This window comes from Ctenopharyngodon idella, chromosome 22, assembly GCF_019924925.1.
Source record: "Ctenopharyngodon idella isolate HZGC_01 chromosome 22, HZGC01, whole genome shotgun sequence".
Lineage (NCBI taxonomy): Eukaryota > Metazoa > Chordata > Actinopteri > Cypriniformes > Xenocyprididae > Ctenopharyngodon > Ctenopharyngodon idella.
Window position 1 is genome coordinate 21,213,459 of NC_067241.1, and position 72,089 is coordinate 21,285,547.

General features: G+C 37.4%; 3 protein-coding genes and 2 long non-coding RNA genes across 11 annotated transcripts in view; 2 read left to right on the forward strand and 3 right to left on the reverse strand.

Annotated features, from left to right (window-relative positions):
* LOC127504587 (uncharacterized) overlaps positions 1-1,153 on the reverse strand; it is a 5,310-nt gene extending 4,157 nt beyond the window's left edge. Inside the window, exons 1-2 of the long non-coding RNA XR_007927407.1 lie at positions 796-1,153; positions 269-336 (exon numbers count right to left, since the gene is read on the reverse strand). This is a non-coding gene — a long non-coding RNA (uncharacterized LOC127504587). The remainder of the gene's footprint in view (positions 1-268; positions 337-795) is intronic.
* An 8,885-nt stretch (positions 1,154-10,038) lies between these two features.
* Positions 10,039-14,776, reverse strand: aldh8a1 (aldehyde dehydrogenase 8 family, member A1). The gene is made up of 7 exons (XM_051879370.1): positions 14,519-14,776; positions 13,788-13,935; positions 12,483-12,638; positions 12,251-12,400; positions 11,839-12,095; positions 10,817-10,978; positions 10,039-10,623 (listed from the first exon to the last, which is right to left on the reverse strand). Exons 1-7 carry the CDS (start codon positions 14,654-14,656, stop codon positions 10,171-10,173), a joined length of 1,464 nt encoding a protein of 487 aa, XP_051735330.1. The 5' UTR covers positions 14,657-14,776; the 3' UTR covers positions 10,039-10,170.
* Positions 14,777-14,914: 138 nt separating this feature from the next.
* Positions 14,915-38,219, forward strand: LOC127504585 (uncharacterized). The gene is made up of 2 exons (XR_007927405.1): positions 14,915-15,628; positions 37,908-38,219. It is a non-coding gene; the product is annotated as an uncharacterized LOC127504585 (long non-coding RNA).
* Positions 21,309-57,858, reverse strand: hbs1l (HBS1-like translational GTPase). 4 transcript variants are annotated; one of them, XM_051879334.1, is made up of 18 exons: positions 57,658-57,840; positions 57,038-57,103; positions 53,747-53,884; positions 51,960-52,169; positions 39,619-39,727; positions 37,859-38,085; positions 37,470-37,635; positions 37,256-37,373; positions 35,125-35,271; positions 34,905-34,979; positions 30,621-30,738; positions 30,025-30,093; positions 29,708-29,812; positions 25,424-25,514; positions 25,140-25,248; positions 24,922-25,022; positions 22,320-22,464; positions 21,309-22,192 (listed from the first exon to the last, which is right to left on the reverse strand). In XM_051879334.1, exons 1-18 carry the CDS (start codon positions 57,698-57,700, stop codon positions 22,181-22,183), a joined length of 2,049 nt encoding a protein of 682 aa, XP_051735294.1. In that variant the 5' UTR covers positions 57,701-57,840; the 3' UTR covers positions 21,309-22,180. The 4 variants fall into 4 exon arrangements, with proteins under 4 accessions (XP_051735294.1, XP_051735295.1, XP_051735298.1 ...); XM_051879335.1 differs by lacking the exon at positions 57,658-57,840 and adding an exon at positions 57,460-57,478; XM_051879338.1 differs by lacking the exons at positions 51,960-52,169; positions 53,747-53,884; positions 57,038-57,103; positions 57,658-57,840 and adding an exon at positions 50,416-50,434.
* Positions 57,859-63,176: 5,318 nt separating this feature from the next.
* The window catches only part of myb (v-myb avian myeloblastosis viral oncogene homolog), a 10,351-nt gene continuing 1,438 nt past the window's right edge, over positions 63,177-72,089 (forward strand). For 2 of the 4 annotated variants that reach the window (XM_051879366.1, XM_051879368.1), the window contains exons 1-14: positions 63,180-63,364; positions 65,250-65,367; positions 66,269-66,340; positions 66,997-67,089; positions 67,512-67,732; positions 67,816-68,035; positions 68,152-68,220; positions 68,700-68,804; positions 69,090-69,284; positions 70,293-70,417; positions 70,608-70,719; positions 71,159-71,281; positions 71,551-71,634; positions 71,745-71,849. In XM_051879366.1, the coding sequence (XP_051735326.1) occupies positions 63,342-63,364; positions 65,250-65,367; positions 66,269-66,340; positions 66,997-67,089; positions 67,512-67,732; positions 67,816-68,035; positions 68,152-68,220; positions 68,700-68,804; positions 69,090-69,284; positions 70,293-70,417; positions 70,608-70,719; positions 71,159-71,281; positions 71,551-71,634; positions 71,745-71,849 (1,665 nt within the window). In that variant the 5' untranslated portion in view covers positions 63,180-63,341. Of the gene's footprint in view, positions 63,365-65,249; positions 65,368-66,268; positions 66,341-66,996; positions 67,090-67,511; positions 67,733-67,815; positions 68,036-68,151; positions 68,221-68,699; positions 68,805-69,089; positions 69,285-69,409; positions 69,569-70,292; positions 70,418-70,607; positions 70,720-71,158; positions 71,282-71,550; positions 71,635-71,744; positions 71,850-72,089 lie in introns of all 4 variants that reach the window. The other 2 variants (XM_051879369.1, XM_051879367.1) reach the window with 2 other exon arrangements.

Sequence of the window (72,089 nt, forward strand, 5' to 3'; positions counted from 1 at the left end):
CAAGGAAATGCTGCTTTCTCTACAGTCTTTGTTCAGGTCAGGAAATCAGCTGTTGCAGGCTCATTGAATACAGTAATAATACAGATACACAGACATATGGACTCACACACACTCTTGATACACTCCCTGAGTGGATGACAGAGACTCCTGTCTGAGGCGGAAGGAGTATAATAGACTGAAAGAGACAGTAACACAACATATGCGCACAGGGGAAACACAGTTGTAGTCTTCCGCGTCAAGACGTCTCCTTTGTGTCTTATGAACACACCTAAACACACCCTTCCACCAATGGAGTCAGGACGTCTGCCTCTCTGCAGGGTACTTTATCAGACACATCTGCAAAACGGACATGCCTTCTATCAATCAGCCAGACCAAAAAAGGGGCATAAAAATGTTTTTTATGAAGCAAAATCCGTACATCATTTGCAGCTACAGACATCCTGGAGATTGAACTTCCAACCTTTGTGTTTGCAGCCCAAATCACAAACACATCTAGCTGCAGAATATCTGATATCTCCATGGATTTGTGTGTCATCTTGTCCCTGGGCAAGGGACAAGATGACACTCTGTGTGCAGATTAAATATTGGTACATGTGACGCCAAACAAGCACAATGCTTCTAAGGCTTTTTTAGAAATGTCATCCAGCACAAAAATATCTAAACATGTATTTCAGTGCTGTGGCTATTACTCCAAACTTATGCTTGAAAAATTAGTGAAATTAACTGGCAATGTGTAAGAAAGGCTTTAAAGGATTCGTTCACTTCTGAATTTAAATTTCTTGATAAGTTACTTACCTCCATGTCATCCAAGATGTTCATGTCTTTCTTTCTTAAGTCGAAAAGAGGTTTTTGAGGAAAACATTCCAGGAATAAGGGTCTTATCTAGTGAAACGATCATGTCATTTTCTAAAAAAAAATTAAAAATGTATATACTTTTTAACCACAAATGCTCTTCTTGCACTGCTATGCAATCCGCCACGCATGATATAATCACGTTGGAAAGGTCACGCGTGACGTAGGCGGAAGTACCGAGCAGGTGTTTACAAAGCGAACGTGCAAAGACTAAGTCAAACGCCCTTTACCTAAAAGGTAAAAGAACAATGTTAGACGATTTTGAAGTTGGAGGAGAAAATGAGATGGAGTTGTTTCTACATCACGCGTGACCTTTCCAACATGATTACGTAATGTGTGTCGGATCGCAGAGCAGAGTATTTTGGACCTTCAACCCGTTTTACCCCACTGAAGTCCACTATATGGAGAAAAATCCTGGAATGTTTTACTCAAAAACCTTCATTTCTTTTCAACTGAAAAAAGAAAGACAAGAACATCTTGGATGACATGGGGGTGAGTAAATTATCAGGAAATTTTCATTCTGAAGTGAGCTAATCCTTTAAGAAAAAATGCACAATAAAGAAACATTATACAGGAGATCTTTTTAATATCTCAAATGGTGAGCAAAATGAACTTCATCTTTTTCAAAATTCGATAACTCAAACATTCGTCATCTAATTTAAAGCCAAATGGTCTGAGCTATTCACAATATTCAGTCTACAATTATCTCATGCATTTCTGTAATGAAATGAGGCCTAAACTGCAACTAAACTCTTATGATCTATAAAAGAACAACCTCTGAGCAATAAAACTTCACTTTAGGATGATTAAAAAAAAGAAAGGATAAGCCATTTTAGCACTTTTCCCTACAGGGATTATGACCCTCCACTGATTATTTCTAATATTTGGACATGGTTCAGTGTGCTTACACAATTTAATATTCTTGTTTCTAGCCATCTAACAATCATATTCTTATCATTTGATCATTTGTAATGGACAAACCACATAAGAAGCAAAATAATCATTTAAAACAGGGTTTCCGAACTGTTGATGAAGTGAATAATTACGGTAATTAAATCATAAAAATATAAAATTAAAATAAATAAAAAACAATCAAAATAAAAACAAAGATGAAATATTTTGTTTACCTGCCTGTCATATAACCTTTAACAAACATCAGAGAACTGTGAGCATGCAAAGGTCTTTACTTCTCTACTTCAAGTAAATACTTATATCAAAGGGGTTTAGCTGATGAAAACGATTGGGAATCCCTTGTTTACAGTAACAAACTACTTAAAGCAGACTGTAAATGATAGTTTGTGATGCATAGGAGAGGCAGAAAACATTAATTAGAACATATCCAAACAGGAAGGTCAAACGTAATCATTTAAGAATGCGCCACTGGAAAAACCATATCGATTGACCATTATTCTGAATATCGAAGAAACGAGTTCCCCTCCATGGTGAATTTGAACCAGATGAAAATGTAAATAAAAGCAATGACGCACTCGGTTTCTAGGACAAGGTCAGCCAGTCACCTGTGTGTTTGCAGTGGGTGGGTTTGTGTCTATGTGCCTGAAGGGAATGTTAAGGGAGGTGTGTCACCGTCCACCAATTCAGAGAGAGGACTAACTGTCTGCCTGTATTTCTTTACAAGCATTTATTAGCGAGACCTAGAAAATTATGTTTGTTTTAATTCCATAGTTCATCGTCCCATTCTGTGAATATTGTTTGAAGGATCACAAACTCCTTAAACTGCCGCAATAACTTCCCCTATCAACAATGGGAATTACGCACAAGCCGTTATCATTTCATCATAATTGCCTGCATTGTTTACACATCCAGAACAAATATCCATTCATCGCAAGTGTGTCAGTGGTCCAATAACTGAGTTGCATTCAGGAGGCTGACTGGCCGTCTCAGTCTTGTGTGTGCTGATTCACTCTGACGCAGGACTGTGATAGATGGGTTTAGATGTAATTTCATGTGATTAACTGAGTGTGAGAGTCTTCATGTCACATGACTAAATGTTTGTGTGAAACTGGTGCTCTTAAATTGCGTGGGACACTTCTGGCTGATACATTTGATGACGGATGCAATCAAAGAAGTATAATCTAAATGATAAAACTGACCATTGTGGATCATGTCATCATGGTTTGGGTCAGATGGAGGTCATTGACATGTCTATGATGGGAACTTTCTTCTGAATCTCATCTCATCTAACTGATAGTAGTACAATTAATGCACCGGTAATGAGTAGAAAAGGCCTTGAGAAAGAAAAACCCATAGTAAAGAAGAAGAAATATATATATTTTTTTTTTGATATCTAAAATGTTTATCCTAGACATCAATGAGATTAAATGATGAACAAAATGAACAAAAAAATTTAGTATTTCAAACTTCAAACTATATCATCCACATTCATTTTATAGGGTTATGCTCTTATTGTATGTCAACAATGATCTCATTTGGTCATTTTTGTCTTTCCTTAAGTACTGAAGAAAAACGTCATAAAAGGGTGACATATGCAATCAAATTATATGACAAAATTGACCATTATCGTCATCATGGTTTGAGTCAGATGAAAAGCAGTAAAATGTTTATGAAGTCAAAGTGGTTTAATGAAACCACAATGCTGAAGATCTCAGTTATTTGTATAACATTAAAGGGGACCTATTATGCAAAATTCACTTTTGCATGGTGTTTGGACATAAATGTGTGTTGGCAGTGTGTGTACACAACCACCCTATAGTGATAAAAATCCACCCAATCCCCATAAATCATAAGAAGTGTCTCCTAACGACCTGTTTTCAGCCATGGTGCTAATGTGACGTCACGACCACGCCCACGACCACTGACTGACAGTCCTGCATTACCATAGTTTCCGCCCTCAGCGAGCTGTACGCTGTCCGCCATTTTCTCCGCGCTTGAGTAGCTGTAGCGACAACGTCTGGTAAGGAATTGAGATGTTTTGTTGTTGGATGTAAGAGTGAACATAACAGTCTGACTGAGGCAAGAACTGTGTGATTGTAGAGAGGGGGCGGGGCACAGAAGCTCATTTGCATTTAAAGGCACATGCACAAAAACAGCCTGTTTTTGACTGTAGTCAGAAATGGGTATTTACAACATGGATTTATAAATGATCTGTGAGGTATTTTAAGCTGAAACTTCACAGACACATTCTGGGAACACCTGAGACTTAAATTACATCTTGTAAAATGGGCATAATAAGGGACCTTTAAGGTTGAACCACTGTAGTCACATTGACTATTTTAATGTTTTTATCTCCCTTTCTGAACTTCAAAAGGTGCAATGACATTGCTGCCTATGTGTGGATCAGATACCCTCGGATTTCATCAAAAATATCTTAATTTATGTTCCGAAGGTGAATGAAGGTCTTAAGGGTGTGGAACGGCATGAGGGTGAGTAATTAATGACAGAAATGTCATTTTTTGGTGAACTAACTCTTTAAACATAAATGAGAACTCCATGATAGTTCACTCAAAAATGAAAATTCTGTCATCATTTACTCACCCTCAAGTTATTCTAAACCTGCATTAAATACTTTCTTCTGTTGAATATAAAGGAATATATTTTGAAGAATGTTGGTAACCAAACAGTTGCTGGGCCCCATTGATTTCCATGGAAAAGAAAAACTATGGAAGTCAATGGATGTCACAATGCTGTGTAGATGGTCCAACACAAACACGATGATGAAGAGAGAATACAATCTTTAATTAAAGCTGCAAACAGCGATGAAAGGGCCCTCGCACCCCGGCTCACCGCCACCTGTTGACCTTAGGAAAACAGTGAATAATGGGTGACATGCATGTAAGCGAGTAAATACAGGAGAATTATGGCAAAGTCATTTCGACATGCCACACTTCCTGCTTGTTTGGAGCAGATCGGACATTGTATGCCTGAGTTACAACAACTTCCAGTTTCGTGGCATTAATCGCATTCTTTAGCACTTAGCCATGTGTTGCATGATTTAACGTGTTTCTAGCATGTTTGGTACTTCATGGCATATTCAAATGTGTTTCTGGGAGTGAATTACAGTGTAAAGCATGCCATTTCCTGTTGCCAGCAGGTGGTGCTATGACTAACTGAATATTGGCATATAGATGTCTTTAGGCCAGGACTCTTATCACACATGTGAAGTTTGGGGCAGATCACATACTGTATGCCTGAGTTACAACAACTTCCTCTTTAATGGCGAAACATCAGAATTTGCCAGGCCACCACAGACACACCCTTCAGTGAAAACTCAAGATCTTCACAATTTAACATCACTAAGGCCTTTAGATTAGACTGACCAAATACGATGTTGATCTGATTAAAGCTCTAGGAGGAGTTTGTTAAAGTACAACGTCTGGAAATGGCAAAAGCTGCAAAAATTTTGCAAAGAAAATATCTCACTTCCTGTTGGGTTTTCAGATTTTGCACCCAGGGACTTTTTTGTAGGTATTGGGCTGTTAAATGTGTTTACCGAATTTCATACTTGTACGTGAAACGTAGCGCAAAGGGCACTTAATTGTAGGTGGTGCTATCAAGCCATTTTGCCTAATTCTGAAACCCATATCAGATGTAAATTTTTTCAGAGTTTTCGAGCATGTTTAGGCCCTCAAAAATGCAATTCATTTTGGAGAAGAATAACTGACTGAGCAATTACAATAGGGTCCTCACACCATCGGTGCTCGGGCCCTAATAAATCCAAAGGCATAAATCCAAACATGAAGAGCATTACACAGACATAACACTGACAAGACCGGACAAAGAACAACAGAAAAGCAGGAACTTAAGTAGTGTGGATAAGAAGGTGATTAACGAGACACAGCTGATAAACATGAACTAATAATGATGGTGACTATGGAGACTGATGAGTGGCGGGAACTTATAACAAAGGAACACAAACAAAGGAAATCAAACAAAGAGTCCAAAACAGACAGGCATGTGACATAACGCCCCCCTCCCGGAAGGCGTGTCCTCGCGCCAACAAGAGTCCAACCAGGGAGGGTGGGCGGGCAGGAGGTGGTGACGGGCAGGTGAGCAGGGCGCTGCTGGCAGGTTAGGGAGCCTCCAGGGTGGCTCCAGGAGCTGGGGTGGCCAGGGTGGAGCCGGTAACTCAGGCGACCATGGCAGAGCCGGCCGTTCAGGGGACCAGGGCGGAGCAGGCAGTTCAGGATGCCATGGTTGTGCGGCCTCCATGGGCATATGCATTATCAAAATATATTCCTTTATGTTCAACAGAAGAAAGAAATTCATACGGGTTTGGAACAACTTGAGAGTGAGTAAATGATGACAGAATCGTCATTTTTGGGTGAACTATCCCTTTACATCTCCCAAACATTTCCTCTAGCTGTTATGAGGGCAAATAAAACACTTATTTCTATATCTTACTTCCATAAAGTCCTTGTGTCCTCACATATATCTCTCTTCTTAGAAATTCAACTCAGATACAAAAAGAAGAACGCTGAGCATGATTTCATCATCATACAAAAATGTGTCTGTGTGTGTATTGTCATTTCTGTTGCTGTGTGTGTAGTGTGTGTTGTTTCCATGGAGCGAGACCATCTGGGTAAATGGTAAAACACTAGTCAGCAGAAAGTGACCCAACACTTGGATTCATTTGAGCATCGACACCACAGAGCATGTCACAAGACCCGTGGTCATGCTGAGGAGGACTGGGAACTACGGCCCCCATATGACTGATAAATGTAGGAGGATGTCAGAACTGGGAGGTCAACCTCTCTCTTATATAAACACAATGTCTCCTGACACAGCATTTATGGAAAAACACATTTTAAAAGCTCATGTTTGCCCGGACTAAATCCACATACGTTCACAAACACATGTTGAAATATACAATCATTAATGCTTGACTTGTTTGACCCAAATCTGTCTATTTTTTGGCATTTCATTTGTGTCACATGGAGCTTACATTTTATAATACAGACACACAATTACATAAGTCCAGAGTCATGTGTAGGCCAGCATGGAATCAGCACAATTTATTCACAATTTCTGTGCTAACTGTGGTGGGAAATATCGATGGGATGGATTTAAATATGAGAGTGCTTTAAAGATAACCCCATGAATATTTGGTGACAACAATAATTATTTTTTTACTATAAGAAAGCCTGTTTCCACAGGAAAATTCCAAAAATGTAAGATTAATAGGATTATATATATATATATATATATTAAATCACACTGTGAGAAACAAAAGCCAAAAATTATGGGAAGTAGCAAATTTTGAGAAAGTGTGAGAAAGTCACAATTTTGAGATAAAGTCGCAATTGTGATATATAAAAACGTGAGAAATAAAGTCACATTGTGAGATATGAAGTTACAATTTTAAGAGATAAAGTTGCAATTTTGAGATATAAAGACATTTTGACGTATAAGATCATTTGTGACCCTGGACCACAAAACAGTCATAAGGGTCAATTTTTTGAAATTGAGATTTATACATCATCTGAAAGCTGAATGAATAAGCTTTCAGTTTGTTGGGATACGACAATATTTGGCTGAGATACAACTATTTAAAAATCTGGAATCTGAGGTTGCAAAAAAAATCTAAATATTTAGAAAATCACCTTTAAAGTTGTCCAAATGAAGTCCTTAGCAATGCATATCCACTCACAAACATCCATTTATGATATATTTATGGTAGGAAATTTACAAAATATCTTCATGGAACATGATCTTTACTTAATATCCTAATGATTTTTGACAAAAAAGAAAAATCTTGACCCATATACCCATGCGACTTATGACTGGTTTTGTGGTCCAGGGTCACATTTTTAAAATAGTCACATTGTGAGATATAAAGTCACAGTTGTGAGAAACAAAACCAAGAATATGGGAAATAAAGTAGCAAATTTTGAGAGATATTGTGAGATATAAAGTCACAATTTTGAGATGTAAAGTCATTGTGAGATATGAAATCACATAACAATCTAACACCAAAACATCCACACCTGTTAATGACTATTTACAGTGATCATTAGCAATCTCTATGCAGTCTCTTTCTCTCTCCCACCCTTCTCCTCTCTTCTGTTGGCAAGAAGGCTGGACTGGATGGGTGGTACAGACACAATCACACACATACACGTATTCCATACTTTTTTTCTTTTGCAGGAAGTTTGACAAGCTACGTGATCTTCCGCCATTTTCTTCCTGGGTCACGCACACCAGAGACAAATTAATGAATGGGGAGAGACAGAGAGAGAGTGAAGTTTATTTAACCTGATTACACTTGTGATATTTCTCACAACGCAGCAATATTAATCGAGCATTAGATGCCCTCCACCCATTGAGGCCCTCAACGGAAAATTGCCCTGATATGACCTGCTGTTCTGTTCACACACACACACACACACACACATTTATCTGAATATTCAATGGAAACATGCCATTGGTGTCTGGTTTTTTTATAGACTAACCATAATACTAACAATATAAAAACTTTTTATGTACCTCTTCTTCAGATTTAGCTCTTGATTTGTGTTTAGTTATTTGTTCAGATGAAGCTGAAACTTTAAAAAAAATAAGTATGGCTTGTTTTATATGACTTAGACACAAATTTGTGTAATAACATGGGTATTACACTGGTATTACAACGTAAATGTGGTTTATGAGGACATTTCCTGAGTCCACAAAATTAAAATGGCTTAAACCATACTAAACAATGTTTTATTAAAAATGTAAAAATGCAGAAAGTTTTCTGTGATGGGTATAGGAGGATAGAATATACAGTTTGTACAGCATATAAACCATTACTCCTATGGATTGTCCTCATAATGATATGTGCACCAAGATATGTGTGTGTGTGTGTGTGTGTGTGTGTGTATACACAGGGTGGTACAGGGCATTGCCTGTGGTCAAGTCAAAATAAAAGCTGCCAGTGAGGGCTCTGCCCTTTGAGCACGGATGCTATGTGAGCACGCAGAGACGTGACTGAACACATTCACAAGTTTCCCTCAGTTTTTTCACACAAACGTGCACACACCCCTCATTAACTGAGAAAACCTTTCAATATAGATGCAAGATATCACTGCCGGAGCTTGTGCTTTCCTGCACCACACAGACACGTAGACTGTGTCTTTTTCAAGTCCAGGCTATTTTAAACAAAACTTTTTTTTTAGAGATAATCTACAGCCAATTAAATACTTTAGAGCTGAACATAGCAAGAAAATAGTATTTAAATGCATATAAATTAATCTTTTCAAGATTGTATTAATTCCCATGACTTTTCCTGGCCTGGAAATCACATTTTTAAAATTCCCTAATGGTTTTCCATGACTGTGGGAAGCCATCTGCTTGTTAGTGTATACTGGAGCACTGGAGATTCACCCTGCAGACCAGAGAGACTTGAACAACACAAAGGTCTGTTTTTATCTGTCTTGAGTCCATCACTTGAGCTGGAATTCTGACTCATATGAAACATTCTGGGGCACAGAACAGTTTTTTGCAGAAATGTGTTTGTGTGTGTGTGTGTGTGTGTGTGTTGTGCTATGTGTCAGATAGTCACTTCCCACACTCTGATAATTCTTGGAAACAGGACATTAATACATGTGCCCAGCTGTGGAAAGGTAACACACAAGAGTCTGCCGACCTAATCCCAACCTTTGCACAGATATGGCGTTTCAAGGATCTAAAAACCCATATAAGATCTCTTTGATATCTCAGTTGTTTCTCCTAGACAGCATGAGATGAAATAAAGAGCAAATGGAGCCCTCCTGCTTCTCAGGTTTTTAACTCCAAAGTCTTCAATCAAGTCACAGATCTAATTCATTTGTGTCTTTTTTTGTTCACCCCAAAAATTGTCATTTACTCACCCTCAAGTTGTTCCAAACCTGTATGAATTTCTTTCTTCTGTTGAACACAAAAGAAGATATTTTGAAGAATATGGTTAACCAAACAGTTTATGGGCCCCACTGACTTTCATAGTATGAAAAAAAATAAAATAATAAAATACTATGGAAGACAATGGGGCCCATAAACTGTTCAGGTTTGGAACAACTTGAGAGTAAATAAATGAATAAACAGAATTTTCATTTTTGGGTGAACTAATCCTTTAAGTCTCTAAGCTATGAAACACCAACTTCCGAGCAATAAAATTTAACACTGGTCAAAGGAATATGACAGGTTAAGACCACTAAAATAATTAACCCACATTCAATCACCAAAAACACTATAAAGCATGTTTTGATGAACTTTATTCCCAATCATATTATGTCTGATTGCTTCCTCTATATAATATACACAGATTTTACAATAACACATGAATCACAGAGTGATTCACTATCTCTGCATATATTGCTTCATCCTGTGTCAGTGTTTGATGGTGATGGATTTAACCTCTGTGAAGAAGTGGTATGAGTCTTTTCCCCCCTCTCGACCAGTGCCAGAGTGTTTCATGCCACCGAATGGAAGATTTAAATCTCTGACCAGCCAGCAGTTGGTCCACACCAACCCGGCCTGCAGTTTCCTAGCAACCCTGTGTACGCGCCCCACATCTCGGGACCACACTGTGGCGGATAAGCCGTAGCGTACGCCGTTGGCCCGTGATATCACTTCCTCCTCTTCATCGAAGGGTGTCACACAGGTTACAGGACCGAAAATCTCTTCCTGCATCAATGCGGAGGAGTCTTTTACTCCAGAGATGATGGTGGGCAACATGAAATAGCCATTCGCATTATGCTGTGGAAGGGTCAGTTTGTCCACACCCTCCCCACAATGCACCTGTGCACCTTCGGTCAGCGCCAGAGCAACATAACTTTTAACCTGTAGGAGTTAGCAGGCAATTTAGATGCTTTAAAAAGCATTGTAAATATAGAAATATAATTTTATATGAACAGAGAGAGAGATAAAGACTGTATTCTTTATAAATCTACTTCTACTAATCCCACACATACACTTAACATTGAAAACAGCGCGTGTTATATCAATAGAAACATATTTGTGATTATCATCGGACCTTCTGTAGATGCTCTCTGCTGATGAGCGCTCCGTTGTCGTTGGAGGGGTCAGAGGGCACGCCAGTTTTCCACAGACGAGCCGCCTCCACGAAACGAGTGAGGAATTCTGGGTAAATGCTCCGCTCAACAAAGATTCTGCTGGTACAGAGACAGATCTCTCCCTGAGAAAGAAGAGAAAAAGAGGTAAATAAGTTCTTAAGTAAATCTCACAATTATCACTGGGCTGTGTAAACTAATTATATATAAATACTTTAAATATTAGCACAGCGATGATGTGTTTGTGTGTGCGTGATGTGAAGGCCTGAGCGAGAGAAAGAAAGAGAAAGAGAGAAAAAGAGTGTGAGAACAATGTACAATGCCGTATTAACAATGTATGTATTCTGAGAGCCACAGTGTGGCAGAAAATGGAACTACATGGTGTTATCCCATTAAAAAAGGTTCGAGACAGTATAATCAGCATTTCCCTATTACTCCAATATGTTGCATGTTTAATTCAGCAACTAGTTAACTATTAAAAAAACTTTTTTTTTTTTTTCCGCTAAATGAAATAAAATAGGATATAAATATTAGATGAAAAACATAAACTTAAAAAACTAAATTAGCAAAACTAGAAATGTTAAAAACTTAAAATGTAAACTAAAACAATTTTAACATAAAAGCCAATTAAAAATATTATTAAAAAATATAATAAGGCAAATAATACTAAAATAACACTGGTTATTATATTATATTATATTATATTATATTATATTCCAATTAAAAATATTATCAAAAACTATAATAAGGCAAATAATACTAAAATAACATTGGTTATTATATTATATTACATTACATTACATTACATTACATTATATTATATTATATTATCAAAAACTATGCAAGTAGACAATGCAGGATTTTGATTGGATGAGCTCAGTAACAGCATACTTTTTCTTTTCTTTTTTCCAACGGAAAGCATTAATGTAACTGATGAAGCTAAATAAAAATATAACCTGATTGGTCAAGCTGTGCATGAGCTCACCTGATTGGAGAAGCTGGATTGTACAGTAGTGCTGATGCATTGCTCCATGTCAGCATCAGCAAATATAATAGCCGGGTTTTTCCCGCCAAGCTCCAATGAAAGCTTCTTACAGTACGGCGCACTGCGTTCTGTTATCAGTCTTGCTGTAGCCGTGCCCCCAGTAAATGAGATCAACGGCACGTCAGGGTGAGACACCAACGCATCCCCGGCTCGTGGGCCCGTACCGAAGACCATGTTGACCACACCGGGTGGAAAGCCTAGATGATGCAACCATGTATTAAATAGAAACATTCACTCAATTCAGATGTCATGTAAAATGTATGCCGGTATTAAGAAAAAACTAAAGATAGCAATGTACCCTGAGAAGGGCTAATTAACAAATCTGTCCCAAATACACACACAAATCCCTCACCAGCTTCCTCCAATAGCTGACACATCATCCAGGCAGTGACTGAAGTCATTTCACTAGGTTTTGCAACCACAGTGTTGCCTGTAGCAACAGCCGGAGCGATCTTCCAGGTCAGCAGATACAGTGGCAGGTTCCATGGGCTTATAAGACCAGCTATAGACAGGGAATTTAACATACACAAACTATTGGTTTACAATAGAGAGTAATAGTACTGTATGTACAGACTGACACATACCCACTCCTACAGGACAGCGTACGGTGTAGTTGAGACAGCCCATGTGATCCATCTGACTGCAGTCAGTAGTGTGATGCAGGACAGATGAAGCAAAAAAACGGAAGTTGTACGCTGATCGTGGAATGTCCACATTTCGAGCAAAAGTTATAGTCTTCCCTGGAAAAAAGAGAAGAGGAAATGAATCCATTTCATGCTTTAAAGGGTTAGTTCAACCAAAAATGAAAATAATGTCATTTATTACTCACCCTCATGCCGTTCCACACCCGTAAGACCTTCGTTAATCTTCGGAAAGCAAATGAAGATATTTTTGTTGAAATCCAATGGCTTGGTGAGGCCTGCATAGCCAGCAATGACATTTCCTCTCTCAAGATCCATTAATGCACTAAAAACATATTTAAATCAGTTAATGTGAGTACAGTGGTTCAATATTAATATTATAAAGCGACAAGAATATTTTTGGTGCACCAAAAAAACAAAATAACGACTTATATAGTGATGGCTGATTTCAAAACACTGCTTCATGAAGCTTCGGAGTGTTATGATGCAGCGTGTCGAATCATGATTCGGATTGCGTCAAACCGCCAAACTGCTGAAATCACGTGAATTTGGCGCTCTGAACCGCTGATTCAACACGCTGATTCATAACTCTCCGAAGCTTCATGAAGCAGTGTTTTGAAATCGGCCATCACTATATAAGTCGTTATTTTGTTTTTTTGCCGCACCAAAAATATTCTCGTCACTTTATAATATTAATATTGAACCACTGTACTCACATGAACTGATTTAAATATGTTTTTAGTACATTAATGGATCTTGAGAGAGGAAATGTCATTTCTGGCTATGGAGGCCTCACTGAGCCATCGGATTTAAACAAAAATATCTTAATTTGTGTTCCAAAGATTAACGAAGGTCTTACGGGTGTGGAACGGCATGGATGAGTAATAAATGACATTATTTTCATTTTTGGGTGAACTAACCCTTTAAGAGCCCTATAAAGAACTGAATAAAACCAAATTAACTTGTTCAGTGACACAAAGTAACAAACTGATATATTGTCCAGTAAATTTTATGGATGGATGGATGGATGGATGGATGGAATGACAGAGAGACAGACAATAGATAGATAGATAGAACAGTAGTATACACACACACAGTATATAGACTTAGCCTATAAAAAATATCAGTTTCATTGAAGTCACTTTAATTCTGTCTACTTTTGGTCTATTGTGCAGTAGTAAATCCTTTGAACTTCTTTAGTCTAACTGTGTCCTGTGCTATGAAGCTGTAGTGTTTCTAGTGTTTTACCCTGGTCTTTAGACTCAGCCTGGGCAAACTCCTCCAGTCGTGCCTCTATCAGGTCTGCCAGTTTATTCAGTACTTTGGATCTCTCTGCTGGGCTCTTAGCTGACCAATCAGGAAAGGCCTCTTTGGCTGCCCTCACTGCAGCATCAACCTATGACCATTGAGAAAAGGGTTAACTCGCTCGTAAAGGTCAATCAATACATTTCACAATTGAGAAGGGGGATGTCTTGCTTTGTATTGGCCATTGTTAGAATGTCCTGATAAAAAATCTTTTTGGTTCATGATCATAAAATATAATATTAAAAAAATAAAGATACACTTCTGTTCCACTGACCCATATGAGTTCTTATGGAGTTCCAGCTTATTTGGCTTAATCATTAGACACTGGACCTTGAGCATTTCCCAACCTTTTTTTATGACCAAAGTGTTTACAGCGAGAATATGAGAGCAAAGGTACACCACCCTGACTCTGCAAGCAACATTATTCTGAACTTACTTAGAATTTGTGTCTTCAGCCAAATAATGGTGTCAGTAGTTAAATATTTGTTAAAGGTAAAACTGCACTTTTTACTACACTAGAAAGAACTTATTCAACTAGCAAAATCTGCATGCAGATGAACGTTCAAAACAGTATATCTATAGTGACGCAGAGCATAGTTGATCATGCACAAGTGACATCTTCAAATATTTAACAAAACCTGAGATTAAAAGAGAAATATCAAGAAAAAACTCACCTCCTCAGGTCCACTGTCTGGAACTTTGCAATAAACCTCTCCCGTTGATGGGTTGAAAGAGTCTATTAGCTTGGAACATGGTACAAACTTCCCACCGATATAGTTTTCCAGCACTAGATATTTAATATCTTTTGACATTGCAGAAAAATTAGAATAAAAATCAGCTTTGCAAACAAAAGGGTCCGAGATGTTTGAGCACCAGTCAGCACGCTGTTACAGATGAGCTTTCACTGGACTCTTTTGCAATCTGTTTACTCAAGTATGAGAGGTTTTATAGGAAACTAAATGGCTTGTGTCGACACTGATTATTTAGATCATGAGTTGGACATTAAAAGACCTTAACTTGCTGGAGGTTCTGAGATGATTCACATTTCCATGAAAAGGGAATATATATATATATATATATATATATATATATATTGTTTTGGAAATTGATATTGATATTGATATTTCAGTGTTGTTATTTGCTTGCTTGCTTGAATGCTTGAATGATTATGAAATTAAGTAACTGCAATACTTCCTTTGTTCGTTATAAGATAAGATGACTAAACAACAGCTGGGAAAGTTAGGTTTTTAAGTTTTCAAGTGGAGGTGAGCCAGACGAAGACTTCAGTGAAGAGGAGGAAGAGTGCTAGAAGAAGACAACAGCGTAAGCGAAGAGGAAGGACATCCGGTTTTGTAAGCACAAGATACAGAGACTGATACGCCTACAACAGGAAGATTGGATCATACAAGGCATTGATCAATTGATGAGTTATATGAAGCTGGAATTTCCCAAAAAGTAGTATAAAAGACTGAGGAGTAAAAGGCCTCGCTAGATGCTGCCTGCATTAAGCGTAGAAGGACACCTGATACCCTAACGAAGGGCACAGCATCTCCAGTATTGCTGGATGAAGCTAGATTATAGAGCTTTTTAGCTGAAGCTGATTTAAGTTTTATTTTGTTTTATTTTGCATTAACTGCTTTGTATTGTAACCAATAAAAGAGATATTTTATTGTTACGATTGCCTTCCGTGAGACTTTACTTATAACTACGAACTGAGGCTCAATAAAGAACAACCACAAGATAGTCTTCTACGTCATTCCTAAAGGACTTCAACCTGCGGGCGGGTGAGTACTTTATGGTTGAGATTTGACTTACCTTACCCTACCTGAATAATCTTAGGGTTAAAAGGTGCACTATAAAAGGTCACTGACTAACAATGTGTGTATATATACAGTTGTGCTAAAAATTATTCATACCCTTAGTAAATATGACCAAAGAAGGCTGTGAAAATAAATCTGCATCGTTAATCATTTTGATATTTTATTTCAAAAATCTACAAAAATCCAACCTTTCACTGGAGAATAATAATTTTAAATGGGCGGAAAATCTCATTATGAAATAATTGTTTTTCTCTAATACACATTGTTCACAATTAATCATACCATTTTATTCAATACTTTTTGCAACGTCCTTTTGCCAAGATAACAGCTCCGAGTCTTCTCCTATAATGCCTGATGAGTTTGGAGAACACCTGACAAGAGATCAGAGACCATTCCTTCATGCAGAATCTCTCCAGATCCTTCAGTTTCTCAGATCCTTCTCTTCAGTTCACTCCACTCATTTTCTTTAGGGTTCAGGTCAGGGAACTGGGATGGCCATGGCAGAAGCTTGGTTTTGTGCCCAGTGACCCATTTTTGTGTTGATTTTGATGTTTGTTTTGGATCATTGTCCTGTTGGAAGATCCAACCACAGCCCATTATATAACTTCTAACAGGGTCAGATGAAACAAAAAATTAGCTTTTTTAGCAGCAAACACTTAAGATGGGTTTGGTGCACACAGGGGTAAAAAGTACCCCATGTGTACAATGAAATATACGGCTGTATCTTTAATGTTGTGAGCCTATTTTTCTGCTGGAGGTCCTAGACATCTTGATCAGATACATGGAATAATGGATTCAACCAAATACCAACAGATAAAAATCAAAACCTGACTGTCCCTGTTAGAAGATCTTCCAACAGGACAATGATCCAAAACAAACATCAAAATCAACACAAAAATGGGTCACTGGGCACAAAACCAAGCTTCTGCCATGGCCGTCCCAGTTCCCTGACCTGAACCCTGAAGAAAATGAGTGGAGTGAACTGAAGAGAAGGATCTGGGAATCTGAAGGATCTGGAGAGATTCTGCATGAAGGAATGGTCTCTGATCTCTTGTCAGGTGTTCTCCAAACTCATCAGGCATTATAGAAGACGACTCAGAGCTGTTATCTTGGCAAAAGGAGGTTGCAAAAGGTATTGAATAAAAGGGTATGATTAATTGTGAACAATGTGTATTAGAGAAAAACATTTATTTCATAATGAGGTTTTCCCCCCATTTAAAATTATTATTCTCCAATGAAAGTTTGGATTTTTGTAGATTTTTAAAATAAAAGATCAAAATGATTAACGATGCAGATTTATTTTCACAGCCTTCCCTTTACTAAGGGTATGAATAATTTTTAGCACAACTGTGTGTGTATATATATATATATATACACACACACACACACACACACACAACATATATAATAAATAAATAAATAAAATAAATATATGATGTGTCAGGAATCATCTGAGACTGACACTGATGTGTTTTTATCTGTTTTGTTTGCGTGCACATCTACACAATGCTACAATATCCTTTAAAACACGAAATATGAACATGGATATGAGATGGCATTTTTAAGACATGACTGAGACAGAAACCCTACAAAAAGGCCCATCCCACACAAAAAACTAAACTCCATCACATTTAAATGGGATTAATGTGTTTGTGATATTCTGAAATGCTCATTTGGGCAAATAGAGTGGGTGGTTTTATCCTGTAGTGTGCACAGAAAAAGCACCCAATGCTGATAATGTATTTGGGGAACACGTTTCTGAGAAAGCACGTTCTGGAAAGAAATGAAAACCAAAATATGTACAGGTGTGGAGGCTGGTAGATGTGTCACAATATTAAGAGGGTTACACTCTTGAGTGTTTGTGTTGCTGTGTTTGAGTGCAGTATACTTAAGGCCTAAAATAACCCGGGATGCGGAGGATGAAGCAGAGACAGTCAGGACAGCCAAAGTCAAAGAGGCCAGAGGCATCTGTCACAAGAAGAAAGGGGGGGCTTGAGTCCCTGCCCCTTTGATCGCGAAAGTGAAAGTGCCCTTTGCGGTCGCATCTCGGTGCCCCCGCGTTCCCATCTCTTTCTTAAAACATACCGAAAAGAGACAAAGATGGCTAGTGGAAGTCTGCCATCTCCTTTATGCAGTGCTGGCAGGAAATCCAATCACACTTAATTTCACACTCACTTTATTTGCCTGCAGGTTCTTAATGGAGCACCAGACCTATTTCTTAGGCACCATTTCAATTTCTTGAGATAACCCCTCTTCATTGAGTTCACTTCTGGGAGATCAATAAAAGAGTCTCTTGTGGAGTATCTGTCCATTTGAAGTTTATAACAAGAGATACCAATACAGAACAAGGATCTTAGAAACATTTTAGAATAACTGAGTTATGTAATCAGATTACTTTTTTTCAAGTAAATAGTAAAGTAATACATTACTTTTAAATTTACAAAAAAATATCCAAATTACTTTTTCTCATAAGTAACGCAAGTTACTTTGTTTTCCCATTTATTGATTGACACTTATATCCCCATGTTGAGAGAAATCGTAAGTGCAGAGGCATTGTGTGCACTGTGTAAACATTATGCTTACTGTAGTTTGTGGAATTACAAATTTAAGAATCTGTGTAAGATCTGCTGATCCTACATCCTGACATAACATCACATGAAATACTAAGGTGAAGTACATTGTATTTAGCATTAAGGTAAAGATGATGACATCAGATGAATGATTTCGTTAAGCAAAGTTTCCAGCAAGAGTTTTCTGCCAGTTCCTGTTCTCTTTATTGTAAGTCAGATGAGCCTGATTACTGAGACTCTAACCTTTTGTCTTTAATGGCTCTTGAAGCCCCTGTCCCATTTGTTGAATAGTTATGCTGATTAGTTGGATTAGTGGACTGGTGACACCCAAGCTGGGTTGGGTTCCTATACCCGAAATATTCATTTGCATGCTTTAAAATTCTTTGTCTTCACTTGTAAGGACTGCCCCCTAAAACGTGTATAAAACTACAATGTACACTGCCTTAGTTGGACTTGATGACTGCAGCGACCAACAGCACGTGTTCTCAATAAAAGAATCCTGTTGAAGATACAACCACGTCTCCTGGTCTACGCTTCTGAAATTTCCTACAAGTTCTAGACTAAATGTGAGCAACCATTTAATCTCATCTGCACAAAAAACAGATTCAGTATTCCTCAAAATGAATAAATACATGGAAATGCCAACTCAGAATATTACACTAAACTTTTATTAACCAATGTCTTTGCTGCGGACCTTTGATGATTCAATTCAACCATACAAATAAGCAAAAATGACTTTAGTTAAACATCACAATTGCGGTTTTTTTTAATGCTGAACTTTTTTTCCCTGCATCCTATTCTTCTGCAATCCATAATGGCAGCACAGCTGAAAGGTTTGAGCTGCGCCCTCTACTGTACAGCCATGAATTTGGCATTTCCTTCATACTGAGGCTTATTCATTTCACTTTTGGTATGAAAGGGCCTTTATGAAAGGATGAGAGTCAGAACAATAAAAAAAAACTGAAACAAAAGGACAGAAGAGTGAATATAAAATCAGATTACTACAACAGAGAAAAAGGCAGAACATATGCATATATCAATGTTTTATATGTATTTAGTTCCTGTCCTTGATTCTGATTGGTCAATAGCTGTGTTTTATTCACGATAAAACACTATGACCGCTTCACCCAACGGTTCTGTGTATCACTACACAACACCCTTAGCAACCACACTTACCAACGTAAAGTGAATGTTTTCAATTGATATTGTTCATTGAAGCTTACTGTATCATGTAGAAGAGTATTGTGGGAAAGAGATCGAGTGAGCGAGTTTATTACCTGCATTCAGATTTAGCATTTTCCTTCAGGTCAGTCCTATGTTCATAATAAAAAATCTGTTTAAATGTCCGATGTATTATCTTGTCCTTTTAACAGTTAAGGGGTTTTCCCATGACTGACAGCACTAGTCAAAGCATTTGTCAGTTGCGTCTTGTTTCGTGTTCACAACAATTCAGTCTTTTCAATGTAAAAGTCTTCGCTACTGACTGACACTCATAAAGACAGTCTTTGCCGCCATCTAATGGCATAATAATGTAACTTCTGTTGCTGTTCACGGACAGGGACTATTTTTTCCGGCGGAAGGAAAGCTTTTAGTGAAAATTTACTTCATGAAAGTTGCATTGATACATATTTTTGGCTTTAATATTTGTATTGTGTGGTAACTGTTTTAAAAGAGCAATAAGGTACTCGAGGCTAGTGCTGTATCGTGAATAAGTTACGGCTGAAGCTTTGCTTCGCGTCGTGCCTAACAACGCCCTTCAGCCATGACTTATTCACGATACAGCACAGCCTCAAGTACCTTATTGCTTACATATATTACTTTGTTTTTTTTTAAATGAAGCGGCATTAGAACAAATCAAAAGTTTAATGGAGAAGAGCGGAAAGATTCAAGATTGAGAGTCTTTGTTCATTCCAAATCAAAAGACAAACCCTAGAGAAAAGTGGGTGGACATACAAATCTGATTCCTCAAGAAAAAGATATAAACCACCATGCCTAAAAATAACATATAAAGAGAATTAACTCTTATTATGGTGAAAATAGCATTGTAGGCAGTGATGCAGGAAATTTGAGGAAGGAAAAAATCCTTAGACAATCAGTTTGGATAATTTAAACAGGATCAAAAAGAACATTAAGTTGAAAATAGAGAAAGTGTCAAAAATGTTCTTTGTAGGTAATTCAGAAAACACTTTGATGCTTTTAAAGCCAAAGCTAAGTGCACTTTTAATAGGTTGAACTCTGCAGTACATATACTTTATATCCAAAAGCTTGATCAAGAAAAAGTATTTTGTTACCCTTATTAAACCACTCAGCAACCCCAATGCTATAAACCAGAGGTAAAGGACAAGTAAAGTTCCCTAATTTTTTACTTTTGATGGTAATGTCTTATAAACTACAATTTTGTGTGGTGGATAAGGTCGAAGCAGCATATTTATCATCAATTTCAGTATGTTTGCGCTGTGTCTACCAGTAGAAACATGCTATTAATTTTTCAGAGTATTCATCTACAACCAAGAAGCAGAGACAGATTGATTAAAAACCAAGCTTTTCTGAATCAATGTGTCATCATCTTCAAGTCTTTATCTATTCTGAACAAGCTGCATTCATGAAGGCTTTTGATTATCAGGCTGTGAAGTGGAAAATTACAGCACCACATTTTCATAGAAGAAAACAACCTTTTTAGCTACATCTATTAGCATTTGAGCACATATAATGAGCATTTGTAGAAGTGAGCACTTTCTAGAATAAGTGGAAAATTACTTGATTTGCGTAAGTCAGATTACACCGCAATAGTAAAGAGAGTTAATAAAACATGAACGCATTGGGATTCATGTCATTCAGCAGAAGGCCAAAAGGTGCTAAAAAAAACTCAAAATTGTAGGGATGAAAAATAAACAGCTTGCATGTAGGAAATAAAAATACATTGCTGTCCAGAGAAATTGCTTTTGTGAATGTTGATCAGGGTCATAAAGCCAATAAGTACTTTCCAAAAAAAAAAAAAAAGAGCAAAATAAATTGCGAGGATGAATAAATACTATGTATTTATTTACTGGCCAAATAATACACAGACTCACGTCTTCCACAGTGATCAATATTTTTTATTTTCTGATGAAGAAGCTTTCCCTTGATTGAACAACTTCAGCTTCGATACACCCAAACAAATGTTCTTTAAATTAAAACCCCTTAATAAACAGATGAGTAAGAGTCATTAGGTCCTTAAAGTGATTACTGTTAGATTACAGACATCCGGATGCGTTTCTCTCCATCCACAACATATCCCTTTGTCCACTGGTTCTCAACCCTCCTGTTTTCTCGTCACTGACCCAATAATGATCAGCAAAACACTGAGTAGCAGCAATGGAAGGGCAGTTTTCATTCACACTGTCCCGCTCACATGAGAAACTGATGGAGGAGATGAGAGCAGCCAGCCGTGTTGCTTATTCTCTTCTATTTCCCCTTTTACAAATGTACACATCCTTAATAAATCAGAATAACTAACCTTAAAATCCTTCAATTTGAACCAAGCCTAAATGTCCATTACGTGCTGCCATATTAATCAAAAATAATGCCATTTACAATAATCTAAATAAAATATCAAATAATAAAAGAAAATGAGTTCACTTTGTTGTGATGCAATCAATTAATTGCAGGTAAACTTCTGTATCTGTATCCTGTGTGTTATTAGGAGGGTTTTGAGTTGAAACTTGGGATAATTATTATAGTTCAGTTGTATTTGCAAGCTGAAGAGCAGGACAAAAGGCATTCTCTCTTTTATGCACACATTCACTCCAGGGCCTTTAGACAGGTGAAATGTGAAATGAACTGTAGTTAGATTCACTGTCAGGCTGCCTGGTGGGCATGCGTGTTCAAATTGTGTTCGCTCTGAGGGGAAATTGCACTTCTCTCCACTCTCCAGAGTTATTCTGGAGGATCCAGTTCCAACTGGTCCTTACTCTTTGATCTAGAACAGTATAAACATCAGCATTAACAAGCATCTCGTTCTCATGATGCAATATCAAAAATGCTGATGAATACAAGACGTATGCATTGTGTTTAGTGAGAAAAGGTGGACATGTACTGCGTTTTACCTCTGTGACAACTCCAGCAGCAATGGTCGAGCCCACATATCTCAGCATGAACCGCCCCAGTTCTTTATAGTCCTTATAGAGCTCCAGAGCCACAGGCCTCTGTGTTTGAATCTCCACCACTGCGTTCTGTCCTTTACTCAAACACCTGCACAACATTTACACAACATCAACATTACGCTGATAATGAATCTTCAGCGAAAACACATTTCTGAACCATCATTAAAGGAACAGTTCACCCAAAGATGATATTAAAAAGTGGCAGATGACTCCAAACACCATTGGTCCTTGTGTCAATGCCAATCACCAACTTTGAAAATGTTTTATTTTAATATTAATTAATACTAAAATATTAATATATACTAATATAGTATTTATTAATTTTATTCAAAAAATATTTAGTAAAATATGAGTAAATTCTAATATAATATTTATTATTTTGAATTAGCTTTTTATGTTCAGTTTTAATTTTAGTTTAAGTTTGTCATTTTGCTCTGTGCTTTTGTCATTTTTAGGGGTTCAAGCACATAGTGCTGAAACCTTACTGTTGTAAGGATTTTTCTTATTTTTCTTATGCCTTAAAACTGATCGTGCAGACCAAACCGTAAGGCCTAGTGACTTGAAACTTGGTCAGATGGTAGTAGTATTGGTCGCTACTCAGATACCCGGACTCGACCCAATCTGCCAATAGGTGGCGCTACAGCGATCAAAAACGCAAAATCGCTCATAACTCCTAGACCCTTTGTCCTAGAATCAAGTGTCAATCTTTGGCTCAAGACGGACAAAACGTATATCTCCGATTTCATTTCCTCCTGGAAAATTTTTCCACCATTTTGAATTTTGTCCAAAACCTACTTTTGCGAACTAGTCCTAGGTTTTTCGCCTGATCAGAACCAAACCAGTGCAGAAAGAGTCTGAATCTGGAGTCTGAATATCAGAAGTTATCAAAAAAAGTTGAAATTGCGATTCACTGTTGCTAAAGGGGCAGCAAAACGTTCGGAATGTGCGAGGCCACCTTTACTAAAATGGCTATAACTCGTGATATTTTCACCAAACTCGGTACAAATTTGTATGGGCTCAATCTTTGGTCACGATAAAAAATTAGACACTAGGTGGCGCTATAACAGATAAAACCATGAAAACAGCTATAATCACGTGACTGTTAGTCCGATCGACTTGAAAATTGGTGAGCAGTGTCTTGGTTCAAGGTGCCATGATTGTCTATGAGGACACTGGTGCATGTCAACATGGCCGCCAACGGCCAATACATTTTTAGCACCTATTAGACAAGGTTAACGGAGGCCGATCAGAACGAAACTCAGTGTGCATGTTTGACTCATGGCCCTAGAGGTCTGTAAGAATTTTTAAAGAAATCGGCCACTAGTTGGCGCTAACGAGTTTTACGCCTCTGTAATCACGTGGTGTTTCACACATCCACACAATATGCATATAATTTGATAGATCTCCTCATGCTGAACAACTTTGCCTCAAGAACCACTGCTGTCAATCAAATCGTTCATTAATTATTCACAATTATGTAAAAAAAAAAAAAACTACTTTTGCAAACTAGTCCTAGTTTTTTTTTGCCCGATCAGAACCAAACCAGTGCAGGACAATTCTCTGGACTCTCTAGATCAATAATTATCAAAAAACAAAAAACAGTTGAACTTTACTCTTTGGGTTTCTATAAAAAGGTCAGTTAGAAAATGGGTCCTATAAATCATAAAGAAAGCCTATAAATCGTAAACAAAAACTCAGAATTTCACGAAATTAAGTGAGCACATACAGCATATGACTCTAAAGAAGCATTCCAACTTTTATGGATAACGGACCATAGGTGGCACTATAACTGCTACAAAGCTTTAAAAAACATGTATTTTCAATGGTAAATTGCCTGTTTTGGCTGAAAATGTATGTAACTTTAGGTGTGCTCAAATTTTTTTTAAGGGAATTTTGCACAGCATCTTAAATGTTGGTTTGATCGTTCTGAAATGCCTGAGCCAAAGTCTCATCAGAATGATTTGGTTTAATTCCCTCCCAGAAGCTTCTCACATGATTGTGTTCCCAAAGACCAGCATCTGAATGCAAGATAACATGACAGCGTTTATTGCTTTTCGTCTGTGCATTTTGAGCCACAGAGGCTTTACTGACTGCAGCAACTTCCATTTTTATTACAGATATTTTGCACCAATTTCCCAGTAAGTAGGGATTTTTTTCTCTTGGGAACTGTGCTTTATTCGCAAATATATATAAATTCACAACTTTGGATGGAAACAGCTACTGATGCGGAAGTGTGAATGAGATTTCAGAGCTACTGCAGAAGGGAAGATTTTCATTAAATAATGTCTTACATTTCTGTGTTCATCATACAAAAGCTGTCACATGGATTCAGAGGACTTTTAATATAGCACACAAGGATATACTTTTATGACACAATTTTTAGAATATGACAGTCGTCGTTCCCCTAATGCTTTTGTTATATGGAAATGAGCACATTCTTCAAAACTTATTTTGTTTCACTGAAGAAAGTTTGGAACAACAATTTTTAAACTACTCCTTTAAATTGTGTAACACAAATATGATTCCATATCATCCATCCACTTACTTTGGTTTCTTCTTGAGAACTTCTCCACTGCTCTTGTGTAATATACTGACTAACTTCCTAATAGTACCCGGTTCGCTTATGGTCTGATAATGCAACAGCACCTGACAATCAAACACAAAATACAAGGAAATGTTGAAAATCACTCTTGCACATCCCACATAAAAAAATGCAGAGATGTTTATATAGTAGAAGTTTGAACGCAGAGAAAATGTCCTCACAGGGAAGCCTTTCGTGATGGGAACTTCTATATTAAAGAGGAGAATTCTTGCTCGGAATCTTGTGCAGGATCTGATGGGCTCTTTGGGATCACAGAATATACATCCAATGCTAAAGAGAAAAACATTATACATGATCATAAAGAATTAAAAGCACCCAGAGAAAGTTTTCTAATCAAGTATTATGTAATCAATATTACATAATCAAAATATTACATAACCACAATATTACAGTATACTCTAAGGAAGGGAATGCTTTCAACACCAGTGTTTCATTCCACACTCACTTTATTTTGATGATGTCCATGCCTGTGACAGTTAGACTGACATGATCACCGGCAGCTGCCCAGTCTAACGCTTCATCATGGAGAGTGATCCCTAGAGAGAGATGACTGCATTTTTAGGATGCATCAATTATTAAAAAAAATAAATAAATAAATAATAATAATAATTGCCAATTAGGGCTTGACAATACACAAAAGTTTGGGGTCGGTACAATTTTTGGAAGAAGCCTCTTATGCTCGACCAGGCTGCATTTATTTGATTAAAAATACAGTAATATTATGAAATATTACAATTTAATATAGCGATTTTCTATTTTAAAATTTTTAAAAATGTAATTTATTCGTGTGATGGTAAAGCTGAATTTTCAGCATCATTACTCCAGTCTTCAGTGTCACATGATCCTTCAGAAATCATTCTATATGCCAATTTGGTGCTCAAGAAATATTTCTTTTCTTTTTTTTTTTTTTTTTTTTTTATTAGGAGTGCAAAACATACAACATACGGTGAACACAAAACACAAAAACAACAATAAAACAGCAATGATAGTAACAGCAATGAAATAAGCAGAAATGACAAACGGGTAATAATAGAAGTATTTAAGTAGTAATAGCATGTATAATAATAATGATAATAATATTTTGTGATGACGGCAACAGTAATATCAATAATAATAACAGTAATAATAATAACAATAATACTACTAAAGATGGTGATGATGATAATTTGTGTTGACGGCAATAGTAATATCAATAATAATAATAATAACATTAATAACAATAATAATAATAATAATAATAACAATAGTGATACTAATACTAAAGATGGTGATGATAATATTTTGTGATGACGGCAACAGTAATATCAGTAATAATAATAATAACAGTAATATCAGTAATAATAATAATAACAGTAATAACAGTAGTAATAATAACAATAGTAATACTAAAGATGGTGATGATAATATTTTGTGTTGACGGCAATAGCAATATCAATAATAATAATAACATTTATATCAATAATAATAATAATAATAATATCAATAGTAATACTAATACTAGAGATGGTGATAATATTTTGTGATGACGGCAACAGTAATATCAATAATATAATAACATTAATAATAATAATAATAATAATAATAATAATATTAATAGTAATAATAAAGATGGTGATGATAATATTTTGTGATGACGGCAACAGTAATATCAATAATAAAAACAGTAATAATAATAATAATAATAATAATAATAATGATGATGATAAAATAACAATAGTAATAATAATGATGTAATAATGAAATAATGACACATACCCAACACATACCACACCTATCCTAGCTTATGTGTTAATGTGCATGTCTGTTTGTTTATTTATTTATTTATTTATTTATTTATTTTTTTCCCCCTCATTCACAGTACGATTACTATTTGTATATATATGTATGCCTAAGCTGAGGTGGTGCATTAAAATCAGCATTCGGTGCATTAAAATCATGTGTGGTATATGTTGGGTGTAGATTTGATTTAGTTATATTTATATATTTTAAATATATATATTAAATTATTTAAATTATTAAAGATATTCATTAAACCTTTACCATCCTTATACAAAGCAAAATATCATCCCATCAACATCATCTTATTACTGCTCTATGTTTCTATGATATTGATAATAATATTAATAAGAATAATGTCAATAATAATAATAATGAAAATACTCATAATATTACTAAAACCTTGTATAAATATGTATAATAATAAGTGAATACATAATTAGGATGAGTGTGTGATTTGTAATAGTTAAATGAGGTCTGATCTGGAGTGTTGTGGTTCTGATATACAGTTGTAATGAGGTGAAAAATATTCTAGGGAGATGTAGTCTGTGAGCAAATTTTTCCAATGCGTTATGTGAATAGTGTTTCGGGATTTCCAGTTCAAGAAGACAGTTTTCTTGGCGATGGCTAAGGCTACGAGGAGCATCCTTTTGTTTGTTATTTCCTGATTGAGAGTTGATAGATCGCCCAGTAGACAGAGTAAGGGGGATAATGGGATGCGGCAGCCCAAGAGGCGGGATAGGGTTTCAGTGACGTCTTTCCAAAAGTGTTTAATGGGTGGACAGTGCCATGTGGCTTGGATATATGTGTCCGGACAATTTTGTGAGCAGTGTGAGCAAGTTTCTGATGTGAATCCCATTTTAGACAGCCTTTCCCCAGTGTAGTGTGTTCTATGAAGAGTCTTATACTGTATGAGCTGAAGGTTGCCGTTTTTAGTCATGGAATAAATATTTTTACAAATTTGAGTCCAGAAGTCGGTATCAGGAGCAATCGAAAGGTCTTCTTCCCATTTGATTGTTGGTAAAGTTATGGTTATTTGAATTGGTTATAATTTTGTATATTTTGGAAAGTAATTTTTTCGGGGAGGATATAATAACTAAATCTGCTAATGCGGAAGGAAGGTGAAGATTGATGGTCTATTGTTGATTTTGGATAAAACAGCTGAAATATTTCTTATTATTATCAATGTTTTCCACAATATTTTTGTGGAAACTGTGATACTTTTTTCTATATTCTCTGATATAACAGAGTTCAAAAGAACAGAATTTTAAAGAAATAGAAACCTTTTGTAACATTACAAATGTCTTCACTGTCACTTTTGATCAATTTATGTGTCCTGAATAGAAGTATTTGTTTCTTTAAATATCATAACTACTGCAATAATTTTAACACAAATAAATCTGGCCATAAAGTTTATTAACACTGCGTCATTACACTATTAGTTTTGTGATCTTTGTGAATACAACACTGTTTGCTGCTAGGTGGAACAAACTGTGATTTGCATTGGCGTCTGTTAAAAATTCAATTAAACTAGCTTTGTGAATTTGTTCCTTTGTCTGGTGAGTCCGACTGGTAACCCAAAGGTTGCTGGTTCAATTCCAGCACTGGCAGGAAATGACTGAGGTGCCCTTGAGAAAGGCATCTAACCCCCAATCGCACCCCGGGCGCCACAGCATAAAGGCTGCCCACTGCTCCGGGTGTGTATCACGGTTTGCAGTGTGTGTGTTTTCACTACTCTGCTCCTAATGTGTGTGCACTAATTTGGATGGGTTAAATGCAGAGGGTTACCATACTTGGCCTCCACGTGTCACTTGCACTTTCAATTCTCACTATTAACTAGTTGCTTATTAGCATGCATATTACTAGTTTATTGGCTGTTTATTAGTACATATAAAGCACATATTAAAGGGTTAGTTCACCCAAAAATGAAAATTCTGTCATTTATTACTCCATTTATTACTGAAATCCGATGGCTCAGTGAGACCTCCATAGCCAGCAATGACATTTCCTCTCTCAAGATCCATTAATGCACTAAAAACATATTTAAATCAGTTCATGTGAGTACAGTGGTTCAATATTAATATTATAAAGCCACGAGAATATTTTTGGTGCGCCAAAAAAAAACAAAACAATGACTTATATAGTGATGGCCGATTTCAAAACACTGCTTCAGGAAGCTTCGGAGCGTTATGAATCAGCTTGTCGAATCAGCGGTTATTCTCGTCACTTTATAATATTAATATTGAACCACTGTACTCACATGAACTGATTTAAATATGTTTTTAGTACATTTATGGATCTTGAGAGAGGAAATGTCATTGCTGGCTATGCAGGCCTCAGTGAGCCATCGGATTTCAACAAAAATATCTTAATTTGTGTTCTGAAGATTAACGAAGGTCTTACGGGTGTGGAACGGCATGAGGGTGATTAATAAATGACATTATTTTCATTTTTGGGTGAACTAACCCTTTAATGCCTTATTCTACATGATCATATTCTACATCCCATTATCCTACTCAATACCTAAACTTAACAACTACCTTACTAACTATTAATAAGCAGTAATTATAGGTTTATTGAGGCAAAAGTCATAGTTAATAGTGAGAAATGGACCCTAATCTAAGGTGTGACCATTTTTCCTACTGTACTGAAATTGTACCGAATGACCCCAAAACAGAGGTGAGTACTGAACTGTAACTTCTGTGTACCGTTACACCCCTAATATATATATAGTGGCCAATGCCAATATTGTGCATGTCTACAACATTCAGCATCCATTTCTTAGTCACAGGACTAGAAAAAAAGCTGTAAAACAAGTCTTAAGCAGTGTTAACCAGTAGTGAATTCTGGAGAGTGCACTGTCCTTTATGAAAACACCAGAAGAGGGTGCTGTTGCACATCCTCCTAGAGCACGGCATGTCTCTATAAGTTGATAAAGCTGCTGTGTGTTTACCTTTAACAGTGCAGGTCTCATTAGGGGGCATGGCCAGCAATTTATCTCCTGTTTGAATGAAGCCAGCCTCAACCTTCCCCGTCACACAGAATCCAGAGCCCTGATCTGAAAACAGTGCAATTGTTTAGGTGATCATAAAATAAAACAATCTCTGAACTGACCCTAAGTCAGAGAATAAGGGTTTCTTTCATTTTTTTGGGTTTCATTTTTTGAAAACAAGGGAGTATATGCACAGAATCCAGAATTTGTGCACAGAATCCAATATTTGTGAGTTTAGATTTTGTACATTTTGCTTTTATGTCGGTTCCCATGCTGACCTTTAAAGACGTCTGAGACACAAAGCCTGAAAGGCTTCTCCACTGACCTCTGGGGAGGTTTAAATGCATCTGCAGACAGACAAAGAAAAAGAGATGAGGAAAGATGCAGAAGCCTGAAGGTTTTCTGTTTGCCTCATCAAGTTTTGATGAGTAAGACCAAAACTGCTGAGGATTCTCACAGCTCAGCCAACAATCAGATCAGCATCATGACACAAGAGCTTCTGTGAAAACACTCTACATTCTTACACACTCATCCATGTACATGAATACAAAAGTGCCCATTCAAACATTTAAACACGTCGCCACAGATTTTTGAATGTCCAAAAAAAAAAAAAAAAAGTAACTTTGATCATTCATTTGAATGATTACTGAAGGGGAAAAACACTGGTGCAGAAATCATTTGGTCAATTTACACCTTCTATAGACCATTTGATCATTATCTACTCACTCATGTTGCACAAAACTTTTTTTTTTTTTTTTTCCACAAAAAGGAGGAAGTATCAAAATGTCAAAGCTACTATTATATTCTAATATATTATACTCTATACATATTATATGTGCATGTCTTTGCTTGAATATACTCCGTGTCCACACACCTATTTGTTCCAGTAGGCATGGTCCAGTGTACCAGGCTGTAAGTTCTGCTACTTTGCTCCTAGTGGTCAGATTCTCTCCTGATAGGCCACTGGTAGGGATGTAATACACATCAGAATCCTGCAAAGACAAGTACGTTTGTAACACATGGCCAGCACAGATCATTTCCAAAGTGACATGTGCTGTTGACTGATCAAATCAACTTGCAGTTTGAAATGAGCCATGAAATATTGCTTTACATTCCCAAAGCATTTATAACCCACGTTTTACAGGCCACAGAATGGAAACACTGGATGCATCCAATTACACCTCACTGGTACATCAGAGATGACACGTACAGTACAACACGCACCATTACAGTTAGATGCAAAAACATCTAACATACTGTAGATCCATAAAATGTAACAAAGATAAGGTGTAAGCTAAAATAACAGAAAATGGCAAAAACAACAGATATGCACAACTGTCTCCATTGTTGTGATAGTAGAGCTGTCTGTCAGTGGCGTATTTTGGCATAGGCAATATAGACACCTGCCTAGGGCGGCACCGCAGCACGCACAGCTTTCAGACATGACTTTCTGCCGTCATTTTAATGACAATGACATGTCAAGGGCACATCCATGTAATGCTCAAGCACGAATCTCTCGCTCACAGGTGGATTTCCTTCATTCTCACACAAAACTGGACAGTGTATACAGTGGTCTCATGGCTCCGCTCTCACTCAAATATTGCGTGTGCACGTCAAACTTTGTCCTGTGCATTTGCGAATCTCTATGTGCTCTTTCTCTAGAATTCTCTTATCTCCTGGATTTAATGTTGACCATAAGCTATCAACCAGCTATCAACCAGGCGGCCTGACAAAGTGCGATGTTTTGCCATGAAACAGGAAGTTGTTGTAACTCGGTAATACAATGTTGGATCTGCCCCAAACTTCACATGTTTTATTAGAGTCCTGGCCTGAAGACATCTACATGACAATATTCAGTTACAGTCATAGCGCCACCTGCCGGCAACAGAAAATGACATGTTTTACACTGTGATTAACTCCGCATAGAGATTCAAACAGAACCACGTCATATATGGTCAGTCTAATCTTAAGGCTTTAGCCATGTTAAATTGCAAATATCTGGAGTTTTCACTGAAGGGCGTGTCTGTGGTGGCCTGACAAAGTCTGATGTTTCACCATGAAAGAGGAAGCTGTTGTAACTCAGGCATACAGTGTCCGATCTGCCCCAAACTTCACATGTGTGATAAGAGTCCTGGCATAAAGACATCTATATGCCAATATTCAGTTAGTCATAGCACCACCTGCTGGCAACAGGAAATGGTATGCTTTGCACTGTAATTCACTCCCAGAAACACATTTCAATGTGCCACGAAGTACCAAACATATTAGAAACATGTTATTTCATGCAACACTTGGCTAAGTGCTAATGTATGCGATTAACACCACGAAACAGGAAGTTGTTGTAACTCAGGCATACAATGTCCGATCTGCTCCAAACTTCACGTTTGATAATAGTCCTGGCCTGAAGACATCTACAGGGCAATATTCAGTTACAGTCAAAGCACCACCTGTTGGCAGCAGGAAGTGTGGCAATTTGAAATGGTGCGAGGGCCCTTTCATCACTGCTTGAAGCTTTAATTTATTTTATTATTTAATAGTTATTTGGGTTAAGTGCTTATTGTAAATAGGTATTTATTATTTTATTTAGTGCATTTGTTTTTGTGTGTGTGTGTGTATATAGTTCTACAAGAAAAGTGTATCAGTGTTGGGGAAAGTTACTTTTAAAAGTAATGCATTACAATATTGCGTTACTCCCTAAAAAAGTAACTAATTGTGTTACTTAGTTGCTTTTTATGAAAAGTAATGCATTACTTTTGCGTTACTTTTTCTCACCTGGGCTGGGCTTGCTTGTTTGTTTTTTAATAACAACAAAAAAGTTCTATTTTTGGCAAATGTTAAAGGGTTAATTCACATTAATTACTCACCCTCATCTCGTTCCACACTGCTTCATGAAGCTTTACGAATGTTTTGTTTCAAATCAGTTGTTCGGAGCGTGTATCAAACTGCCAAAGTCACGCCCCCCAGTGGTGAACCATTGAAATTTCGAAACACTTATGACATAACGAAGCCTCGTTTACGGAAATCATGTGACTTTGGCAGTTTGATACATGCTCCGAACCACTGATTCGAAACAAAAGATTTGCAAAGCTTTGAAGCTTCATGAAGCAGTGTTTTGAAATCACCCATCGCTAGATATTGTTGAATAAAGTCGTTATTTTGTTTTTTTGGCGCACAAAAAATATTCTTGTCAATTAATAACATTAAGGCTGAACCACTGTAGTCACATGAACTGTTTTAAATATGTCTTTAGTAGCTTTCTGGGCATCTGAAAGTGTTTTTATCGGATTTTATCAAAAATATCTTAATTTGTGTTCTGAAGATGAACGAAGGTCTTACGGGTGTGGAACGACATGAGGGTGAGTAATTAATGACAGAATTTTACCTTTCACATACCTTTCAGCTTTGCTGCCATTCTGGATTAAAGAAGAATAAGATACAGGAGAAGGAAGTCTCTTATTTCTAAATCTAATATAAAGTCATTTTTGCTTATTAATATGGTTGAATTGGATCATTGAAGGTCAGCAGCAAAGACATTGGTTAATAAAGTGAGATTAAATACATAAAGTATATTTGTGTTATTTAATATATTTAATTATTACAGGTTTGCATAAAATTCTAATATTGCATTGCACTGTTTTTATTAATTTTGTGGAATACTGAATGTTTTCGTGAGAGTGAGATGCAAATGCATGTTCACATTTAGTCTAGAACTACAATAACCATCATATTCACACAGCGCACACAACAACTCAGAGCTTACCCTATTTCTCTCAACATGGGGACAGGAGAGCTGTCAGTCAATAGGCTAAATGTGAAAAAGTAACTTGCGTTAATTTATTTGAAAAAGTAAATTAGATATTTTGTTGTAAATTGAAAAAGTAATGCATTCCTTTACTAGTTACTTGAAAAAAGTAATCTGATTACGTAACTCAAGTTACTTGTAATGCGTTACCCCCAACGGGGGTGTTAGGGGTGTGGGTGGGCGACATGTCATTTTTCGCCTAGTGCACCTAGCCTGAACAGCCACTGAGAGCTGTATTTACATTAAAAAGTTCTTTTAAGAAACTCATGTCTGCAAAAAATAGCACACTGCACTCATAATATTTTAGAAACTAGACATTCTAGAAATAAGTTGAGCAAATCTGAAACTAGTAAAAAGTTGAGGCCTGCAGTCAGTTTCTCTTCCGTAGCCCATATTTCATTATTACAATGAAAGAATCTTCTCTAATAAACATAAGTAATATGTACATTTTTCGAACAGTAGCTTATACAAATCTGAAAATTCTGTCATTTCATCCTCACATTTAAAATATGTCTATTAAACGTGTGTGGCTTTGGAATGTCATGAGGATAAGTAAATAAAAATGACAATTCTCAATTTTATATACATCAGCTCCATCCAAGCTGAGATTTTTTGTATTTTGCAAAATATTCAAATTTAAAATTTTTTACTAAAACTTTCAGGAAATGTGACATAAAAGCACTTCAACATAAAAGTAATTCATCATTTATATAACTTGCGTAAAAGCTTTTCGATAGTGTTGTGTGAGGAATAAACCAAAATTAAAATCACAATTTGCTGAAAATGTTCCCACACACCTTAGTGCTCAGTTATATGTTATTATTGATTATATATTATTATATATTTGCACTTGATATCAAAATACACTGCAAACAGGTTAGATTTCAAATTTCATCGGTTCTGACATTTTTTATGATATTATTTGATTTATTTCAATCAGCTTCACACACAAAGCTCTATCATATCACAAGCTCATAAAAACAGCACACTTGAAATTTTACAAAATATATTCATTCCAAAAAAAGCAAATACGTCATATGGGCTCATCAAAGACTTCGGTTTTCTTTCATATGCATTTGTAGCAAACAAATGTGGAAAATCAGGCAGAAAAGACTGCATGTAAGCTGATATTTTGTCAGATTCAATCAGAACATGCATGACATATTTTTTAGGTTTGAATTGCAGTTTCTGGATGTGTCATTGATCAGATAAACATTCACTTTATCCTGAAGCACCAACAGAAAACTCAAGCACTTAAATGAAAGTAACACAAAACAATGGGGGGAAAATTACCAAAGTACAAATGACACGGGGAAAAACATATAAACATCCTTCCATGTGCACAGACTGCATTACCTTAAAACCAGCCTGCTTCAGAAAGTGACCGAGCTTAGAGACGATTTCCTGGAACCTCTCCTGCTGCCAGTTAACCTGCAAAAACACACACACATACACCATGATGTGATGAGCATAAGTGGTGGGAGAGGGATTGAAGCAGAGTTCTCAGACATAAATATCATCATGATTGACATTGCCGTGGTTACTGTACGCTGTTGTGGTCCCCATGGTTACCCACCTGGTCCATCTTGTTGACAGCAACAGCAAGCTGCGTGACTCCGAGGGATCGAACCAGCAGGCCGTGCTCACGGGTCTGCCCCCCTGCCTCGAACCCGGCCTCAAACTCCCCGCGGCTGGCATCTACGACTAACACAGCCACATCTGCCTGCAAAACACACACACATATACACCACCTCAAACACTCTGTGACCAGCATAACACCAACTAATAACACCTGCTAAGACACCCAAACATTACAGAAACGCAACAAACACTTCTTATATTTTAAATTAAAAATGAAATGCTGCTCATAAACCATTTTACTTTGGTATTGTGACGTATTTCCATGTAAAATAAATTTATTAAAACAGATTTTTTTTAATAATTTACTTATATACATATAATACACACACACACACACACATATACATATATATTATATATATATATATATATATATATATATATATATATCTCTCGCAGCTGCTGCCATCTTGCATCTCTGTTACATTTATCGATTGCATTGAAAATGAATGGGAGGACTTCAGTATTAATACTACTATAATATTATTGCTGTGTTCATCCTCTTGCCAGGATGATTGTTTTGTACACGGTAATGGATTATAAGATAACAAACAGGTACGATTTTGAAACAGTTAATTATGTGGTGAAAAGCTGTGTAATATAAGTGGTATGACTGTACTTTATCCCTTAAATGATCATCTAGTTTGAACTTGTTCAGTCATCGTGGCTAAAAGCCACTTGCTAGCAACTGTTTTCTTCACGAAAGCATTGCATTAATGATCTATTTATATGCCCAATTATGTACTTATGTGGGAAGTAGCCATGTAACAAGCAGGTTAATGTACATCCAGCCCATTGTTATGGCAAAATAAACCCCTTTAGGGTGTTACAAGACCTGTCAGGGTTATTCTGTAATAAAAACATAATATCCTACACACACACACATATATTATATATATATACACACACACATACACTCTTATACTTCTGAGACAATATAATATACATACACACACACAAAACAACTTTCTGGGGTCACAGAACATTAAAGATCCCCTAAATCAATATTGCTTTGTCATGTCAATTTCAATTTCCGACATCATACAGAAATAGTCTAGAGCCAATACACACCCACCCACCCACAATACACACACACCCACTTGCCCCCAAAAACCCTTAGGCAGACTGACAGAAGGAAATGAGTAAATCCGGCCTGCTCAATGTGACTAATTTCATTCACTGCATTTGTAAGTATCAGCCAAATCCAAACACACACACTCATACACAGAGTACTAGTGGTGGTGGCACCCATATCCACAAACAACACGTTTCATTGAGACTTTACTGTGCACAAGAAATTATGCACAGACATCAGTTGTCCTCTCGTAAACCCGCGTTCATGCAAAAAAGTGAATAGGAAAAAGAACACCCTGAAAGTGGACTCATTTACTCACTTTCCTGTCATTCTAAACCCATATGACTTTCTTACGTGAAGAAATTCTGAAGAAAAGAATTTTCATGCAATTACAATGAATGGGAACAGAAGCTTTTGAGTTCCAAAAAAAACATGAAAGCATCATAAAAGCTGTCCATATGACTTGTGAATATAACTTGTCTTCTGATTTCAATAGCTTTGTGTGAGAAACAGACCAAAATTACATCATTATTCATAATACATAATGGTAATTCTCCCCTGTAGTGAGTTTTTAACCACTGTGGCCAGACCACTGAGTCAGTGAGCTGAACCTGGGAACTGAATCAGACCGATTGTGAATGATTCATTCAGACCTTTTCATCAACTGCTTCATTAAAGATCCAATGCTTCTCTCATGAACAAGATTTTCAGTGAACCACCTTTTCAGTTCGAAATTTCTGTCTGATTCACACACAAAGCTATCATATGGCTTCATAAGACTTGGAATATAGTGTACAAGTTGTATGGACCAATTCTATGATATTTTTGATACTTTGGTGTCCTTTTTAATGTCTGAAAGCTTTAGTTCAAATATTCAAAATTTCTCCTTGAGTGTTGTGGGGAAAGTTTGAGAAGACATGGTGGTCAAGGTGAGGAAATGATGACCATTTTCATTTTTGGGTGCACTACTCAATTGAGCACATGTACGTACCTGTGCCGCCCCTGTGATCATGTTCGGAATGAAGTCTTTGTGTCCTGGTGCATCCATCAGAGTAACAACCTTCGAGTCAGTCTCAAACTTTGTCATGCCCACATCCATAGTCACTCCTCTGTGAAAGAGAGCAGATGATGAACAAATTAAGCTTGGTTTGAGTCACATTTTTCAAAATGGAAATGACACATGAATGTGTTTGTATTAAACTAACCTGTCTCTTTCCTCTCCTGTCTCATCCAGTACCCACGCATAGGCGAACGAGGCCTTGCCGGCTTTCTTAGCCTCCTGCTCATATTTATGCATGGTTCTCTTATTAACGTTCCCCAGCAGATATAACAGATGACCCATGAGAGTGCTCTTACCAGCATCTACATGACCTACACACACAAAACACAACAGTTCAAGTTCCATATTCACAACATATACAAAGGTTTATCTAATTACATTCATACATGTGGCTAAAGTGTTTGAGGGCCACCTCATAGAGTTTTGTTCTTTTCTCACCAGGTAATTGAATTAATCAAAAGAATTCAAATGTGACCAAAAAATGAACTGCATGATAATGTGACTGGATGGATAGTGATAGGGAAGATATCGTGCCTATGACCACCAGGTTGAGTAACGGTTTTCCTCCTTGTCTTTTCTCCAGTTCGGCACGGATGTTGAGCTGCTGTTTGCTCTTTCCAGCTGGTCGAGATGGGGTCGGGGCGTTCGAGTCTTCACTCACAGCCCCCGGTTTGGATGGGGTCTCTGTGGTTGGTGCAGCGGTGACCTCTGGACTCGGTCCTCTGCGAACCGATGAGGCAACAACGCCATTTTCTTCCGCACTATAAATGGACACAAAAGCAAATATCACCTCAGAATTTCTAGGATGGTTTGTTGAGTATTATTCTTGATCTTAAAGTCCACCTCATTCTGTTCATTTGATGCAAACAAAAACAAGGCTGAGATGTACAATCCATTCAGCATTTTCCACTGCGTCTAATTTTCACAACTCATGTTTTTGTGTTTTGTCTATGGGAAATTTGTACAATGCTGTTGAAAAGTTTGGGGTTGTTTTTTTTTATTTTCAAAAAGCTTTGCTCAGAAAGGCTGCATTTATTTGACCTGTCAGTAAAAACAGTAATATTATGAAATATTACAATTTGAGACAACTAATTTCAATTAGTAAATATTTAGATACGTAATTTATCACTGTGATGGCAAATCAGAATTTTCAGCACCATTACTCCAGTCTTCAGTGTCACATGATCCTTCAAAAGTCATTCTAATATGCTGATTTGCTGCTCAAGAAACATCTCTTATTATCACAGTTGAAACGGTTGTGGTGTTTAATATTTTGTGGAATTATTTTTCAGGAATCTTTGATGAATAGAAAGTTCAAAAGAATAGCATCTATTTGAAACAGAAATCTTTTGTAACATTATAAATATCTTTACTGCATCGATGAATAAAAGTATTAATTTCTTTCAAAAACACACAAAATAAAAACTTTCTAACCCCAAACTTTCACAGTGTATGTTTTTGTTTTGTGGACTTTACGACCTATAGACAACTTCTTAAACTCAAAAACTTTAGCACAGGTCCTCTTATAGTCACTGTTCTGAACAAACTTAACCTATTAAAGTACATTGGCTGCTCCACCTGCAGAAAACCCTACACCCTTGTTCTTGAGCTCGACGGGTGTGGTCTGTGGCTGAAGGAGTGGGAGTGATAGGCTGTGGGTTCATGTTTGTGAGTGTGAGATTAATCTACAGGCACCAGCCATCTCTGTGGTTTTCTGCTATCCCAGAATGCAATGCAGGTAGAGAGACTTGGCCTGGTTCGGAGAATTAATTCTGTACTATTAAGCACTGTAACTGCAAGAGTGATAAGAGAGGATAGCTCACTACAGCAGTTCAGCAATGAGTGGACAAGCAGATGATCAAAGACGAAGGTCAATTTTTCTGTACATTTCAAAAAACATGTTAACAAAGGTATCCTATCATATTAAATGTATATATATCCAAAGGTTCCATCATGAAATGTATGAAAATTGAGCTAAAACTACATAACATCACATATTATCAAATCTTGTGAGCGACTGTGTGTCACTAGCATTCAGTGTGGTCTGAAAAAAAAAAAAAAAAAAAATCACTGAAAATGATATAATCGTGTCTGATTAGGAGACTGCATTGCAGTGCACTTATTACAGGGACAGTCCCTGTTAAGCGAGCTGTGGTTAATTGCTTTGTTTAAGGTTGAAAGACAGTGAAAGATCACATAGTTCACAGAGCATCCCTTATAAGGTTTGAACCTACAATGTTTGGGTTACCGGGGCACATCTTTAAACCACTTCCACGTTACCTCGATTGGCTTACCTTCGCACATCAAAGCCCATGGTCTGCTTCTTGCCTGACACAGTCATCCGGGCAACCTTAGGGACAACCTCTGCTTCGACACGACTGTCTGGAGTGTCCCGTGCTTTTGCTAGGATGTAGAAAACAACACGCATACACTAAATTTGTGATATTATAATAATATTCATATTATATTGATTTTTTTCACTTTTATTATTGATATTTGATAATTAATTAACTTTAATGTTTATAAAAAGGTTCAGATTTCTTTTAGAAACCATTTTTTTGGCACAAAGCAAGCTTTTATTGCACATGTCGTTACCTTAAGAAATGTATGACGGTGTACATTTTTTATGAAAGTCAAGCTTCCTGTTTGGTACAGTATGAAGGGTTACTCATTTTCAGATGAGCAGATGTGTGTGTCAGTGCACTCAACATGTGCTGAGCCTCATTTTCTCGCTATCTTACTGAAATTCATGAGTCAACTCCTCCGTGCTGCACCAAAACAGGCTCTCAGAGCCAGAGAGGGGGAAGGGATGAAAGAAAATGAGGATGAGAGAAAGCAGTTTTCTGTCCCTGTAAGGTAAATGGCTGCACCGTGTGCACCGTGTCTCGTCATAGCAGTAGAGCCGTTTCAGTGGCAACGGCCACAGCCAGTCATCTCGCTCTGAGCAGTGAACGCTCTGGCCAGGAAAGGGTTAACTCCGGCACGTCACTCGCACTCCCACACTGACTGTGCACTTCCAGCACACAGAGGGTTAATGTGTAAAAAATAATGCAACCTCTAACCTCCAAGAATAAAAAGGATGAGAAGACAAGTCAATAAGGGGAGATCTTATATGAAAAAAAAGTTTCAAGGGAAAAAAAAAAAAAAGCACAACGGGGAAAAAACACTTTGGGAGAATTTGAGATGTCTGACTCACCTTGTGGAAAAAAAACGTTGATCTTGATTATTTCTAAAGTATCATAACACGAGAATGTTTGTGTATTTGCATTGTTATATAAACCAACATTAATAATTATATAAAGATAAAGATAAACAAAGTACGGGTCCCCAGATGTGTTTGAGTTGGAATGGCCACACCACAAGGACCCTTTACGCACACAGAGCTCAAGACGACAACAAACACACACACATACACACACACCTGTTACAGGGACAGGAAGTGCTGGAGAATGTAGATAGCAGTTCACCTGCTCTCACACACACACACTCGGCCACACCCACAAATATCTCCCATCTGAACACACACATACTCAGCAACACTACACACAAACCACACCCACACAACATATCTCTACACACGCAGCCGCCGGAACGTTCTGTGCTGCCAAATTCAACTCTTTTCTGACAAAGAACTCCAATATTAAGTATTTGCAAAGTTACAATAGCAAAAAGAAAAACTGATACAACTATAAAATACAAAAACATTTTCCAAAAATGGGTGCCAGACACTCTGACAGACAATAAAAAAATAAAAATAATTTTTTTGGATCAAGGAAATGAGAGGCAGTGGGTAACAGCATGTCAACATGTTAATATGCATCTCCAAGCTGCATTTATTATTTATATTTTGCATCTGCCACATTTACTATTTAAATTCACTCCTGTTTAATTCCATTTTATTTATATTTTTTAACCCACTTTTTTTTTTTGTAAAATAAGTATCCATATTCATAACTTTTACATTTACATCACCTTACTGAGCATCTATATTGTTTATTTCAGCACTATAAGTGCTTTGGCAATACTGCTATAACATTAGCTATAACGCAATAAAGCATTGTTGACTCTGTGTCGGCTGCTGTTCAAAAGAGTATTACTCAACTGTGATGCCAATAAAAACAGGTAAAAAATAGTCTACATGTAGCACAAAAAAGACAGACACACACCCTTCAGGATATGTAAATGTGCTCTTCCTAGAAAAACGGATCCAGGTCTATCCAAACATCGGTGAGACATGATCCTACCTGATTATCTTTTACTTACTGTCAGTGACTGTAAACACATCTCTCACTCTGTCCTTACTGCATCTTTCTAGATCTGTGTATTCCCTGCTAGCCCCTGTTCGTTATACGTTATGAATCAAATTCAACAGAGCAACAGTGATAGAATCACACTAACAGAAAGCAATAAAATTCACTAGAAATAAAAGTTACTTCCATCTTAACACATTGTCTAACTAAACAGGTCTGGAAAGTTAAATGTGTTGGACATGTTTTTTGCTCCAGTAGGGGGCACTAGTGTAACAAGTCCTGGAAGGAAAGAAAATAAGACCATACAATACCCCCAAAAAGGAACAGTCTTCTTTCCTAAACACTTACTTTCTTCAGCTTATCTTCCATCCTCTTCTTTTTCATATCAGTTATTTTTATTGGGTTGAGTGTAGCACGGATGTCCCGTAACTATGGGGAATCCCCGTACACTCACTGTACCGCTGCCATTCAGATATCCTCAATTCACAATGTAATCTCACGCAATATTACAGATTTTCTCACATGCGGCCTTGCCCTTACGGTACACACCTGCTGAATACAATACATGAACATGACAGATGCACTCAGATGCATCACACAATGCACTTGTTTAATCTCTTTCATAAACAGGGAAGGGCAAAGGTTGGCAAAGGCCTGCAAGTTTGCATGAATGGGACATTCTTCTCAACACCTCCATCTTTACAATACTAATTTAAACTAGATCTTAAGAAAACCTTCTCAACATCCAAGCAGTACTTTTGTAACCAACATTCAGAACAATCTAACAACTGCATAGCAACATTCTAAATGGTTTAATCTGTATTCTATTGGGGGCAGTCGTGGCTTGAGAGTCAGACTTGTAACATAAAGGTTGCGGGTTTGATTCTTAATACTGGCAGGAAAATGTAGGTGGGTTCCACCCTCAATATCCACGACTGAGGTGCCCTTAAAGGGTTAGTTCACCCAAAAATGAAAATTCTGTCAATAATTACTCACCCTCATGCCGTTTTACACCCGTAAGAACTTCGTTGATCTTCGGAACACAAATTAAGATATTTTTGTTTAAATCCGATGGCTCCGTGAAGCCTACATAGGGAGCAATGACATTTCCTCTCTCAAGATCCATAAAGGTACTAAAAACATATTTAAATCAGTTCATGTGAGTACAGTGGTTCAATATTAATATTATGAAGCGACGAGAATATTTTTGGTGTGCCAAAAAAAACAAAATAATGACTTATTTAGTGATGGCCAATTTCAAAACACTGCTTCACGAAGATTCGGAGCGTTATGAATCAGCGTGTCGAATCATGATTCGGATCGCGTGTCAAACCGCCAAACTGCTGAAATCACGTGACTTTGGCGCTCCGAACTGCGGATTCGACACGCTGATTCATAACGCTCCGAATCTTCCTGAAGCAGTGTTTTGAAATCGGACATCACTAAATAATTCGTTATTTTGTTTGTTTTTTTGGCGCACCAAAAATATTCTCGTCGCTTTATAATATTAATATTGAACCACTGTACTCACATGAACTGATTTAAATATGTTTTTAGTACCTTTATAGATCTTGAGAGAGGAAATGTCATTGCTCCCTATGTAGGCCTCACGGAGCCGTCGGATTTAAACAAAAATATCTCAATTTGTGTTCTGAAGATTAACGAAGGTCTTACGGGTGTGGAACGGCATGAGCGTGAGTAATAAATGACAGAATTTTCATTTTTGGGTGAACTAACCCTTTAACCCCCAATCACTCCCCAGGCGCCGCAGCAAATGGCTGTTAATCCACTGCTCCAGGGGCCTCATTTATAAAATGTTGCGCAGAAACCGCCCTCCATTTCTCAGATGTGCATACGTGTGATTCAAAGAATGAACATACAAACTAAACAAGCGTACACCTCTCTTTCAGATGTAAAATCTATAAATCGCAAATGATCTTGAACTTGCACGCAGCTGAATGGTTTCAGTTCTCCGTGTTGTAAACGACACCTAATTAATGTAATTTACATATAAAAGATCACCAGTCATCGTCCAAATCCTTTCATTTAGAATGGCGAGCTGCAAGAACAGCTTAGATTTCCAAAAGCCTGCATTAATCTGATAAGGAAAAGTGTGTACATCTGCTCAGACCCTGACGTGGCCCTAAGCACTTTTCCAGGTCAAAGACCGTTTTTATAAATATGAGTGTTGACGTGGATTTAAGATCAAATCTGTGCATACGTACACTTTATAAATGAGGCCCCAGGTGTGTGTCCACGGTTTGCAGTGGGTGTGTTTACTACACACTGCTCCTTATGTGTGTGCACTAGCTTGGATGGGTTAAATGCAGAGGACAAATTCTGTTACCATACTTGGCCTTCACATCACATTACTTCACTTTTTAAAATCCCTCAGAGTCAGAACACCTTAAAAATCACCTAGCAACTCCCTTGTAACCAGTCAGAACACCCAAGCGGCTACAGATCAACCAATCAGATTCAGGACACCTCTAGCAGCCACCTAGCCACATTATTTTTCAAAATTTTCAAAAAAATGTGAGTGATACTCACCTTATACACAGGGGCGCACATAACTTTTTTGGTCTGGTTCTCAAGGGAGCACCTGGAGATGTTGCTTGGTACTCACACTTTACACGACACACTATCTTCTTTTCTTTCACACATGGTAGATGATGATTTTTTTTTTTATTTATTTTTTTTTTATTAACACAGACAACAGCAAAAATATTAGGCTGCTGTCACTTTAAGACGGAATGCACGCACGGACCGAATATACTGACACACATCCGGTTTCTTTCTCAACTGTTCGCTAATGACATAACCAAGAGAATACTTGCTGAGACAGGTATTTTGACATAATTTTGTGTGTATGTGTCCGTTCAAGCGAAAGTAAACGCGAAAGAAGAATCAATTCGGTGTTCAGGCGCTGTCTGAAACATGCCTCTCTCTCTTTTTCTGCGTGTGCACGCTTCGGGTGTGGCACAGATAACAGCTCGCGAATCCCGATTTTTGCCTTCTTCCGCTTTTAAAATCATTTAAATGTGTTAATCGGCAAAACAAAACACCTCCAAATCATACATTTTCACTCTATGATGGTTAAATTTAGCAGTTAATCCGCAAATCACACGCGTGCCGAACCGCTGAACCTTATCCGTACGGATCACTAATAATTAAAGAACACACTTATCATCATGATTGCTATCTTACCAGAGAAGTAGAATAATCCTATTCCAGTAAGTAAACGTGTCCCTGTGAGCCGGTCCCCAAAAATGTTGGTACTCAAAAGCGCTTCCCTCCATGTTTTCTGCTGCGCATCGTTTATTTTTACCACGCATGAGCACCTGCGCACCACTTATGTGCACCCCTGCTTATACAAAACTCACTACTATGATGCTAGGTTGAGCGTCAACAATTTCAAATTTTTGAATTTTGCTATGTGATAGCTAGGGTGCTCTAGGCAGTAACTTTTCTCATTTTTTCATGATTTTTCTATTTCTTTCTGAAACACATAAAGCGTCCGAAATTGCATACTGAGGTATTATATTTGAATTTTAATAGATATAACAGCCATTAAAAAAGAATTTCTATATAGTATAAATATGGGTAGTATGAATGAAATTCAGGCGTACGCCATGTTGTTACTGTCACATGATCTACCAGCGTCAGTCGCAGTGCTTCACCGCCATTCATAAATTTTCTCTCATTGCCTCATGGGATAGTCAATTGTCCATTGTATGCACACTTCAGAATCTCACCTGAAGGAATAAGTCATCCGGGTACATTTTTCACCTACTATTTTATGAAAACTATGAATTCAGACATACTACTCGGCTCACATACTGTTTTTCGCCTACTATATAGTATGGAAGTAGGCATATTCGGACATAGCCTATGTATTCGGTCTTTTGGCGACCTGTTTTTCGCATACTATATAGTTGTGAAGTATTCGATTTCGAACACAGTGATAGTTGTTTTTAGCTTGTTGCTATGTTGCATCTAGAGGTTATAAGGGTGTTGCTAGATGGTCGGTATCCAAGCAGTTTTAGGCCAGTGCTACAGTTTTTTACTTTACCAAGTAAAAACCAGCCATGACTTTGATAATCAGTACCCTAGATATGCATCGTCCATTTTATGTCCACAGTTGAAAAAAAAAAATCCAATCTAATCATTCGGAAAAGTAATCACACAGTTCTCAGAAACAAGCCACAAGATTTGAAGCATCATTCATCTCTGTAGCATGAACAATTCAGGACAAGTTACATGACAAAGTTTAATTCTTAGGGTTAGGGATTTGTTCAAATGTTATGATGCTCAAATTAGCAAACACCACTAATACAACTAATCAGCAATTCCATTTATTTTGCCAAATTAAATAGGTATGTAGACTACTTTGTAAGAAGTCTGTGCAAGTCTTCACAGTCTAAATTAATAAAATCATCTAGTTCTACTGACAGTGTTCAGAGGAGAGCAAAGAAAGAAAACAAGAAACAGTCTGACAGAGAAGGAGAAAACTAGCTACAAAATGATCTTTATTCACGCTCTCAAATAGGGTCAATAACCTCTCTCTCTCTCGCTCTCTGACCAATCTATGTAGTGCTGCACCACTCACAGCACAGACACAATGACATATCACCATTTCTGCAAAAGCCACAAAGTGCAAAAAAGGGAGAAAACGTCAAAGAGCAGTAACAGGGCCAGCTGTAAACCAGTCACTCTTTCCTGTGTGGGTGGCAAAAGAAGGCAGAGAAAACAGAGGGGGAAAAAAAGGGATAGATGACTTGAGGTGGTCAGATGGCAAAAAGATAGAATTTACAAAAAGGGAGTTTAAGACAGCAAGTGTGAAAGGTGAGCTGCACCATGCTTTTCAAAAGCCTTCACCCACGCTTGGCTCGGCAAACAGAGAGTTAACAAGAACATGCACGAGAAGGAAAGATAAAGTCTGTGCAGTCAAAGCATCCTAACAGTAAAAAAAAAAAAAAAAAATTTTGCATTTTCTGAAGAAAATAGTGAATGTTTGAAGTTAGAAACTTTAAGATTTGCAGGTTGTTCAAATATCGAACTTAGGGTTCGTTTACACGACAACAATATGCTTAAAACGGAGAAGTTTTTCCTTTGAGTTGAGTTTTCCGCATACAGACGACACCATTGTCAAAACGATCCGCATTCATACGAATCTGTGAAAACAACTAAAAACGCTGTATTCTGCTGGCAGGCCATTAGATGCCGATGAAACACTATAGACTGAACATGTAATGCGCATGTGCATGACATCATCATTTTCACATATTCGCGTTTTTGTTTTTTGTTTTTTACACGCAGACCATTTTCAAAAACCTGCACTTTGAAACCAGTTTTCAAAAGTTTGCATTTTCAGACCACCAAAACGCTGCTGTCGTGTAAATGAACGGCCAAAAGTCATAAAAAGTTTTCCGGTGTCGCGTAAACAGCCCCTAAGTATAAACAATAGCACTAACAACTACTTAAAGCAACACTGGGTACATTTCAATGAAGAAATTAAGTGAACATTTAAGCCCAACAAGAACTATCAGTGATTAAATGGCCAGAACATTTAGTCTCTTAATTAAATCTTCAAGTTTATTTAGGCTTAACTAATTCTATTTCACCAACAATCCCAAAGAACACCCTCTTTTCAAGTGATTATCAGGATTATGCCGTTTTAGACACTAGGTCAGTGTGCAATGAGGAAATAAAGCCAATCAAAACATGCATATGAAGGTGTGTGTGTGTGTGTGTGTTTTCAGACCATCTTCAGATCTGTGCGTGTGTGTGTATCATCTCCCATGGCGGATGGTCTACCACAATGAAAGCAAAGCCTTTGTAAAATCTCTTCCAATATGCTCTGGGCGTGTTAACACCTTTATGTGGCCACAAAGACTCTCTGTTTTATATGTACATACGCACGCGCGCACACACGCAGTCACACGTAAGTGATAAACACCGCAAGCTAACACACCCTTTAAGGTGAGCAAAAAACAAGCACACACATCAAGTTCCCCTCCGCCCCCACATATTCACACACTCCTCAACATCAATCTCAGAAATGAAACTGGAAAATCTTTATTTTAGAATATATACAAAAAGTCAGGCCCATGGCCACATCGGTGTACATCAGTGCTTTAAAACAACTTAAAAATGCAGTGGACAATCACAGTTGAAAAAACAAATATCAAAATGTCTATTAAACATTAATTATAATAAATAAAACACACTTTTTACAGTGTTTGTTGTCAAAACACATAATAGGAAAAACTCCAGGTGTCCCCCCAAACCCAAATGTCTTCCCTCTTTCTGTGTTTGTGGTAAACCAGCACTGCACCTCATTTCAAATGGCAGCAAAACAGCTGTGGAGAGAATCTGCTGTTTTTTTCCTTTTATCTTTTGCACTCTATCTACTCCTACTGTGTATTTTATTTTCGTTATGTACGACGACTTTAGAATTGAATCGATAATTGTCAAAATGTCATAAAACTACATAATCAAGTACAAAAATATACATTTAGCCTAATTAACTATTTTTAAAAAGTGAAAATATGAAGATCAAAATGAAAAAATTAAAATAAGACGACTTTAAAATTAATACTAATTAACATCTGAGGTTGTAAAGTTGTCAAAAGTACCGACTTCGGTACCTAGTCGGTACTGAAATTAAAAATGTGACTCTTTGAGCGCTGTTGAGTGGATTCATAAACACCTCTGATTGGCCATTGTGTTCACGGCTCATCGGAATTGTCTGTGATTGGCTTCAATGATCAACGCTGTAAAAACATTGTAAATAGTCATCAATGAAGCTCTTTACCGAGCGCTTACACAGATACACACGGGAGCATTTGAAAGCAGACGTCTATCGCGGACCTGTCCGCTGATAGACGTCTGCTTTCATACGCTCCCGCTTTCAATTTCAAACACTTCCGTGTGCTTTCAAATGCTGCCAGGCGTTGATCATTGAAGCCAAACACAGACATATCCGATGAGCGCGTCAACAACGGCCAATCAGAGGTGTTTACGAATTCGCTCAACAGCGCTCAAAGCGTCACATTTTTAAAAATTTTAGTACCGATAGGTACCTTAGTCAGTACTTTTGACAACTCTCTGAGGTTGTGATATTTTAGAACAGTCCTTTATAGCTTTCCAGTGTCAGCTGTAAATAAATATAAAAAATTAGAAAATACAAAAGTATAAAGAATAATATGGGCAATGATATAAAATAGCTGTCTCATTTCTTTAGTAATAATTTCATGGCTCAAATGTACAACCATTTGAGTGCTGATCTATGATTAAGATCTGAAAGTTAATATTTTCCAAAAATTATAAATGCTAATCTATGCATTTCATTCTATAAACACTATTATTTAGCACTCAGTCTGACAACTTCGAGGAATAGCCCTGCTCCTTTGGATTTTGGGCGATAATAATCTTGGGTAAAAATGAACCTGAGCCTTAAAACTTTTATATGTAGAGAGTTCAGACTTAAAGTTTGGGAGACTTTTAAAATGCTCTGAAAAAGAAAAAAAAAGTCAGTCTCGAGTAAAAGCTTTTCTCTGATTCGCTTTGACTATGTCATCCGGAGAGGGCGTGTCGAAAGAAAACGGGTTGATGTGATGGAGAGGTAGACACTGCACTCGTTCTTTCACTCTCTCCATCTGTCTGCTGTATAAGAAAGCATTATGCGTCGCTCTACTGCGCCGACTCTTCTTGCTGCTCACGTGCACGCACAATGCTAACGCAAAAATTGACGGTTTAGCAAACATACGTTTTTTCTGACTAGCGGAAACGTGGGTAAAACTCAAAAGGGTTGGTGAGCGACTGTCAGGAGATGTTTGGGACATAAGCGCACTAAGATCAACGCTCCGATTTAAGCTTAGCGAGGGGGGCTTATTTAATGCTGTTGCAGATTTGTTCGGTGCTTGATGATTAGACCTATTTTTACTCTTTTTGAGATGTAGTGATGTTTGGTGTCGGGACATGAGTTCAGACAGGGATGGTGCCTCTGAAAAGCCCGGAGGAGCATTTGCAGCAGATGTTTGGATAGGCTTTTGGATGTATGTATTGTCTTGTGTACCAGAATTGTGTGTGTTTTGGAGTCCTGGTAAACTGTCATAGAGTTTGGGACTGCTGTCCTGGTGCTCCTGAATCAGCTCAGCCAATGAAAGGCTTCCAGAGCTCTTTCCTTGCCCAGGTACTCCCAACGGCCCACTGCTTTGCAGGACAGAACTCAAACCTCCTAAGCAGACAGGAAGAGGGGCGGACCGCTGGGAATCCTGCAGAGCCAGACTACTGAGTGAGCAGGTTAGAAGAGATGAGGAAGGTGTCACACCCAGACCAGCTGGGACAGAGGGTCCCAAAGAGAAACCAGAAGAGAGAGTTACCCCAGAGCCAACAGATAAACCGGAAGAAGGTGGGACACTATGACCCTGAGATAGAAGTGCAGAAAGTGGGGCGGTAGGACCAAGGAAAGAACCAAAAGGACTGGTAGTAAGAGGAACTGTGTAATCCAATGAGACACCAGTGGAGGCAACTAAAGGAGGAATGTTTGTACACTTCTGTTCATGCTGAGCTATTACTTGGGCGAGTGAACTTTGTCCTAATGAATCATCACTGCCCAAATTATGACTTGAAGCCACTTTTAAATGGTCTTTTGCCAAACTTCCCAGACCAGGGGGAGGTTTCAGAGCAGTAGGTATGATCTTGTTTGGTTCAGGCGTGGCTAACAGATCACTGAGGTTGTAAGATTGACCACCATTTTGTTTCAGTGGTTTGCATGAATGTGCACTTGATACAGTCTTAATACTATCATGTGAGGGAGAAAATAAGGCTCCTTACCTTACGAGGGCCAATCGTAGTCAGAGAGTGCAACCGAGAGGATGAGGAAGGCGATCAATGGTTAGCAGAGACCACAGAGAGAGCAAGAAAAAGGCAATACGTTATACACGGTAAAATTAAGGATATCAGAGATTAAAAAAATAAATTAAAAAATAAAAACTCAGTCTGGTTAATGTAAAAAATGTTAGCAGTTGAAGCCTAGGGAAAAATTTGTATCTTACATTTTTAAATTCTATACATAAAATGTAAAGGTAAAATAAAAAAAATGTTTGTCTTTAAAATATATAAAAAATACAACAAATAACAACAACAATAATAATACAGTGCTTCCCACACATAGACTTTACTTGGGTGGGCCGCCCAGGTATGCTAACGGCTGCCCAAGTATATTTGGAGACACATTTATGCTTTTATTATTTTTATCCTCATACTTTTGTATCCTCCCAAGATAATGAAACCATTCGTGATCGATTAACTAGTGGAAAATCTCCCCTTGCCCTATGTGTTTCGTACCTGCTCATTACGTGTGCGTCAGAACTGTTTACTCCTGCTGACATTCCCACGTGGGCTGCAGAGATGCGGTGGATATTTCACAAAGAGCACTGCATGTTGCAAAGTCACAAGGCGGCGTTGTTGCGGGTTCTACAGGCTTGCGCAACAGCACTTCAGACTGCTTTTAAGTGATTCTCAATCAATGAAAAGCGCAGATTCATGCCAAGCAATTGCTAATGAACTCAAGTTGATGAATTATTACAATGTCTATTTTATAGCTTATATATAAAATGTTTTAGACGGTTGTAAGAATCTGAAGGATCAGCCCGCAATTGTGTAGACATTTCAAAATAAGAGTCCCGATGTATTTCGGGCTTGTTTATAATTAAAAGTTACACGCTAAGTTTTTTAATTTTTTTCTTCTGGGGATTATTGGTATTTTGGTTACACAATAAATTGTATTTAATTTTGCATAATTTACAATGCATAATAATGCATAATATTAGTATGTAATTAAATGTAATAGTATGCTATGTAATTAAAATTAATTTCAATAAATAAAAATACTGTTAACAATCACACATTATTTGTTTGTCACATGTAGTAGACCATTTTTGTGCTGTGGGTAATAGGAGGATTTTTCACCGGGCTACCACCGCAAGTATATTTCAAACCTGTGGGAAGCACTGTAATAAATATCAGTATTAGTAGTAGCACTTTTATTAATTTTTAATGTTTTATTATTAGCATTTATTTATAGCCTCTGTGACTGAAACAACAAATTTTAGGTTCTCCCCAGTTTTGGAAAAACCCTGGAGTTTAACATTTTCCCCAGAGACCTCATGCCAACTTTGTGTGTTTTCACTATCTGTGGTCTTGCTGGAGTGGTTTTCATTTTCATTTTGGATTTAAAATACATAAGAGGGCACATTTTTAAGTGGAAGTAGCACAGATGTATTCTGGGTAGTTAATGTGCTATAATGGTGTGAAGGTTTTTTTTGTTGTTGTTGTTGGTGTGTTCTGGTTTTGGGTGGATGGGTGTGTGTGTGTACCTTTCTGTGGTGCAGCTGTGGCGGTAGGCTCAGGCAGCGTGTTGGTTCGGGCCGGAGGGGTGTGTGTATTGGTGTTCTCCTCGGTTAGAATGAAATCAAGGGCCCGTTGAGGGTCACAGTCGTATTTAAGAGCTGCCTGAATCAGTGTAGAGTCTGGAATTGAGTCTCCCAGTACTGCTCTCATCTGATCCAAACAGGAATACAACTGACCTGTCCAAACACGAACATATTAATGTAAAATGAGGACATATGATACAATACATATTCCTAATGGAATATGTTAACATTCCTCAAAACTGAATCTGGATTTTTGACAGACACAAATGATTAGATTAAAAATTACTTCAGTACAAAAACACCATTGTTTACGTTTAATCTTTACTACCTTTCAAAGGTTCAGGGTCAATACATTTTTTTTTTTCTGTTTTTAACATTGATAATGATAATAAATGTATCTTGAGCACCAAATCAGCATATTAAAAAAAATATTTCTGAAGGATCATGTGACATTAAAGACTGGACTAATGAATACTAGAGTAGAGTACAACAGTAATTTTAAATTTGTAACAATATTTCACAGTTATTATTGCAATTAATTATACTGTATCACAATATCACTGTATTTTTTGATCAAATAAATTCAGAAGCGGTGAGCATAAGAGATTTCTTTTTAAAAACATTTAAAATTTTACCGACCCCAAACTTTTGAACGGTAGAGTACATATTCGCAAATTACACCATTGTTGGGTTGTCTGAAAAACTAGTTGATTAGTCGGTCTTAAGGATGCTGGTTAGTCTGATTTAGTCCACCAGACCCAAATCAGACATTTCTTAGAGACACAACACTGCAAAACTTAGTAGCAACAGGCCTAACTTTTAGACTATCAGTCCTCTGAAATCCTTTGAGAACTTGTATCTCTATATTCATTCCCTTTAAAGCACCGCCATTAAAAATATTAAAGCTAAAATTAGATAAACTTACTAGCCAGATAGTCATTACAATAAGCTCTTAACCCATTAAAGTGATAGTTCACCCACAAATGAAAATTATCGAATGATTTACTCACCCTCAAGCCATCCTAGGTGTATATGACTATCTTCTTTCAGACAAACACAATCGGAGATATATTTAAAAATATCCTTGCTCCTCCAAGCTTTTTGAAGCCAAAAAAAATAATGCATCTATCCATCATAAAAGTAATCCATACGTCTCCAGGGGGTTAATAAAGGCCTTCTGAATCTAAGCGATGGGTTTTTGTAAGAAAAATATCCATATTTAAAACTTAATTAACTATAATAACTAGCTTTCGGCGATTTGCGGTGGAAGAGTGACCTCTGACCTGACGCATGACGCAATGACGAACGCGGAAGCCCAGAGGATAGAGCAAAACAAAACACCGGTCACGAATTAAAAGTCTAAAACGAGAAATTTTAAACAGAAATGTCGGAAGATTTTGATATAAGAGAAGAGGAGCTTGAGTTTGTTGCACAGCCCTATTTGTTTGAATCGCGAGAGGCATCGAAGCTTACGATACTCCTACATCCTGCGTCACACATCGCGTCAGGGGTTACTCATTTGGCGCAGGGGTTACTCCCTGGAGACGTATGGATTATTTCTGTATAATGGATGGATAAATTTTTTGGGCTTCAAGCAACAATATTTTTAAATATATCTCCGATTGTGTTTGTCTGAAAGAAGATAGTCATCTACACCTAGGATGGCTTGAAGGTGATCATGGGATAATTTTTATTTTTTCAGTAAACTATCCCTTTAAGTCAATGTGTACCTTGCTGTAGTGGGTCTAGTGTGCTTGTGATGGTTGGAGAGGTTGGCATCTCCTCTTCCTCCTCATATTCTTCCTCCTCCACGGTCTCTACTTGTCGAGCCTGCCTCGAGTCTTGACGTGAGTAGATAAACTGTGCGGCTATGGAAACATGAATTCACAATTAATCACCATAACAGACAAAAATGAACATCAATATTATACAGTTAAAAGGTCAGTTCTGTCACCAATTCCTCACACTCATGTCGTTCAAAACCCATAAGGCATTTTATTTCATTTACGGAAAAAAAGAAAGATATTTTAATGAAATCTGAGAGATTTCTGTCCCTCCATTGCAAGTCTATTCACCCAAAACTTTGAAGCATCTAAATGTTCATTCTCGTGCGTCAAGCAACTAGGTTGAGCTTCCATTAAACATATTTGAGTACTCTAAGTATATTCAATGTTTATATGCGAATAAAATCCTGAATTAAATCTGTTCATCATGTAAAGTGATCGTGTCTCTTCAGAAGACTTACGCCTGTTTCACACTGCAAGCGTGAGTGGCAAGTGAGCAGCGTGTGAGCGTAACTACATCATCACTGCAGCTGCAGAGACGCGCGAGTATTCACACTGGAAGCGTTTGTACAGCTTCACAGCAGCGGCTCGAAGCTACATATAAAGTGAGCATTTCTTTACAAAGACAGCTATAAAAAAATTTTATAAGTTAGTCATTTATAAACTTGATAGTCTTGAAAGTTTGTTAACATGGGGAGGTGTACAACATTCGCATATAAACGTAAATAAATACATAAATAAAAATAAATAAATAAAAGCCTTGTGTCATCCATTGCTGCACATGAATGAGGTAAGCTTTGTGTTTTACATCATCTGCCTCATTCACATGTTTACAAGACAGCAAACTCGGCGAAAAAAGCCAGCAAACTCGGGTTTAATTTGGGTATGCTGCAGCCTATATATCTCTCTGTGTAATAACAAAAAGAATGTTTATATATCATATTTTCTGGCTAGTTTACTTTAGTTTTTTATAATACACCATACTTTAACCCAAACTGAATAATTAAAAACAAGTTTAAATGGGTAAATCTTCTATAAATATTTTTGATTCTTAATTTTCTTTTCTGTCGTACTAAAATTCTAGACATGCTTATTCTGTGCATTTTGAACAATTTTTGTGTGAAATTATATTTATTTTGTCCATCAAAAGTGTACTTTCACTTTAATTGAGCGTCAGCGGCACAGCAAAAATAGACTCGGTGCCGAAACCCCCGCTTCACTGCTGCTCACGCGCTGCTCCTGCTGCCAGTGTGAATGCATCCGTTAGTTAACAAGCAAGGCGGAAAAAAATATGCGCTACTCACGCGCTGCTTACGCTTGCAGTGTGAAACGGGCGTTAGATTAAACCGCCTGATCCATATGGATTTGTTTTGAACTGTCAGTTTGTGTAAGGTAATATGGAAACGATGCTGCATGTTTTCAAGGTAATTTATGTGTTAAATTAAAATTATTTAATTAAAAGTATATTCTTTTTATAGGTATTTTATTAGTTTTTTTTTTTTTTTGTAGGGTAGAGTGTTTTATGTGGAATGGATGTATGTACGAAATGTATGTTTGGGTGGGCTGATGTGCAGCAGTTCTCTCATCCAAGACAAATTTCTCCTAAGGGAGACAATAAATGGTACCTTGACCTTGAAGATGAACGAAAGTCTTATGGGTTTGGAACGAAATAAGATGACAGAATTTTCATTTTTAGGTTAATTATCCCATGATTCAACATGTGAATGTGTGCGAGAATGGGGTATTTTTGCGGAAAAAGACATTGCAAATGTCATATTTTGATAAATGGCTTTGGGTTCAAAGCCATTACTGGGTTCAAACCAAAACTTTTTTACATTTAATCCACCATATATGGCCAAAAATGAAATGCAAATGATAATTAAAGGGTTAGTTCACCCAAAAATGAAAATAATGTCATTAATTACTCACCCTCATGTCGTTCTACACCCGTAAGACCTTCGTTCATCTTCGGAACACAAATTAAGATATTTTTGATTGAATCCGATGGCTCAGTGAGGCCTGCATAGACAGCAACACCACTGAAAATCTCAAGATCCATAAAGGTACTAAAGACATATTTGAAACAGTTCATGTGAGTTCAGTGGTTCTATCTTAAATATTATAAAGCAACGAGAATACTTTTTGTGCGCCAAAAAAAACAAAATAGCGACTTTTCAACAATATCTCGTAATGGCCGATTTCAAAACACTGCTTCGGAGCTTTACTAACTGAATCAGCGGTTCAGAGCGCCAAAGTCACATGATTTCAGCAGTTTAGCCATTTTATAGGAGATCCGAATCACTAATAGACCCTTTTCACATTTCCGGGTTTCTCAGAAGCAGAAGTCGTCATAGTTGGGTAAAATTCTATAGCAGTGAATGAGAGAATACATTAAATATATTTTTTGTGTTTCCATTTGCTCAAAAAGCAAAAGAAAAACTCCACAAGTGTTTTCACAACTTTCATAAATAGGAAAAAAATATAGAGCGATTGATAACGGCAGTCAGAAGAGAGAAAGATGTCATTTTAACTGTCACTCCCATAGCCGCTGTATTAGAAACACCCTCACATCAGCATTAACTAGATTTTTGTAATTTTTTGTAATTTTGTGTTATAAATGTACATGTTTTTTTTGTTTTTTTTTAATGAAAACATAAAAAACTTTGCAGGATTTACGATACTGATGACCGTTAAAACGCATCATCACAGTCCGTGAAAAGGGTCTATCTGAAACAAAAGAATCGTAAAGCTCCGAAGCAGTGTTTTGAAATCGACCATTATGAGATATTGTTGAAAAGTCACTATTTTGTTTTGTTTTTTTTGGCGCACAAAAAGTATTCTCGTCGCTTTATAATATTAAGGTAGAACCACTGAACTCACATGAACTGTTTTAAAATATGTTTTAGTACCTTTATAGATCTTGAGATTTTCAGTGGCATTGCTGTCTATGCAGGCCTCACTGAGCCATCGGATTTCATCAAAAATATCTTAATTTGTGTTCCTTAGATGAACGAAGATCTTACGGGTGTGGAACGACATGAGGGTGAGTAATTAAAGACATAATTTTCATTTTTGGGTGAACTAACCCTTTAAATACACAATCTTCAAATAAAAAAAAATATATAAATAACATTAGGATCACTTTGCATTTGTGATTTATGACTTATCTAAATTACCAGCATCCTCAAAGTTTACACAATTACTTAAATCACATGCAAATTTTATGAAAACACAAACCAGTGGCAGGAGAGATGCAGTAGTCATCCTCCACTGACTGCCCGTACATGTCATCATCCTCAAAATCTATAAACGGGAAAAAAAAGGGACAATTCTGTTTTACTCCAAACCACAAAAGCAAGTTATAGTTAAAGCATTTCCACTGCATCAACAAACAGAAAAGCATTGACGGGGCCAAAAAAGATTTGCTTAGTCAGCTGCTACACCACCTGAAGCAATGCAACAACAGTTATTAATAAAACTGACAGTCAAAAGTCATAATAATACTGGGTAGAAATGGAGTGAACATAAATCTTAACAAGAAAAAGAATCCAGGTGTTATTTTTGTCTTATATAAACTAGACGGCTGATTTGTGATCACCAAAACAGACAGAAACATAAAGGCTAGATGTAAAGTAACTGTTAGTTATGTTTTCAATTACCAAATACAAATATTTGAGTTTAAAAGCACAGAACTCGTCACCAGGTGCGCAGTCCAGCTGTTACCATCTGAAACAGTGACACGACAGCAGTCTGACATAATCTGCAGCACTGAACTCTTTATAAATAAGACAGCTAACTAGCAATCATACAGGCCTCTTCACATAAAAGCTGTTAAATATCATATTCCCCGTATATACCTTCGTCGTAGTTATAACCTCGGACATTCCTGTGGCGGGACATTTTTGTTCGACAGCTTTCTTTCACGTAAACAAAGTACGCGAAGCAAAATATCAATTGTCAGTGCAAAGTTTAGACATGCGTCTCATTCCACAGCCGCCATATTGACGGCCATCAGATGCAGGAGGGACGCGCATGCGCAGTGACAAAATACTTTGAGTCGGAAAAAGTAATTAAAAATTTAGATTCTGAAAGCCTCTAAAACTCTACGAAGGAATTATTGTGGTTTGCAACCGGTTGAAGGATCACAGATTAAACAAATATGTTGTTTTTTTTTTTTTTTTTAGTAAAACTGGAATTTAGGCGGAGATTATAGTTAACACGGTAAGTTTTGTAAAGGATGAACATTCACTTATTTAGACACATATGGGCCTAGATTATAAATCAACATGTTAACTCTAACGTTACAGTGAAATAATATAGTTAACAAGTGTAATGGAGACTTTTTGTTCTACAATGTAAATTGTATAGTTATAAATCGAACATGAATTAACACTGACATGTCTGGGATGTCAGTATGGACATTTTTATTTTGTGTATCAGAAAATATTTAGACATATACAAAATAAATATATATGTCTGTGGTTAACTTAACAGTGAATTATTATTATTATTATTATTATTATTAAGAAGCATAAAAAAGATACTTTTTGTTCTACATGACAAATTATGCAGTATACATTTATAAATCAAACATAAAACACTGCTGACATCATGTAGTTTATATCACACTAAATTTGTGACAGGATTATTTAGATTAATACAGTTGCGTGACAGTTGGGAAACCACTGAAAATGGGTTTTCCGACTATATCTATAATTGTATATATTTTTCACTTATTGTCATGTGTTTAATTGATCTTTTGACCTCCACAGCAGCCCAAGTGGAGAAAAAAAATCCCCTGTAAGGTTTATCTCTCCTTGGAACCCAAAACTCTGCAGCTGTGAAACCTACTCCTGGAAACCACCTTCGATCTCTTTCCTCCTCTCTGCTGTATCAGATTTTTTAGGATCTTGATCTTTCAGTTTCAATACTTTCAATAAATCAATGGCCCTATACGGACGAATCATGTAGGAGATATGAACAGGGAACTAAGCTGATTGCTTAGTTCCCTGTTCATATCTAAATGAGCCTCTCAGCCTGGGCTGTATAGGAAACATATAGGAGAATTGTCAAAAAATATAAAGAAGAGGATAAGAGTTTGTCGAATTAATTTGATTGGCATTTACATTGTAATGTTTTATGAGTCAGGAATAGTGAGGTAATGTATAAATGAAGGCATTCTGTACAGCAGGTAGGCGGATAGATAATGGGAGAGATTTACCACAGTCACTAATCTGATACTGTTTGTGCTAAATAGGTTTCATTCACATCTGCATGACATTTAAACTTTGAGAACATGTCTAAATTTAACTTAAAAACAGATATACAGATGCTTCATTGCTTCATGCTTTCTTAAGAGTGACCCAGTTATATCAAGTCTATAGAGTAGGTTGACACAGGTGGGAGGGGTTCTTTCCGTGTGCAGAAAAAGCAACCCGATGAAATTTTGTATGAATTTGTACGGAAATGTATGATTTTTAGAAGAAAAAAAAAAAACGTAAGCAAGATCCACCCCTAACAGATCGTAAGCAGTAAGAAGATCGTACAAAAATATACGAATTAACCACCAGTTCGCAAAAAACGTAAAATAGTTATGAATTGCCATTAAAGTGATTTGGAAAAGGAGTTTCAATGAATGACGCAAATATGCATAATTAATTAGTGTTTTCTTGCTATTATTTTTTTATTTATTTTATTTCTTGCAAGTATAAATGTATTACTTTAAGTCAGCATGAAACGGAAGTTGCGATATAGTCTTTTCTTCCCTATCCACCTTATTTTTCAGGTAAGAGCGGGCGCGGCCATTTATAATTTTAATGTGTCTGGCTTCCGGTGTCATTCCCGTTATTTTTAGCTGTCAGACCACCTTCCGTATTCAACTTACGAAGAAAGTGTAACACCTCTCGCAGTTCAAACGCTTTTGTCCTACGCCTTCCATATTCAAATTGTGAAGATTGACGCAACGTACGGAAGTTGAATATGGAAGGCGGAACTTGCGGAAGCTAGATATTTTACTTTATAACTTTTTAAATATGGATATTTTTCTTACACAAACGCATCGCTTCGCTTCAGAAGGCCTTTATTTAACCCCCCGGAGCCGTGTGGAGTACGTTCATGATGGATGGATGCACTTTCTTGAGCTTCAAACTCGTTGGTCCTGTTCACTGCCATTATAAAGCTTGACGTGTCAGGATATTTATTAATATAACTCAGATTGTGTTCATCAGAAAGAAGAAAGGATGGCTTAAGGATGAGTAAATCTTGGAGTGATTTTCATTTTAAAGTGAACTAATCCTTTAATTATAAGCACGCTGGTCTGTAGCTCAAACGGTTTTACAGTTTACTTTGATATTATTCTCGTTATTTTCCTATAGCGGCTAATAAATCAGAAGTCTCACACATTCACGGAAAACACCTTACTTCCATGTTGAAAAATAAGGTGGATTGTGACGTATATCCGACTGTAACAGCTTCTCAAACAACAAGAAATGTAGGCCAGGAGTTTGTCCATTGGGAATTGAGTGAATCATTGAATTATTGTGGTTTGCTACTAGTCGATCTCATGTAAGTGACAGGTTGTCCCGCCCTCACGCCAGTAAACACATCCTCAAAGAAGAGAAGAGATGTTGCTGCAAGAAGGAGAGGAAGTTATTTTGATTAAAAATTATGAGAGCACATGGATTTAAAAATCACAGATCAATCATTTATAAAACTGCATTATTCCATACAAAATAAGAATTGTCACTTTTGGTGTCATGGTGACTTTAAGTGAAGCTAGCAAACAGTAGAAGACAAGACAGGAGATGAACATTTAAATGACCCTGGATTCACCTTTGGTGTGGTATGTGTGTGTGGTGGGGGATGTTTCATTCACTGCAACTTTCTAAAAAAGTGTTACCCACAGGTCGTCTCGGTGGCTGAGTATCACGGCACCGGGGGGGTAGAGATAAAAATGCAACATTTTAATTAAGCATTAAACACTGGTCAGTCTCGCACATCACTAAGTCTGTATGTCTGTTTGTGGTGTCTGTTTCCAGAATGACTCACAAATATTTTGAGGTCAATGGAAAACTGTGCACTTTAACATCATCACATGCACATGTGCTCATGCTAAATGATTCGCCATGTACATTTGATGTTCTAGATGCATTTTAAAAGCTTCAGACATGTACTGTTTGAGTGGGAGCAACAGGGTTGGAGTGAGTTGTACGGTCCGATTAATCATCGAATTAGTTACTTTATTTTACTCAGAAACACAAGTGATGTCATGGCTTCATAGTTGAGCAATGCTCTTTATTAATGCTGTGTTTCATAAGAAACTGCAATAGTATTATTAATACTCTTTAATTGTTGTAATTGATTACACAACTTTCCGGGATACTTAATTTTATTTTTTGTGTCATTCTTCATTCAAATAATTGGAGCTATAATTTGAACAATATGAATCAAAATATTGTGAAATTATTACTAAGAAACGGTCTAACATGTTTTTTTAGATTACGCTCTGTTTGATATTCAGTTATTTATGCAACGACATTCAAACACTTTGCTGTATGACACCACAGCAAATAGTGACATAGTTGCGATCTGTGTTGTGTAATCTATGAGAAAGTCATAAATCACATGCCATCATAGGGAAGTAGACTACTAAAATAAAATGGCGACTAAATGTTTTTTTTTTCTCTCCCTTTTAATGAAGCACCCCCGTAATAACCCCTCCTTGTTCTTCTGCAATGGATGGATGAGCGCTCTCAGTCTCTCAGCGCGCAGACACAACAGAGGCGCGTTCACGAGCTGCGAGCTCTGCTGAGCACGTGAGCGTCAGTGGTCAGAAACAATGGCTCGCGCTGACCGATATTATAAGTGACGATCACAATGTGCCAACCAAGTGAGCACAAAGGCAGACAACCTATAAAACAAAACATATAGACCACAGCCCTCAAGGGTGTGTGAAAAAGAGAGAGCTTGCTTGTTACCCTTGATGATTATGCAATTACGCAGACTATCACATGGCAACAGGTTGGACATGTCGGAGAACTTAAACAAGCAGCACTACTTTTCCGTTCCAGACAAATAACCTGATCGTGACTTTCCGTAACAAAATGTGCTATGCATTGTGTTATTTTGGTACTGAAGCAAAGTGAAATTATCAGCAACCCAGAGGTGGTACATTTCTGGAAAAGGAAAAGCGAAACTGTTGCAACCCGATGAAAGCGAGAGAAGGGAAATAAAAAATAGTTTAATTAAAATAATTCATAGGAAATAACACAACAGCAGATTTCTAACTAATATGATCTTAGGTAGATTTCAGGGTAATTGGCTCTTCATAACCGAACACCTGAACTTTGTTCAAAGTATTTGAACGGTTTCTGAAACGTGTATTCGTTCATCATCGCATTACTAAACTACTCTGACAGTGTTTTCTGCTCTGAAATTAAGGGCAACACTAATGTTGAATTCACATTATGACACATACGGAGACCAGTGTAGTCAATTCTCGAACAAATGACTCTTACGAGCCGGTTCTTTTTAGTAAATCAAAAACATACGGCTCCACGCTGTAGTCCGATTCCCGAACAAATGACTCGTATGAACTGGTTCTTTTTAGTGAATCGAAAACACTGAATCGGTTACTCCCCATGTCCCACTCGAAATCTTAGGCTCGTGAGACATATTCATATGGTTGTTGGTTGTTCATATGATAACGTGTTAAAGATACACATTATGAGTTTTGTTGTAATCAATGGTATTTTACATAAATGAATAAATCGTTACCACGTGTTTGTTTATCATTCTATTTGTATTTAAAATAACCTACAATTAGTGTTAATTACTTATTTGCATTTATCCTGCCTCTAAAAGGTCTGTCAAAAATCACATAAATAAGGTTTTTCATGTTTAAGAAATATATTTATATTTCTTATTTGTTAGATATGTTCTGTTAAAGTATGAAACGATCTCATGACCTCTCAAATGAAATAAAAACTTTTTTTTTTTAATTATTATCATTTTTAAAAATATTTAATCTTGAAAAGAATCGAACCTAAGAAGAACCATCCTTTACGATTCCATTCCTCGCTACAACACAGCCTCAGTACCGCAGAAACAGCGCTAAACTTGAGGGAGGATGCCCGGACCCCTCACGCTCTGTTTCCCCCTGTTTTCCAAACTTTCACTCTCACTCAGAGTGCACATTGTGCTCTAAGAAACGCGCTACCACCCCTCCCTGCCTTTTTACCTCAAAAAACACAATATAATTGTTCTAAAAGAACAACAGTGGACGATTAGCGCGGACCTCTTGCTCAAAAGGCGCTCTAAAGAGTGAATAGTAGAGACGTTGTGCGCATGCGCAGTACCCGAGGCGCCAAATTTAGCGGGAGGTAGAGCCAGCCCTAGCTTTGTCTGATGGATCTGTTTACAATATCGCACACTCCGCTAGAGAGCTTAATATCGGCACTTCCTCCTCGAAGAGGAGCTGACAGAACTCACTTGAGCTGAGCGCACTCATCATCACCTCTCTACCCTCCTCTTAAACAGCGGGATGGCGAGGCGGCACAGACACAGGTGAGATTTAAGTTTTATGCATTTTGATGAACTTTCGCGCATGTATTTCCTTATATTACGAGACTGCGCTCCATAGCCACATGCGAGCATTTAGACGCAAGACAGTTCGTCCTCATACCATTACATTTGTTAAATGCATGCTCAGAAATGTATCGCTTAAATTTGGTTGCATTTTTACAAACGCACCCATCTCTCCGCGGAATGGTTATTTCTTCTGGGTGCGCTGCGCCGCGCTGAACAGGTGGATGGCATGTGCGCTCCCCGCTCGCGCCCGCGCGGTGGTCTCGCGCTCGTGTTCATTTAAATTTTCATTCATCCACCGTGCGCGCAGGTAGCGCGTGTGAGTCCGCTGGACAGGTTACGGTGTGATTCGGTACTTCCCCAAAATTTACACACTCATTTTGATTCAGAAACAACTGACGAGAGGCACAATGTCAGCGTCAACGTAGTGTGGTTAAAAATAGCGGGCGGTTGCAGAAACATCTCGGCATGTTCGTGTGTTATTTTTTTTTTTTTACGCTTTATTATAACGTTTGGATTAATTTGGAGATTATATGTGAGCCGGATGGATTATATCCACTTATCCGCTTTACAGTTGTCGGATTTTGAACGACTAGTATTATAGTCTTAAAGGGATAGTTCACCCAAAAATGAAATTCTGTCATCATCTACTCACCCTCACGCATGACTTTCTTTTTTGCGTAGGACAAAAAAAAAAGAAGAAAGATTTCAGGCAGAATGTGAGGGTCTGACAGCTTCGGTCTCTATTCACTTTCACTGCATCTTTTTTTCCATGCGATGAAAGTGAACGGTGACTGTGGCTGTCATCCTCCCTAACATTTCCCTTTGAAGAAATATTAAGCAGGATGAAAGAAGAAAATATGTCATACAGGTTTAGCGTGAGGGTGAATAACTGATGACAGAATTTTCACTTTTGCATGCACTGTTTCTTTAAGTTTGTGTTTCAAATTTCAAAGCCATCATCCAGTTCATATACATGTACTTTTTTTATCAATAGAGACTTTTTTTTAAAAGCTCAGAGGCATTTGTTGTTGTATTTGTCACATGAGATAATGATAAACTACTTAGACTCAAACTGAAGTTTTAAAAAAAATTCCTTTGAATAAGGTTTCAGCCACAGTGGGTGTATTTTGACAAATATTTAAACTCACATGTACAGTTAGTCAACAACCCTCATTGCACACTAAGATGAAACCGTATCTATTTGACTATATTTTTTTTTATTTCAGTGAGCTAGGTGCGTTTTGAGTTTTACATTTCAGGTTCCAAGTCTCCAAGTACTCAAGGAAGTGATCTATCATCTTTATCTTTCACTTTAAGCACTGGCATTAAGGATAAACGTGAGGTTTAAAAGTACGTATACACATACACCTGTGGCACAAAGGCCAGGAGAACATTGTTCTCCACGTCTGCTTGTGCTCTATCGTGATTGGCCAAGAGCTGGCCAGGTGAGATGGTTTTGACAGTACCTGTGCAGGTCTGAACACGCTCCCATCATGAAACAGTGCCAGTCCACGCACACGCTCGCTGTTTCTGTGGAAACCAAAAACATCAGAACAGGTTTCACTGAGCGTGTCCCCCTGCACCCTAACCTGCCGGCTGTACTGGTTCATCCACTCTGGTTTTGTGTTGACTGTGTTATCGCATAATTTTTTTATAAAGCGTGATAGATGTATGGGGGTGAAAGGGTGTTTTTTATGTATGTCAACAACACGCATTTAACATGTTCATGAGGATCTGCTCGTTTTTCCTCATCCTTGTTTGTTCTTTTGCTGTTCTATGCAACAATCTATGCCCCCCCCCCATAACCCCCTAGGGTTATTACCCTAACTCTTTATCTCACAATCATTCATTTTCCCTCCAGTGTTTACAGTAGCGACGAAGATGATGATGATGTGGAGATTTATGATCACGACTACGATGGTCCTCATGCCAAGACAGGAAAACGACACCTCGGCAAGACACGCTGGACCCGTGAGGAGGTATGCAAAACTGTTGTCTGGCTTTGTTTGGGTGTTATTTTTTTAGTAAAACCCTCTGATCTATGCTTAAAAAACATAAATATGCTTTAAAAATATGAATTGTTTTAAATTATATAATACAAATAATTCTAAATTAATATTTTAAATGTTTTATATATATATACAGTCAAACCAAAATTTATTCAGACACCTTGAATATTTCATTCATTAATACAGTTTATTCACTATAGTTTAAAAAATGGTAATAAAATATGACAAGATCTCAGAGTTAAACTGTCAGAAAAAATAATCTTAATTATGTCAGATAACACTTAAGCAAAACATGGTCAGGTCAAAGTGTCTGAATAACTTTTGGTCCCAAATTTACTGGTAGTCCACTGTATGAAAAAGTTTTGGGTATAATATGTCACAGTTTACTTTATTTTGCTATCCTCACTTACATAAATTAACTATAGTGTCCTGCACACACTAGTAAAAATATATCCGAATAATGTTTGGTTTGACTGTATATATAAAGTCACATGTACAAATGTGTCTATATGTATATGTGTGTGTTTTGCATTTTTTAAATATATAGTTTTAGCACAGCTATTATTCTAATATATAATTCGAAGAAAAAAAGTAATTGTTTTATGGTCTTGCACACACTAAATTTTAGATTATATTCCTTATTTTTGCACATTTTTGACATTCAAATGTTTTAGAATAGTAATTTTGTTTTATATTGTATCCTATGTATTCATTAAAAAATTGATCACACATTACATTTAGTTTAACTGATAACCCTTTATTCTTCAAGTAGCTTTTGTGAGGTGTTTATTTAATGGAATATCATTTCTGTATTGTTTGTTTAACAATGCATCATTTGATTATGTATTTAATGTTTTGACTCTTTTTACAGGATGAGAAGTTGAAGAGGCTGGTAGAGCATCATGGTTCAGAAGACTGGAAAGTCATTGCCAGCTTTCTACCTGTGAGTGTTGTGTCTATGATTGTTTAAGTGAGTGAGTGTGTATGTATGTGGCTTGTGTATTTAGGCTTTAGGGGGTTAGGTTAGGTTATGTTAGGTGTGGTGTTTTATATATATGCATTTGCATGTGAATAGCCAAAAGGATCAGGTACTGTAGAAGTGTGTGCACGTTTTGGAGGATTTTGCATAATTGGGTATTCCTCATTGGTTGGCCTAGTTTGGAACAGAGTCAAATGGGGGGGATATGGCAAGGTTTCAGAATCCACTGTGCACCTGCAAGCACACACGGATGTACAAACACACACACACACACACACAAATGTGCACTCAGGTAGAAGCATATGTTCACATACAAACTCAGGCACAAACACATACAGTGTACACACATACAGATACTGCAGTCAAAAATCATCTATATCTAGATAGAGATTGCTACGCATCAATCTCATCACACAAACAAGAATAAGAAACTAAAGCTGTTTCATTTCTGATTCACTCTGTGGGGTTTCCGAAACACCTGGGATCTCATGCGCGGAACATTGAACTTATATAAAATTTACTTTAATTCAAGTTACACACCACAATGACAACCCAAAATTAGTTTCCATTCTCTGTTACCTCACTGTACTTGTGTGTGTGTGTGTGTGTGTGTTTCACAGAATCGAACAGATGTTCAGTGTCAGCATCGTTGGCAGAAAGTTCTCAACCCTGAACTTATCAAAGGACCGTGGACGAAAGAAGAAGACCAACGGGTAAGACATCTACAACCTGACATAAAATAACCATACCACAACCAATATGTTACCTCAGATAACCAAAACACAGCCACAGGATTGCAATTACACAACCCACTAATCCGCATACAACCAGGAGAAAGTTGAGCGGGAAAGTAAAGATCCATTGAGCGGGTGTTGTGTTGTAATGATTAACTGGCGAGACCAGGTGTTTCTCTATTTATCGTCATTTTTATGACCCAGCAGAAGTCATTAGCAGGTGTATTTCGGAGATATTCAGCGTAATACCACTATCTGTATCTGTGTGCAATCTTAAAACACTTATGCAATGTTAGTTCCCTTTCTCTCTGGGTTTGTGCTGGCCCCCTTGTTCACCTCCTTTTCCTTTTCCCACACTTGAATCGCTTGCTCACCATGATTTTCTTTTCTCTCTGTCTCAGGTGATCGAGTTGGTTCAGAAGTACGGCCCCAAACGGTGGTCTGTGATTGCGAAGCACTTAAAGGGGCGGATCGGTAAGCAATGTAGAGAACGCTGGCACAACCACCTGAACCCTGAGGTGAAGAAGACTTCCTGGACTGAGGAGGAAGATCAGATCATCTATCAGGCGCATGAGAAACTTGGAAACCGATGGGCTGAGATTGCCAAGCTACTTCCGGGCAGGTAAGGAAATGCTATTTATATGCTTATATTCTACATATCTGTATGTGATTTATGACAATCTTATATTATTTTCTTGTCATCAGAACCGACAATGCCATAAAGAACCACTGGAACTCCACTATGCGGCGGAAGGTCGAGCAAGAGGGCTACCTTCAGCATGCTGCTAAAGTCAGCCCCACTCCACTAAACAACAGCTACGTTAAACCTCACCTCCTAAACTACAGTCACACACCAACCAACACATCCATGCCTGCCTCTTCCATGAGCAATCAGTATCCGTACTACATGCCTGACTCACAACGGGTACGAGAAAACGTATCTCTCATATGTTTACCTGTTAAAATAATAGTTTGAAGCAGCATTTTGGATGAATTCTTCAGTTGGTAATTGATCTTTTTTTTTTTTTTTCTTGTGTTCAGGTGCCATTTCCACTTGCTCTTCAATTGAACATCTTGAACATTCCTCAACATGGCACTGCTCCTATCCAGGTAACCAAAGAGCAAATGAAACCATTCTATATATTAAGCAGGGATGCATAAAACTGATCGACAGTGACAGTAAAGACATTTACAATGTTTCTATTTTAAATAAACGCTGTTCGTTGAACTTTCTATTCATCAAAGAATCCTGAAAAAATGATCTTTGTTTCCACAAAAAAATTAAGCAGCACAACTGTTTCAACATTGATAACAATAAGAAATGTTTCAGCATATTAGAATGATTTCTGAAGGATCATGTGACACTGAAAATTGGAGTAATGATGCTGGAAATTCAGCTTTGCCATCACGCATTTTAAAATATATAAAAATAGAAAACACTTATTTTAATTGGTAATAATATTTCACAATATTTTCTGACACGTTTTCTCTTTATTGTTTTCATATTATTTCGATGCTCCTTGTTTTTTATCTGATCGCATTCACAAACTCACAACTCATTTTGCTCAATTTTGATTCCTGTGATATAGAGACACTACAGCGATGAGGACCCCGAGAAAGAAAAGAGGGTGAAGGAGATTGAGATGCTCTTGATGTCAACAGAAAATGAGCTAAAGGGACAACAGGCACTACCAGTAAGTGTGTGTGTCTGTGTTTTTGTGTAAGTGTGTGTGTGATTAATTGGAGGAAGCATCTGGGGGTCTATTTCACATTCTAACTGCTTGGCTAAATGATGCAATTGTGCCTTATCACACCACAAGCTCTGTTTAACTCCTTGTGCAACTCCGAACCCCCTCCCAACACTTCACATCATTCAACTCAACAAGTTCCCTTTCTCTCTGACTGTTCTTCCTGCATGCATCCCTCTCTTTATTTTGCTTAATTTCTGCCACTTACTCTTGTTTTCCTGCTCTCTCTAGCAGATCTCCATGAACGGCTACAGTGGGTGGAACAGAGGCTCTTTGACGGACACCTCGGTCGGCGTAGTCGTTTCAGTCCCGGCTCCATCCCTAGACCAGGGATGCCTTCCAGAAGAAAGCGCCCATGGCAACACAAACAGCCCAAACAATGACTCCAGCTCCAGTTTACCAGAGTTCATTGACGCCATTGATTCGGTAAGAGACCATAAAAGCATCCTATATTAGATCTAAAAGGAACCGTGACCTTGTAACAGTCAGCTGATAGCCTGCGTTTAGTTACCTGACACCCTCGGTGTCCTCATGTGATCTCGTCTTCTCAGGCCCCGTCTATCTGGGCCAACTTACACTCTGATAGGAGGTTGCCTAAAACGGAGGCTCAATCCAATCAGGGTTCGCCCACCCACAACGACGACAGCACATTTCTTTGCTCTACCCCCAAACTTTCAGCCATCAGACACCTGCCTTTTTCTCCCTCTCAGGTAGTCTGAAACTTCTCCGCAATAATCAATCAGTCACCCAATAACTCAATCAGCACCATGAATCAATCTCTTCACACTAATACAAATCAGTCTGCATTAGTCAACATGCGTAGGATTCATCTAAAGGTCGTCAGCATACATAACCCACATTTATAATGCCTCTGAGTGTTTTTTAGGGTGTCATAATGTGTGTGCTAAGGAAAAAGTGTTAGATTGTGTTAGATTTATGACACTCTAACACTTTTTATCCCTTCGGAATGACTGTGCAAATCAGTGCTTGGTTGTTTTTAGTGAATTAGTTTCCTGGTGATATCAAACATAACCAAGACAGCATTTGACTTTAATATCAGAAATCATTTGAGTTTATTGCTCACAAAGGAATGCTGCTTTGTTTTCTTAATTGCCAGGGGCAAATTGAAAGGAATGTCTAATGAACACCGCATGCAATCACTTTTAATTTCCTTTGACAGATATTTATGTTGCACTTGACAATTTTATGCTTGGCAAATATTTGCAGTGTTCTTCATTACATGCTAGTGTTGCTCTGATCGTACAGTACCATAATAACCAGCTACCATAATGCTTTTAGCCTAGTTACAGTAGTGCATGATGAATCATATGTCTGATTTTGACCCCGGTTAGAGGTCCCTCCTACACCTCTGAATGATAAATATGTGGTTTTCAATGTAATATCTCATTGGTGTCTTCCTTTCCTTTGTTGTAGTTCTTTAATGCATCAGTGAGCCCAGATTCAGAAAGTCAAAATTTACCGGTCACACCCTCACCTGTCTGCTCCCAGAAAGCACTGCAGCAAGACCTTGCTCTTCGGCCTCAGAAGGAAAATGAGCTGTAAGGGCCCGTTTCAATTCTTTTTGCATTTGTAATGGTTCTTTATTTGATCCATAAAGAAGTTTCCCATACAGATATAAAGCATAATAATCAGAGCTAATAATCAAATGACTGAGACTTATTAAGATTTAATGTGATTCTAATAAAACACAAAATAATTCATAATGCAAATATGGGCATTCTGTTTCAGGTTCCGGACCCCCAACCTGAGGCGTTCTATCATGGAGTGCTCTCCTCGCACGCCCACCCCATTCAAATCCACACTGACAATGCAAGACACCAAATACGGACCGTTGAAAAGGGTGAGACTCCTTAGTTTCTATGAGAAATACATTTCATCCAATTCTATCCAATAAATATCCAATTTTATCCAATACATTAAAAAGCATTTAAACGGATAGTTCACCCAAAAATGAAAATTCTGTCATCATTTACAGTTCCAAACCTGTATGAATTTCTATGTTCTGCTGTACACAAAGAAAGATATTTGGAAGAATGTTTGTAACCAAGCAGATCTCGCCCCCCTCCCATTGACTACCATAGTAGGAAAAATAAATACTTACATTCTAAATACATTCTTCCAAATATTTTATTCATACAGGTTTGGAACTGTAAATGATGACAGAATTTTCATTTTTGGGTGAACTATCCCTTTAACATCAGCCAGTAACCAATATGTAACCGATACTTTATGCATCACTACTTTGGAATATTTTAGTCAAGACTCTATTCTGGTTCCAGGCCCACAGCCCTTCACTGGACTCTGGGGTGGTTGGTACTATCAAACAGGAGCCTCAGGAGTGTGAGATCAGCGTCGGGGGGGTGCATCTGGACCAGCCCCCCCTGAAGAAGATCAAACAGGAGGTCAGTTTGGGCTAATGTGCACCCCTTCATTTGAATACATCTCAATGTGATATTCAAATAGCAGAAATGTAAAAACTTCTTGTCTGTAGGTTGCTATTTGAATTTGTTAGTAATATCAGTATGCAGTCAAACTTGTCTGAACCGTCAGTGTAAGAATGGGGGTGTGAATTGGACATTTGATATTATACGTAGGATGATTATGAAAGCAATACACTGTAATTTATGCCTGGTGGATTTGTACATCGTTAATAATGGATTCGGATCTATAGGTGGATTCGGCTTGTCTGCAGTGGGAGGAGCAAGATCTCCACACCCAGCTGTTCCCTTCCAGTGGCTCCACCCATGACATGCCTGTGAGTGTCTTGATTTTGTTTGTATACGTACGTTGATCTCCACCTATGTAAATAAATTTAATTTATCAGCATTATATCGATATGTGACGACTTCTCTTTGGGACTTACAGGATCTGTTGACTAGCTCTGTGCTGATGCTTCCCAATGCAGAGAAAACTGAGGACGGACACAAAGCCGCCCAGCTGCCCCGCAGAGCCATGGGAAGTCCTATGCAGGTATAATATCTACCATGACACCCATTCGAAACGTATGTCCATCGGAAAGTGTGTAGTTGTTTAGTAAAACTTTATAGCTCATTTTGTAGTACCACATATTAACTTTATGACTCCAGGTGCTGAATTGTGCCATAAAATTGTAAACTTATGATTTATTAGACACTGAAGCGTATGCTATGCAAAACCTGACCAGTGGCCTTCATCTTTGACTTTTTCTACTTCTCTCCATCTTTACTTCCT

Coding starts and splice junctions, on each gene's coding strand:
- aldh8a1 (XM_051879370.1), bottom strand. CDS start 14,656: ATGTCAAAAGATATTAAATATCTAGTGCTGGAAAACTATATCGGTGGG. Junction 13,936..14,518: donor CAGACAGTGGACCTGAGGAG/GTGAGTTTTTTC, acceptor CAATGGTCATAG/GTTGATGCTGCAGTGAGGGC. Junction 10,624..10,816: donor GCAGAGAGCATCTACAGAAG/GTCCGATGATAA, acceptor TAACTCCTACAG/GTTAAAAGTTATGTTGCTCT.
- hbs1l (XM_051879334.1), bottom strand. CDS start 57,700: ATGTCCCGCCACAGGAATGTCCGAGGTTATAACTACGACGAAG. Junction 39,728..51,959: donor CACAGCTGCACCACAGAAAG/GTACACACACAC, acceptor TCTACATCCTAG/CAAAAGCACGGGACACTCCA. Junction 37,374..37,469: donor ACAGGAGAGGAAAGAGACAG/GTTAGTTTAATA, acceptor TCTCTTTCACAG/AGGAGTGACTATGGATGTGG.